The sequence below is a fragment of the Styela clava genome, chromosome 5 (assembly GCF_964204865.1).
Source record: "Styela clava chromosome 5, kaStyClav1.hap1.2, whole genome shotgun sequence".
Lineage (NCBI taxonomy): Eukaryota > Metazoa > Chordata > Ascidiacea > Stolidobranchia > Styelidae > Styela > Styela clava.
In genome coordinates this window covers 24,098,101-24,170,189 of record NC_135254.1, presented here as the reverse complement: position 1 = coordinate 24,170,189, position 72,089 = coordinate 24,098,101, and the positions used below count along the sequence as shown (strand labels likewise).

The following is a 72,089-nucleotide window of genomic DNA, read 5'->3' as shown; positions in this document are numbered from 1 at the left end:
GTAATTTATATTTTAAAGTAAATCGTTATTGTGTCTTAAATGTACTGTACAGTGGCCGTTGCTTTTACTGCAAAGCCTCATTTTCCAGGCTACCGTCATATTGATAATTACAATTTATTAAATGGCTGATAAACATAAAAGAAAAATATCGTATGATCAATCTTTTTGAAAGCTTGACTTTTAGTGCTATGAGTCTGCTAAAATCAAAGCACCAAAATCGATTAAACGTAAAACACGATTTGCGTTCGAGCTTAAGCAACATTAAGCCACGAATGCAAGATCTCGTTGGAAGGAAGCAGTCGCATTCTTCACACTGATTAAATATGGTTGTTGTTGGGTTCTTTTAATAAATTTCCGAATTTTATAAATATTTTTTTCGTATCTGTAGGTGAACATATATATATATATAACTTGGGATCGCGAGTGCTTATCATACGTAATAATATTGTAGATGGGGTCGTGTCTCAAAAAGTTTGAAGACCACTGATCTAGAGGTTAAAGCATCAGCCAGCTTCATTAATGTCTCAGCTTGTTACAATTAATGACTGCTTGTACAGACCTTGTTCAAAGCCAAGCGTTTCGCAAAAATCAACCCAGAGCCTGGCTCTGAACTTGTCAGCCTTTAATAGATAGTGATCTCAACACCATCTCTCAACAACAGAGAAATATAAAGTGGGACCTTGCAGTAGCTTGACGATCATAAAAAACAGTTGAACCAATTCTTATGAAAAGCATAAAAGTAGCGAAGTAGGGTTGCTACTTTATATATCTCACTATTAAAGCCACTTACCTATTGTTATAGCATTGGGATCAAATTTTGGAGGCATCTTTATAATTTTGACGCAAAATATACGCCTGATTACTTTGGATACTGGTGTGGATGGCTAAAGTTTTAACCGACCTTTCGAAGTTGCACCTTCCCAGCTAGTACCGGCATAGAAAAGGATGAATTATCGTTGTAGCGAAAATATGTCAATTTCATAGCAGCAGTTGCCAGATTTTGTGAGCAAATCAAGGTTACCGGTATAGAGGATTTGCACGGGTCACGTGACTTTGTTTACTGGACGGCAAAAAAACAAAAACGTCTATTTGGCTCCTGTCAGTTGCAAGACGGATTATACGTTTTCGTTTTGTTTGGCTGTTGAAATGGTTATTTCGTATTGTTCCGTTGGCTGTACGTCAACGACTAACATACCGCTGTACGTATAGTATAGATATGGACAACGAAATGGATCTTCAGTTATATTCCACTGTTTTCAAAAGATCCGGAACGTCGCGCAATGTGGATATCATCTAGGATTTAGGATAGGATTTACATGTTCATCCCGGGGGGGGGGGGGGGGGGGGGGGGTTGGGGGGGGTGGGAAGCCAATAAGACGGCTTATCCATATGGCGAACCACGGCCTCTCGTCCGGTTACCATTCCAAGTCGGGTATGGGATTAGTTATATTGTTTTCTTTCGGAAGCATGGACTTGGTGGTGGAGGAAGCCGTAACCGACCAGCCGTTACGTGAACCACCTAACGACGTCGAGGAGTCTAGCAATCTTCTCGCACATAACCATCCCTGCATGGGATTCGAACCTGCGAACCCACGCAGAGTAATTAGAGGTGCGGTGGCGAGCGTATTCCTAACGCTTAGCCCGTTGAGCCACACCGCCGCGCCAATCTATTGGCAGGACTGCTTGGTGTCAAGTCCAGAAATCATCTCGCTTGTGTTTCACTGTTTGCGGACAGCACTTCGTTGATGGTGAGTGATAATGTGCCGTTATCAATTATTTTAAATATTCATAAGCTCCCTCATTTCAATGGAAAGCAGATGACAAACTACTGTTATTGGTAGGCCTAGGCGTAGGCCTACTTGCTGGCTTGACTTGTGTAGGGAATTAATCATCAATTGCCATGAGGTATTGTTTCCCTAGTTAGCGGGTAATCTATTACTAAGTGTGAAAGGTTGAATAAATAACTAAAGTTTAACACCGGTGGTCATGCAAAAAATAACCAGAATTCAATTGAATTCGCCATTTAGGAATACTCTCGCCACCGCATCTCTGATTACCCTGGTAGTTTCACAGGTTCCAATCCCATGCGGGGATAGTTATGTGCAAGAGGATTGCAGCTCTACTCCCACTGAGGGTGGTTCACACGACCGCTGATCGGTTACGACCATCCCCCACCATCCAAGTCCATGCTTCTGAAAACAAATAACTGGCTAACTAATCCCAACATAGAATGGTAATCGTATGAGAGACTGTGGTTCGCCATATGATTTAGTTATTGCACCTGCAATCCTCCCCCCAGATAAATCCTATCCTAAAGTTGCTTGTACAACTAATAACTAGTCCGGCAGAATCGGCCTTAACATTGTTTTGGGACATAACGTTTTTTTTATTGTTTAGATATAATGTATATGACATATATAATGATACCCAGGTGGGTGTGGAGTATATAATGTTGAGCAATTCTTTTTAAGAGGATTTATTGAAGTATTCGATCCAAGATGACGCACATCCTGAACCCTAACCTGGTAAACATACAATTTTCAGGTTGTGCGCCATCTTGGTACGAATACTTCAGGAGCGCCTTTTCGTTAAAAACTATTATTTCATGGATTGCATACATAGTAACATTGAAACTCCTTACAATGTCAGAAATTCAATTTTAGTAGAATAAATGGTAGTTTATTTCACTAATACAAGCCAACATCTATCGACATCTAGCCACTTTCTATTGCGCTCTTCAAACTACATTTGCGTTGCCGCGCGCATTTCGTTTTCCTAGTTTAAGCTTAGGTACTTGGGAAATATTTTATTAGTTGAATTGGATTGGAATATTTGACCCCGTCTTTCACTCTGAACAAGGCCATGTAAAACCACCCACTAAAGATGTGTAACGTGTTTTCTTTTGGAAGAACCGCAACCTTTCAGTGCTGCATTGACTTTGGCAAATTTAATATATCCTTGTGGAGATAGAAGGTATGCGTATGCGAAACCGAGATGTGCACCTGTTATGCCAACATAGTTGAGTCAAACGTTTTGAATACTAGTACATCACACACATTTTCCTGCGTGCTTTGTTTGCACGTAGTAACGCGCACATTTTTGCGCACATGCATCAAATTCCACTTGATTATTGAGCTATAGGTTTTTGACGAGCTTTTGTGTATGATTTCATTCTATAGAACAGTGTTTCCCAACCCGAGTCCGCGGTCTCAAATGAGTCCGCGGAGCGTTTGAATGAGTCCGCAACGAGCCATAAATTCACTGCGGGAGCAAACGTTTTTGCGAAACCTAACCATCAGCCACGATTTACCTTAGAATTTACATAAAATATAAGAAGCAAATTCATTTATATAAGATTAATTGAGTCAATAATTTCTGGATACTGAATGAGTAAGGCTTGGCATATATTCGAATATTCAATTATTAGAATAGCAATTTATTATTCGAAAGTTTGGTAACAAGTGACGCGACAGGTCACCATCGCGTCGTTTAATCAAACGATTGGATTTAGTCGTTGTTGTTCGAGGAATAATTTTTCTGGTAGGTGTCAATGGTGGCAACCTAAATTTTCTAAATTGAAAAGCGGCAATACAAAATACTGAAAATAAAACTGAAAAAAACACCATAAGTTTTTTAAAAACGCTTTTTCAGACATGTTGCAAATTCCAATATTTCGGGTGCTACCGTAGTATTCGTATCAGGGCATTTCCCTCAGACTTCTTTGCTTTACTGCAGGGTCCGCGACCTACGGCTCGCGGGCAATATAATCAGGCCCGCGACGCTCTTCTGAATTATAGTAACAAAACAGCTGTTTTTACGATTATATTCTTTACGTGACAGAATTTATTTTGCGGCACGTTTAGACTAAATTATATCATAACCTAACAAGTATATAATTCACAATTACTCGTTGAATGAGTCTATAATTTAATTATAATTAGGCATTCAATGGCAACGAAACGCAGAAAACTTGAACGCTAAGTGCAATTGGTTCAATATCCAAATGGTCAGTCTTCGGGACCTCAAAATTTAACTTCTGATCTGCATGAAAAAATGTGATTCATTGGCCATACGCCCGGCTTTCAACTTTCTAAAAATATGCGCGGCCCGCCAATGACTTGCAGCCTTTAATTTTGGCCTGCGAGCGGCAAAATGTTGCCGACTCCAGCTTCACTGTTGTACGAACAGCTCATATTTGTCGAATTCACAAAAATACGAATCGCAAAGTAAAATGATCACAATTAAATTAATATTAAAGCAAGGCGATGAATATTTTTTATTTTTATTTACTAATATACTAATTATATTTTTAATAAGTACTAAATCAAGTTGTACTTTCTAGAAATTTATAGAAGATAGTAGGATTTTCTAACGGCGATAACAAATTCCCAAGATCGCAAATAATTTATATCAAAACTAAATATAACCGGGCAATTTAATCTCACATTATTATGTTCGCAGATTGCCGTGGCATTTAAAAGAAGTAATGCTTTCATCTTGTCACAAGTCAACGCAACCACCAGTGACCATGAACACAATTAAATTAAAATAGGAACACATTTTAAATTCTTGTCGTTGTCAAGGATTGAATATTGTGCGACAGAAAAGGCCATTTATACACTAAAGAAGTCGGCCCTTTTAACAAAGGCGTAATTGCGTAGCATTTCCGATTTTGAAGTTCGGAAAATTTCTGTTGTGTTTGGTTTTATTATTTCTTCACACAGAGTACGGATGCAATGAACTCACGTTGAGTCCGCAAAGGTTTTCGCAAGTGAGAAAATAGTCCGCGACCAAAAAAGGTTGGGAAACGCTGCTATAGAATTTGTATGCTGTTCTAAAGAATACTAGTTTCAGCTTTTTCATTCATTCAAACCGCGTGTTGAAAGTAAGTTTTGTAATATTGCGTGATGGTTTCCAACATCCTTAAATCGGTGATGCCAGTAAATCTTTGATCCAAAAGACCAGTAACATCTGCAATAAAAACAGCAGTACCCACTCAAATGACAGCTGGGGGATGGATACTCTTAGTATCTGCTCCATCGCGTGCCTCTTACAGTTCTATCAGTTTACATGAGTGCCAATTGGTATCTAAGCTCAGCCAGAGACAAAAAGTTTCGGACTGCAGTTGGCGTGACGAAATGTTGAAATATATATATATATTCTACAATAAGATTATTTGATTACATACTACTGAAAGTTCCGCCTTATATGTTTTTTCCCATTGCACTATTCCTTTCCTGATATTCGATAATATGACGCTCATCTGACATAGTTCTTAAAGTGTGTAGATGGGTATAATCTTTTCCACGCTGTTCAGATGGGAATGCGCGAATAAGAATTGCTAATTTTGGTTTGCAATGCGATGAAATCCCATCTTGGCATTTCTGCCTCTAGCAATTGCTGCGTATACTTATCGGGGAAGTTCTGTGGCGTGGTTTTCAAATGAAAAAAAACATGGGAGTATTTTTTCTACTTCTCTACTACTATCAAACCTTGACATTTTGTGTAAACTTTTTTCCATGCTACCTTTTTTTAAAACATACCCAACAACCACAATTAATTCTGTTATTAAACTTCCGAAACAAACATATAAAATCATCAACATATGCATATCACCAAGTAGATATTGCTGAATTGATCTTTATTTTACCATTTTTCATGTAATTATTTTTGGTAAACCTGTTATCTATCGTAAATACAGCACATTTGACAATGTTGTACTTTTAATGTGACTTTTCTGGCCTCACATTTTTGATATTTGTAGTTAGAGCTCTTGGGCTCTGTCAAACAAAGTTACATACAAAATATTGGTTGTAAATTGCAAAACATGATCATGTTGTTGGAATAACTTGACATTTTACCACCCGTATATCATTGACAATATTAATAAAATCATAAAATTTAAAAATCCATTCTCGTGAAATTTTTGTTGTAGCTGAATTCCAGGGACAGCATGACAACAGGCAAGAGAAGCACGGTCGCCTCTTTTAGTTTATGACAGGGTTTCTTAAAAGGGGACCCCGTCCTCCTTGGAGGCCGCTGATCGTTTATCTGGGAGCACGAACAAACAGATGGAAAAGCGAATATATAATAACAATATATTTTTATAGAAGAGAAGAAGCAAAAGTGTTGAGTGTCTTTGGTAGTTTGAAAAGCATTGGCATGGAACATAAGAATGAACTACATTCTTTCCCAGGGATATACTATAAAATGTAGCAAGTTTCTCATTCTTGTTCTCGTGATATCATTATCTTTCACTGCGTCGTCGTGATCATCCCGCTGCATAACAATTCTCGCTAACAAATAATTGACTGTTCTCCACGGGTGTATATCCACTTGAACCACTGGCGACTGCATTAGCAGGCTTGTATTGTTAATTGCAACAAAAACGGGTATTTTGAAATAGTACTATTTATTTTACGCGTATGTTTCGACAGTATTTTCGTATACTGTATATGGGTCGGGACCCAAAGCTGGGCTCAACAAATACCTAAAAGTTATTGATTTTATTTCCTAGTAAATTTGGTGCTTGCGTAGTTTGTGCACCAAGATTGCGCACGACCTGAACATAGTATTGTAACAGGTTATGGTTCAGGTTGTGCGTCATTATGATGTGCAGGTTTGACGAAAAACACTAATACAAATATCGAGCCGTAAAATAAATTGCTCAAGGCTGCAAACTCCACACCCATGTAGAAATGATGGGCAATGACCCCAAGATGAACAATCACAAATAAAAAAAACTTTATGTCTGAAATCAAAATTGGGCCAAAAAGGTCCCCTTATTTGCCGGACTATAACCCAAAATGTCTTTTTATTGTCATTGGTAAAAAAGATATGCTACCCGGAATCAAATTTATTTACGACTAGTCTTTGTGGTGGGATATGGACATAAATTTCACACCACCTGATCGTTAGATTTTATGAAAACTCTACAATTAATACAAAGCTAGTGCAGAATCATGATATCGAATGAATCTGTATCCATTATCTTACAGACATGGGTGCGACCATGGAATAGATGGATGGCAAGATCTAAGTTGCAACAAGACCATAGTGGCACAAGACCTCAGCTTGCGTGACTTGATAATACATCCTCAGTATCCATTTATTGATGCTTATCGAAATGACAAAGTAACTTGTGATTACTGTGGATTGGTGGAGATAAAGTGTTCATTGTGCTTGAACGAAAGCAACTTCAATACGACCCTATCAAGAATTTTTTTATGTTTTGGTGGGTCTGATAGTGAGGGTTTCAGTCTAAAGTTGGACAACGATACTACAACCAAATACAGTTGCCAATGGAACTTGGCGAGGCGTAATATTGCGACTTTGTGATCTGAAAAAAAATTCTGATGGGTAGCCGGCTAGCCGCAACCTTTTGTTTAAAGAATATTATGAGATATGACTTAAGAGTCCAAACTTTTATTTGAGAGGGGTGTAAGTAACACAAGCTAATTTGCAAATGGTATTCATGGTACCAAGTGCATCACACACTTTACAGTAATTATAAATCATATTTAAAAAATAAAGCACATCAAAAATGTATTTTTAAAAAACAATTGGTTTTATCTGCAGATACCAGGTTTATATTAAGATTGACCATTTCAATGCTAAATTTTCCTTAGTCAAAAGGCACACTTGATTCTCAAAGATTTGTGAATGCGCACAGTAGCCTACACCAATTTATCTAATGTTTTGATTCCGTATGCAGGAGGTTGTGGATCGGTGGTGCTCAAGATGGAATATTTTTGCTTATAAATGCATATTACGTGTTTCACATGAATCCATCGTGCACAGATTCGACTGTTTTCAAGGTCTGAAGGCTCCAACTGCTTAATTTTATCGGTACACAAGAGAATTTTCAGTGTGTCATGCATGGGTCAGTTGGAGTCACTAACATCTAGATATCTATAAGCAAGGATAAGATAACCTGGAAGTAACATTCCATAATTTAGAGTAAAAAATGTATCTGCCTTCACAGCCCTTTCAAATGGAAGATATGATGCCTTAGGGGTCATTTCTATCAAATATTTTACAGTGTTATGGTTCTAGTCTAGTGAAAATGGGTATAGACGGCTTCTTTTAAAGTGTGGTAGGTCTAGTCGAAAGACACATTACATGTTTATGCTAACAACTGCAAAGTGATATTGCAACGCATACAAGTTAACAGAATTTGTTGAAATGGTCCTGCGTTTTGTCTTTCTCTGAAATCCCCCTTTACCTCTCTGGGGATGGCGAAAATTCAAATATTGATGGGACATAAGCAGCTGATAATGGGTTATTTTTCCATTTTCCTACAAAGAAATTAAACACTAATCATCATTTGACAGTGCCAAGTTTGTGAATCAGATCAGTAATAGATTACCTGCTAACTAACAAAACAATCAGACAACACCTTCTGACCATAAAGGAAGATTTCTTTCAATTTAAAACGCAAATATGCCTACCAGTGTCGGTAGTTTTTAGGAGAGGATTTATCTGGGGAGAGGGATTGCAAGATGCAACATCGTACGATTACCATTCTATGTCGGGATTAGTTAGCAAGTTATTTGTTTTCGGAAGCATGGACTTGATGGTGGGGGATGTCGGGATCGACAAGCGGTCGTGTGAACCATCCTCAATGGGAGGAGAGCTGCAATCCTCTCGCACATAACTATCCCCGCATGGGATTGGAACCTGTGAAACTACCAGGATGATCGGAGATGCGGTGGCGAGCGTATTCCTAGATGGCAAATTCAATTGAATTCTGGTTATTTTTTGCATGATCACTGGCGTTAAACGTAGTAATATATATTTACGGTTAAACTTTAGTTATCTATTCAACTTTTCACACTTACTAATAGATTACCTGCTAACTAGGGAAACAATACCTTATGGCAATTGATGATTAATTCCTTACACAAGTCAAGTCAGCAAGTAGGTCTACGCTTAGTCCTACCAATAACAGTAGTTTGTCATCTGCTTTCCATTGAAATTAGGAAGCTCTTGAATATTTAAAAAAAATTGATAACGGCACATTTTCACTCACCATCAACGAAGTGCTGTTCGCAAACAGTGAAAATCAAGCGAGATGACTTCTGGACTTGACACCAAGCAGTCCTGCCAATAGATGATATCCACATTGCGCGACGTTCCGGATCTTTTGAAAACAGTGGAATATAACTGAAGATTCATTTCGTTGTCTATACTTTATACCATACGTACAGCCAACGGAACAATACGAAATAACCATTTTCAACAGCCAAACAAAACGGAAACGTATAATCCGACTTGCAACTGACAGGAGCCAAATGGACGTTTTTGTTTTTTTGCCGTTCAGTAAACAAAGTCACGTGACCCGTGCAAGTCCTCTTATGGATCTTATGAACCTTTCTCCGAGCATCGACTTCCTTGTATACTTAGTGAAACTGGCCAATCAGCAAGATGCAAAAAGTGACGTAACAATGTTCTTTTTCGCATCCGCTCAGACACTTTTCTCACTCAGACAGCTTTTGGGCGCGGTCGTAAACATTACCTCGTTTTCGCGTTTTTAAAATCTATTCGTTAGTTTTGGTTGTGTTTCGGAAATTTAAATATAAATCAGATCATAGCCATTATATAATGGATGTTTGATAAGAGTGGAATTAATAGTCCGACTAATAGGCAATGTTTTAACCGCTGAATGATCACGCTTTTCACTTTTGAAGTTCCGAAAGCGTTTTGTAATATCTCACAAGTGTATAAACCTGAAATTTCTACAAGCGTGTTTTAGTCATAATAGTGAACAATGTTACATGAGTATTATCGTACTCGGACAACAAAATAAACAATTCTTAAACAAAAATATCAAGCGTGTTGTAGTTATTCCCTAACGGTTTTAATTTTTAAGGTTAATTCATATCAAATTACAACCAAAAATGCGTCTATCTGTGACCTTGTTCATGTTCTTTCCTATTTAAATTTCATGCTCGTGTGTCATTTTAATATTTTGTTGCTGGTGCGCGAGGCCATATTATTTGATGTTACCGGTCCGCTGAGGTGAAAGGTTGGGAAACACTGATTTAAACAGTAAAATTCACTTTGTCAATCTCTTATTGCCAGTCAACAGTGTTTACCTATTACTAGGCAACAGTGCAATCACGTCCGTTTACCGGAAATAACTTTTTCATATATATTGGTAACGAAAATGGCTGGGGAAACGTTTTTGAACCAATTGTTGTTGAAGCAAGATACCCATAATACCAGACTCATTTGCATCAATTCGAAACAAATTTATTTTAAATTTTGAAATTCCTAATACAACCGACAAAGTTTATCATTCAGTAAATTGTCCACTCTATTCAAAGCATGAAACAGATGGCATGCATGAAATATTGAGAAAGCTTGATTTCGTAATATTTTCAAATATATTAGAATTAGATAAATGCATTGAATTTTCAAAATGCTAATTATTTGAGAGAAAATGCAGGCAATCTCGGCTAATTGCGAGGTTTCAGGATGTGAGTGAATGACTCATCCACTAGCATTTTGAAAAGTTCTATTTTGCTATCGCATGCCAGTTATGCCCATAGCCAGTTATAATATATAGGCGTGCGTCAAGATACTACCCAAGCATGTTTGAGGAAAACATAATCATCTGTTAAGACCTAAATCATCGACTTTCGGCGCTAACGATAGGTGAATAAAAGACATCAACTAATCGTTACTTGCTACTAGTGAATGTACAACATTGAAGATTGCAAATGATATTCCGGAGAAAAATCTTGGACGTACTTGTCCTGTGCATGTTTGTCCGTGGAACAACTGGCCTGTCAATAAAGGAGTTGGGTATTTTTGAAGAAAATGGGATAAAATTTGCCTTCGATAACGACAACCTCATATTAACCAGCAGTAATGGAACTCCTCCTATATTGAAAGGTACGACTACGACTACTGAACTCAAATTTGTATTACTCGCTAACGGAATATGTTCCACTCGAATAAGCTATTGTTAATTTCTATGACATAATTATTCTTCGATTCGCAAATTTATTGCCTAATTAACTATTGCGTTACCTGGGTTTAAGACTGCATAAGGAACATGACACAACTTTGTTTGCATTCAGGCATTCACTACGAGTCGCTTTCTTTTGCCTGATGGTTTTGTGTTTAGTCACTGAAATTTGTATTCATGCTATGTTTATGTTATTTCGGGGATGCTGGGAGTTCGAGAGAACTTGTTTTCGACTTTTACATATTTGCAGGTGGTGTACATAACTCAAAGTACGTTTAAAATAATATATATACACGCTGTACTTCTGCCTTTATTTTATTTGTTTACTATAAATTAGCGCTTGTGTCGTAAAGCTTTGGTATTCTGGTACAGAATCCATTATGATATGGTCATATTTCGCATATTTGTCTGGAGTGAAAATTGAAAAAAAAATCAGAACTTTTCCCAAACACACCGTGCAATATAAATTTGGGCTTGTAGTTTTAATAATTCAAATAGCACATAGTTAATTGGCAAAGCAATCATATATGTAAAGGGTCGAGGGATAGGACTATTTGTTCTTATGACTATTGTAACTAACTATCAAAGAAGGCTGGAAGGTAGCCATCTCTTATAAATACTCATATCAGTGCCAACAATGGATAGCACAAATTATTAGTGCTTGGTGATAAAGAGAATATCGGGAGCAATGCTATTGTGACACTAGTGATGCCGGCGATATAACGTAGTATTCTTGTGCACTTTGCGCAGTATTTCGGTTCCATCATAGATATTCTTTTCTTCTAAATCTTGGCACAGAATTGAAAGGATCACAGAAATAGAATAAATTGTCATTGAACTTCTATCTATTCTTACAAAACAAAATCGTCGCTTAGAGTGACAATGTCGACCGGTTTGCTCATTTCAAACCTGATTTCGATCCAAACAGTTGATTCTGTGTAATTAGGACTTTTAAATTGAGATCTTTATATTTAAAATCGTTTTTGAGATATGAATAATCTAGATACTTTAAAACACTTTGTTTTGTCAATATCAAAAGTAGCAAACAGCTTTTTCCTTGTTTCAGGGATTGTGTTTAACAACATCAAACCGGTTTCAGTCAAAATAGAAGTTCCATTCCAACCATCGGTTATTCCTGTAAATCCGAAGATATGTCTTCCACCTGGAATTATTGGATTGACAATCACTGGAATCCCCATTTACAACCCTTACACATCTGACTGTTGCAATGCGGGTAGAGATAATGAATTGCTGTTCTATAATAGTATATAAACAATAATACAAAGAAATAAAATTACCTGGTAGAGATTATTGATCGATGTTTGCCATTTTGCCCATAAACTTTATTTCGATGACGTGAACTCCGAATTAGTGAATAATAAGAAAACTGCAATGGAAAGTGATATGATATGCTGAAATTATGATTCACCTTTCATTTGAATTGCGAAGGAAGTGATTCCACTTTCGTACGTCCTAGCATTAGTTATTTATATGATATAATAATTGGTACATCGTGTTGACATACGTAAATTTATATAACATATATGCCACCAAGCTTATCTTACTCAATAAAGTACTTGGAAGTTCTCTGTTTATATATATTATAAATTTTCATATTTCGGCGAGTGTTTGAAACTATTTAACATGATGATGAAGTTTTAAATTTACATGTTAGCCTTGGTTGAAAAAAATAAACTTGACGGTTGCTGGGGAAATATGGATGAGAACAATCAGTATTATTACAACACTCCTCCATTATGTACCTTCAAGAATGTCTGTAATGAAAGTCAACTAATAGGTAAAAATCAAATAACAATTCAGATTAATATTCAGTGTAAAATGCAGAATAAAACTATTTGATCCATTGTGTTTACTTCTATTGTTCTATAGTAGTTGAAGGGTGGAACTGTCTTCTGTTCCCAGAGCATTTTGAATCTTGCTGGAATTTATAATTGTGATAATTTGTGGCACTTTTCCCGGTCTTCCATATTTTTGTTAGTTTGTATATATTTCTAAATCCATAAATTTCAAGATCTCAAGCTTTTCACTTTAATATTATTGTTAAACATAATGTCTTAAGTTATAAAATAGTTTATCTTGAACATTGACTGTATGCTTTTCTATCTCAGGTCCAATTCGATTTTTTTTGAAATGATAATCTCACACCTTAACAAAATGGTTTGTGCCACTCGTTCCACGCGCATGCAGGTTGCCGATTTAAAACACGAAGTTAAGCTATATTAATAGATTTTCTTTCAACTTTGTTTTAGGTGTGGCATTAGACGGTTTCCCTATATATGGGCCTTTTGATGAGCAAGGCGTTTCCGTCGATTCTAGTTCACTGGACGAATGTAATGGGCGAGAAGATGCAAGACGAGGTTACAGGTACATATGAAGTATTCCTAGAAAAATACACTGCGTATTTTTCTTTCACCTTGGAATTTTGTAATCATATTTATTTCTCTGCAATAGGTATCACATAGTTAACAAGTTTCCATACACGATCGGGTGCTTCAGAGGACCTCCAACGACGCCAACCGCTTGTGGATGCGGAACGCTCGCTCCCACTTGTAGTGATAAACCTGATACACAAATAGTCAAAATGTCGTGTTGTGCCAACGAAGCTTCCTGTAATTATATATTAAACGAAGATTACTCATCTGTACATAGTGTCACGTATGGCCGGAAATTGTGCTCGATTATTTATATAACCTTGATACAACTATGTTTCATCAGCGTTTCGCACTTTCAATGACCAGGACCTATTCTATAGCATGAAAAGTATATAGTTTTTCCATTCTCCACTATCGACAATGCCGCCTAGTTTGAATTAATGAGTGTTTTTTAAAATATCTACGCGGAAGATCAAAAAGTGGCATGCACAAACAATTTTCAATCTAGTTCTCATGGGAATGGGGCCACCACCCACTAGGGCACAAATTGGCATTTTATTCTAGTTTTTGTCAAACTGCACTTTGTTTGTCGGACAGCTTGGCAATGTTCAGTTTGTTTGAATATTTCACTTTCTTTCGATATATATTATAAAAAGTTGAAATTTTGCGAATCGTTGTTTAAAAATTTGAGGACTTAATATTTTCGAGTGGAAGCTTGACAATAAAATTTTTGTATTTTGCTAATATACAGAGTGTCGATTCGCTGATTAATCTGTCTTAATCTGTCAAGTATGGCAGTGTCGTAAGGTTGGGATGTCGGTCTTGTAGAATGGCGTAGTACCTGTAGCAAAATGATACAGGAACCACACAGTTGATGATTGATGTTGAGATATAGCGTTTATCCCGACAACGGGAATGTCGGTAATTAATAATCATATGGCAAACCTTGGCTTCTCGCCGACTTATATCTCCGGATTGAGTATTGCCCAACCTCTTTTCACGGCTTACGTTTATACATTTGGAATGGTTGCCTTACTTTTTAGGACAGGAGCATGATGCGGTATATACAATCTAATACTGATGTATTCTATCTAAATCCGATCGCCTTAACAAATCGAAAATACAAATACTTAACGAAAAAATATTTCTTGGACATTGGCACCAAAATTTCAGATTGAGCTACCGCGCGAAAATATAAAGCCCCCAATCTTTATAAATCAATTCACAAATAGTTAACTAAAAGTAAGATCACATATAAACGTACGAACTTTGCCACGCTGTGCAACAAACCAGACGCGATTGGGTCAAAACAACTAAAAATTTAAAGTTATACTCCCCATGGAATGGATTTTTTTGTGACTCAATTCGCAATTTATTATTTCATTGAAGAGATTGTGATGAAACAGAGGCAAAATAAAATTATATATCTGACTTTATATATTTACCTTTTGCCTATTTCGCGTTTCTGGCGGTGCGAAATTCAACTAATTCCAGGTTTGACCTCACGTCTTATATACTGGTGCAGTCATAAGTAACCAAATTTGGATCGGTGTTTATGCAAATAATACGTCTAAGCCCCGAAAAATCCACCATTTCTTCTTCCCACCTTTTAACCTATTCAAAATTAGGTTAACTATTAGGTTATTGGACACGTTAGTGGACATAACGATCGTTTTGGTATTTTTGTTGTTCTTGTTCTTATTTGTCTTCTTCTTGGTATCGTTATGAAAAAATCGCTTTTCTCGTTGATTACTGGACCAATTGCTTTGAAATTTTCAGTGAGTAAAGATTATATTTTTCCCCAGAAGGCTATTACTTTTATTTATTTTTAAATTTTATATGAATCCTATGAGATATGATATTTCATACAAAATTTCGCGGTATTTATTTTTACTCATGGGAACACTGTTTTACACTTATTTCAAGCGGTTTCGCGATCGATTGTCTTGCTCAGTACTACAGCTACTGTAGGGTGGTACTGGTAAGTTGCCATACCGGTGCCGTAACGCAGTGAAATTGACTTATTCCTTCCGCGGTATTACTAATGCTGCAATGCAAGTTTTATAGCCTAACGTATGCGGAACAGAATATCAGACCTACAGGTTCGGTACCGGTACTGGTAGATCAGTACGTAAGTACGATACTGGTACTGGTGCCGGTACCGGTGTCTTACCACAATGAAATTACCGTAACTTATTCTTTCACGGTCCTACCAGTGCAGTAATGCAAGCGTTGTAGCACTTGTAGCCTACTATATTTGTTTATTTTGATGAGAGTCTACTGGAAACAACATAAAATTTGAAAGGGAAGAATTGTTCTGTGATCAATTATCTGTCCTAAAGTGTAAACAACATAAAATTTGCAAGGGAACAACTGTTCTGTGATCAATTACCGTATATGGCCTACAGTGTACAGGTAAGATGCTGGCTGACTGCTAACCGGTACTGGTAGCTCAGTACGTAAGTACGATACTGGTACTGGTGCCGGTACCGGTGTCTTACCACAATGAAATTACCGTAACTTATTCTTTCACGGTCCTACCAGTGCAGTAATGCAAGCGTTGTAGCACTTGTAGCCTACTATATTTGTTTATTTTGATGAGAGTCTACTGGAAACAACATAAAATTTGAAAGGGAAGAATTGTTCTGTGATCAATTATCTGTCCTAAAGTGTAAACAACATAAAATTTGCAAGGGAACAACTGTTCTGTGATCAATTACCGTATATGGCCTACAGTGTACAGGTAAGATGCTGGCTGACTGCTAACTCAGTACCGCACCTACGTTAAGTACCGGTACCGCCGTGAATTCAGCTCTCATCTCTTTGTTGGACACGTAGTGGACATAACGATCGTTTCAATATTATGTTGTTGTTGTTGTTCTTGTTCTTTGACACGTTTTTAAAAAGTCGCTTTTCTCTTCGAATACTGGACCAATTGCTTTGAAATTTTCAGTGGTTAAAGATAAAAATTTTCTCCAGAAGGCTATTACTTTTTTTCCCGCTATGACGTCATCAAAATTATGTGACTCTACGTGTCCATATATTTGAGCATAGCTCTCTTGTTACCTAATATCAATGTTTCTTTCAAACGGAAGCCGGAATTTATCACGAGTTATATCGGAGAGAGATGCAAGGAGCAAAGCTTCATAACATTAATAAATTCCTCATAGCAATAAAAGTAAACATCAGTCAGTTTGTAGCGACGTAAATTGAACGCACTATCACTATGAACAACAAACACTACTATTGTGCTATTTTCTCGTACCATAATTTTGGTGTTAATCAGTATCACGAAAGCCATTTATGTATTATAGGAATGTAATAACATACCAAAAAAAAATAAATTAAGTTTCATTAGGACACAATAAAAACAGAAAAAGTACACAATTAAAAAAAGATGAAAATTACACCAATTATACTAAAAACAAATTCCTAGAAGAGTATGAAAAACTGAAGTTTGCGGAAAGATATATCTTCCTGGTAATGACTGCTATATTGATTTGGCAAACTTAAACATGTACATCTAAAAAAAAAAATCTCGGTACTTTAGATAGCTCTGTTGTAACCGGCCATACCCAAATAGTTTTGTGTACGTTCTACCGCCTGTACCCAAAATTATACTCCAGAACAAAAACCTATTCATGTGAGTAAAATTGTTAATTAATCGAATCAAATTCTGTCAGATGAACGACTGAGTTAGATATATTTTTGCTAATTTCGAACACAGGCAAGACTTGAAAAAGCATTGCGTTGACTTGAAACCTTGTGAAAGTTAGTTATTATTTCCTTTCAAATTTAAGTTTCACTTTTACAAACAAACTTCTTCAGAGCTACCGTGACTACTTCCAGATGGTTCAGGAATGGCGTGAATGCTGACTGGGCTCTGAATGCTCCCATCAGAAGGTGATCCCGAATGTCCTTCGGGGTCACTGGAAGACAGCGTTGTTAACGAGTGTTCTCTCTTGTGCGAGAGTAATTGTCTTCGATCAATTTCTTCGGAAAATGAATTGCGACGCATGTCTTCTAGACTTTGAGATTGTGGACATGAGCTCAGGTGACCTTTCTCATCAATGAAAGGTATATCGTGGGAAGCGCTTCGCGTTGCCACACTGCTGTGACCCGTTCCATAATCATTGTTTCCTGACTCGTTGTATCTTCCTCCTCTGACTACAAGAAGAGGAGTACCAGATCGTTTACGAATTTCATCAGTGTCTTTTATATTTTCGTCAACTTTCTTCTTGTTGTGCGGGGCGTCCTCTACTGTGAGATTTGTAGTAGAATGACCAAGAGCCATTGTGTGTGATAATATACCAGCGCTAACTGTTGGATGGGACCTGTGTTCACCCAGCTGTCCGAGAACAAGGTTGGTGTAGCGACCAGTACGACTTCTGAAAGGAAAGTGACCGTGCTTCAACGCTTTTTTTGTTCATTTTCTATGCTCACTAAATATTGTACATTTATTGTTTTGTTGACAAAAAAAAATGAAAATTAATAAAAATTCAAGTTTAAAATATCAAAATTAGTTTTTTTTACATCTGTACCAGAATTGTAAAAAGTTTCGGATTTTTCTGCTGAGATATCCCTGTTATATCGTCCCTATACCCAACACTGAATTATGGTGCTATTTTACATTAGAATTATTTGATCGCACTATTGGATAAGGCTTCATAAGTTGTAATGGCGGTCAAAATACTTTCATACAGACTAAGCGTTGACATTTTTGAATTTTTTTTGAAGAAAATGTTTCATATGGGCCTAGTTAATTTTGTTCGGGTTTACGGGGCCTTGTCAACTGCGTCAAAATTATGTTATGGCTGGATACCATGCACAACAAAAGTTTAGATGTTTATCACCAGATCAAATATAAAATCATACCCGGGGCTATAAGTCGATATATCGTCTTGTGGTAATGGTGCAGTCCATCCGAAGCTACTGAAAATATTTGGCGGAACGTTGCGTCGTCTGCCTCTTACTTTCGGATTTCTCATCATTTCTTCACGAGCGTGATAAGATAGAACTGCTCCTTTTTTCATTTTTACAAAACAAACATGAAAAGATCTGTACGAAAACGAAAGATATTTGTATATCTCTGCTTTTACTGGAAACCCGTCTATGCGTTAACACAGAATAATAATAATATACAAAGTCAATTGACATAGAAATTTACGAAGGACATTGCGGTTTACTGATAACTTCAAAAGCGAAAATCGTATACCTATTATCATTGGACTCATTGTTTTACAGAGTTTATTGCATAGAATGAAGTTCCATCTCGTGTATTTGTTTAATATTCATGGATATATACCTTTGAAGAAAAGGACACTCACCCACATATCATTGTTAGCAAAACTGATCCTGCAAAAGTCAGTGGTCCAATGAGTACCGCAATAAAAATTGAGTATGGTTCATCTTGACATGTCATTCCCTGTCCTTGCGCATTTGCAATGGTCAGCCCCGCCATATTTGCGGGAGATGCACAGACAGCTAGTTCGACTTCAATCTGTTTTGTCTGAGAATTGATCGTGTAGGAAGGTGGGTCGATGTGTTTTCCTGAAGACTGATTACCGTTGACGGTGACTACTGTTACTGACCATTCTTTCAAAAACCTAATGTAGCAATCGCATTCTAGAGGGTTCCCATGTACCCATATATGCGATAATCTTGGTAAAGTGGTTGAAATCGGCAGTGCTCCATATCGATATCTTGCGGATGCAATGTTGAGGCGTCGAATCCCACAGTTCTAAAATTGCATAAAAATAGGGTTTTATAAGGATTAACACATATCAAGCTACAAGATTAAATATTAAAAAAGGGTGAGCGGTTTTGTATAATGTATCATTAACAACACTTTGATTTTTTTTTCCATTTCCAGTGAATACTGCTGATATTTTTGTAAGACATTTACCCCTCGGTTCAATATAAACAGTTGCATTATAAACAATTCGTTAAATAGCAGATTTTTCAAATTTGTCAGAAATCAACATAAACATTTGGTTTGAAATGTTTTACTGCTTTTCTCTGACACAAAAATCAAACCAATTGATATGATATCGCATTAGCAAAATATAAGTGGAATGAGATGCCAGGATTTGAACAATAACTTTGTTCTACCTGGTAACAGTAAGACTAAATTTGATCCGTGTTTATCACATAAATTTTGATGCATTCATACCAAGCTTCTAGCCTCAAGAGAGAACGAGCACTTCAGGTTTGGCATATATCATTGTGTTGATACACGCTTCGCTTTAAATAATTCATCGACTAATCAAACGTTGTTTTAATGCCGAACAAACATGTTATATAACACATTATAGTATAAACTTATACGGAGCAGTTACAAAGTTTTGCCCCTAAGTGAATTCTAGCGCCACTTGCACAAATTTTTGACTGGAAGAGAAATTCATTCGGACATAAAAATAATAAAATACAGTTTGGATTGCATTCTCCAAAATTAAATAGAACCGTCTTGTTACTTTTCACGAGGTGTTTCACCCCTTCTCTCATTCAAAAAATAAATAAATACAAATTGCTATATAAATATATGCAGAATTCCTGCTTTAATAGATCCTGCTTTAATGGTTATTTGCCAAAAAGTCCCAAATTAGCATAACTAAACAATTAGTTGAACTATATGGGGACTCACATTGAATGTCTGCGTATGTGGCTTTAAAATATATCAGTGTCATGTGTATGAATACCACATTTATGAGTAGAAAGGTAGTGATATAGTATATATATATAGATAATAAAGCTATGCTTGATTCTGTCTGTGTTCACAGACCAACTTTTTAATTAATTACTGAGAATTATTTTTCATGAAAACGAATGTACTTATTCATGAACAATCTGAGTCGATTGGACAAGAATGCATTTAAAATAATAACAAGCGATTAGTATGGTTGCATTTTTCAGAAACCTCCTAGTCGTTGTTTCGATGTTTCGTTCACCTTATGCTCCGTTAATATGTGAAAATTATATTTACCTGAAGAAATAAGTATTGTAGGTTTGGTAAATAGTCAAACGTATCATCTTCTATATAGTTTAAATGAGGATTTCCATTCAAGTAAAGTGTATTCAACAATGGTAAAGGTCGTAACCAGTGTGGCTCCACATTTTCTCTCGGAATTTCCATGAAATCCAACATTGCCTCATCGATAGTTTCACTTTGCTTTGCAGCCGCGTTCCCTTCATAAGATGGCGTCACATTGAGGTCAAGCGTGAATACGGCAGACAAAGCATGTGCGGATATTTTGGATAATACGTTATGTGAAAGATCTAAAACTTTGATATTTTTCTCAGGCCCACCATTTATCCAGCCTTGTTCCAATTTTTTAATATCACAAGAGCTTAAGTTCAATTCCCTTAGATCTTCCAATCCAGCGAATGTTTTACTAGAAAGTACACCTCGTGATATCTTGTTTTTGCTGATGTCCAGATATCTCAGTTGGCCAAATTTATTGAAAAATTCCGTATCTTTAACAGAATCCAAACTTATGTCATTATTTGAAAGCAATAAGCTCTTTAAGGAATAAACAAATGAATCACTTGGTGAGAGACCTCCGGATGTTATTTGATTTGAAGACAGATCTAAATGCTCAAGTTTGGGAAAGTTTGCAAGAACATTTCCTTCAATTGATAGGATCTCATTTCTGCTCAAATCCAGCCTGGAAAAGTTAAAAAAATATATGTAAGCATTGCTATTAATTTAATCGCAATTTTAATTTTGAGCATGTGTTGATAAAGTATTTGATTCAAATCTCAACTATTAAAAGAGAATACATATTATATTCAATGCGTTATGTAACAATATAAACAAAAGTTCGGTAATTAAAGTATTGTAATATATGAACAAAAACTTCAGAAAATAAATGCTCATGCATACCTCTTGAGAACAGGAAAAAAACCTGCTTCGTTCAATCGAAAATATTTGATAATATTTGAAGACAAATCCATCTCCAGAAGCTCATGGTACATTGTTAAACCTAAGGTCCATTGTAGGTTCTGCAAGTAGTTTTCTTTTAGAATTAGAAGCCTCAAGTGTTTAAGTGAACGAAAAGCATCATTGCTTATTGAGTGTATGGTATTGTTAGCGAGACTCAAAACAGTGATCGGTGATGAAGTTTCAACGTCATCCCTGTCTGCCACAAAATCTAAAGAATTTAATTGGGATATTTTATTACCGTCCAAAAATAGCGCTTCGATCTCGGCGGATAGTCCTTTGGGTACAGTGGAAAATCCAGAACGTGTGCAGAAATATGTATTTACGTGATTCGGTTTTGTCTTGATTCGTTCCCAAGCACCGATTTGATTTTCATTTTCGAGTAAAATGTTCATTAGCTGATGATTATCTTCGCCGAACACGCAAAGGCATCTGTTGGGACATCCATTTGTCACAGTGGTTTGACTTGAGACAGATCTTAAAAGGAAAAAACATAGCAACACGCAGATTGGCATGCTGCTTGAAACGTATTTTCTTGTAGATTTTGCATAGGTACAGACATTATCTTTCGGCGTGTCTCTGGCACAATTGGGATTTGGTCCTAAAAAAACGTGCCCGGCAGCTCGCCTGCATAGGCTTAATGAGCCTTGCTCTGACATTGAAAGGAAATTTGTGACATGGAATTTTGATAAGCATTTGACATAAGTTCCACGACATAATTTTGTTTTTCTCGCATAAATCCCATAATTATAATTGACCGCATGACCGTTACGCAACTTATGTTCCTTCCATACTGTCTCTCCTGAGTTACACCGGCGAAAATGATTATCACATCGCACTACGGTGTTGTGTTCGGAACTTGAAAACGACTCTTGTGGCTGCTGATTGCAGCAGCTACTCATATTCAGCTCTTCCATGTATTCCACTTTGCAGACAATCCATTATTTCAGAATTAGAACATATAATTAATTTCTATCTGCAAGGGAGAAAATAAATTCACAAAAATCTTCGAAGTAATTATTGCTTGATTTTTCTAACAAACTTGAGCAAAGGTAAAAATCAACAATGAAGGCCGATCAGTAAAGAAGGTACAAATTTATTTGTCGATTGTGTTTAGGGAAATAGCATCGAGAAATAACGTCCATGGACGAGCGGTTATGAACATCTAAATTTATCAAAAATTGGCAACTCCAATTTCTCAGCTTTATGTTTTCGTAATAAAGAGTTTTAGATTGTCAGTTTGTTTCAGTATTTTGCGACTACGGGAATCCAAATCCATGTAAACAAATCTTTAAAGCTTAGTCTGTAGAGATTAACGTGTTCCCATGGGAAGTTCGATGAATGACCAAGCATTTGTGTTTGAGAGAAATAGGCATTAAATTTTTGATGAATTCAGTAATTGAATTACATTCGTAATACCGTGAAAAAACATATTCAATTATATCAGCTCTATAAGTCCGCGCTATGAAACATGAAATCATTTGCACATTTTTAACTGAGGAATTATACGATTTCCATATTTTTTTCGTATATTTTTCGTTTTTAAAAGACTTTTTCTTCATGCAACGTATTATATATTCGTCATAAATTACAATATATTACCAAGTAACCTGGACTATAGAATTGCATTTGGAATGTGACTTAAAGTTTACTATTGAAGAATTGCTGAGCACAGTCTTTGATGCGGTACATGAATTTTTTTCACGCGCTATGAAATGCTACGAAAATACGTGTGGATTCGGCTTATAGATTTGCTAAGTTGTCAAGATTGAATGTTGTGTGGGATTATTGAACGTTGTTGAATACTTAGTAAAACAATTAATTCTTTTATAATCCGATTAGCACATGTATTATGTATTGTTTTTTTGCGAAATATAACACTATTTCATAGGAAATTATACTGAAATTTTACTAATATTTATACAAATTTAACTATTAAAACGGTTAAATGTATACGAGTAAATAAAGATATCACTGCGGTGCAAATATAAGGTTTCCATATTCTAATCTGATAAAACTAAATGCATTAACTAAACAAAATTTAAATTCAACTCTCATAATTATCGACTTTGAAATTATTCAAATTGTAACCACATCTTCAAAAATGACTACCCTGATCCAACTGTGTGTAAACCAGAATGCACAACAGTGGTAATGCTCTACTAACCTGTGTTTTCCTTTTTTTACACAACGATACTCTGTAAGTCACTTAAAATGGAAGCTTCACTTATTACTACTTTCAGTTATTCATTAACGAACAAATTGAGTGCAGACTTCTTGAACCAGGTAATTATTTACAAATATCAATACACGTATTCCATACGTTTTTTAGTAAATTATTATCTAACACCGAATCAATCGCTTACATCCATTAGAAACAGAAATTACTCAAGATATAATTTCTGGCCCTCATGTAACCATACATTTGCAATATTGCATCATGGACAGATATAGTATATCTACATATGCAAATAATAAACTCAATGAACTACAAAAACAAGCGAAATCACTTGAATTTAATTTTCTGTACAAATTTCACACATTGCGTTTTGAAGCTTCACATTATATTTTCACTCAGTGTGGACTGTGAAAACAATTTATCAGTCATTTTCGGTTTTGGGATATATTCCTATGGGCATCCTATAGAATATGGATATAGCGCAATTAGCAGAGAACTCTTACTTACAGCACTATACTTCTTAAAACCACAAATCGAAATATAGAATGTCTTGCTAAACTTTAACTCCAAACCGAGATCGATCAAACAGTGTTCGTGTTCCTAAAAATTTTGAGATGTGAGGTAGGCAATTATTTTTGCAGACGAAAAACTTGTACAGTTACCACCACAAAAACTTGTTGCTTTGCGACGACTGAATTGCAATGCGTTGCGGTAATAAATATGAAAATTACATGTTGCGGTCACCCGACGGGCGTATTGGGCTTTTGAGTAATAGATAAGAATATTTAATTGTCATAGACATTATTTCCTATACGATGCGGCGCCAAGAAAGTCATAATTCAAGTATGCTAAGGCTAGATTCATATCTAGCTCATACCCAATCGAAGATTGCCATCTGAAAATGTCGAATTGAAAATACAATTCAATTTGATGCGTTTTTGATCGTTTTTACATATTACCGTCGCAAAATTAAATTTGCGCTTCAACATTCCAAAGACATGTTTGGACTACAATCCAGTTTTATGATTAATTTATGAACGACTATCAACCATTTATCGCCTGCGCGATACCGAAATCATTTTTTTATGGATATTTAGGAATTAGCTTGTAGTGTAGACTGTAGAGCTTGCTTCCATTTTAACTCAACTCATTGCTGTCCATAAAAACAACTGCACTGGGCATATTCGAATTGCGTAAGATACGAAACAATACCGACCCATTATATTTAAGAGACGACCTGAATACTCTTACATGTGTCCTAACAAACACAACATTGTCCTAGATCTTGTTTTAATTTGTATAAGTCAAATCATCCTAGTTTGCAAATAGGAGTTTCACCTGTATAACGTTAACTGAATTTTATATTTTGTAGAAAAACTTATGAGCACTTAAACGGTTTATGGTAAACACACCAACATGCTTTCATAATACTAATATTTACAAAGACTCAAGTTAACCAATGACAGGCCATGAAAGCTAACAGTCGCCAATATAGAATGCTTTATATTTAAGAGACGTTAGGAAAGTTAAATATTAACCAATAGCAGTTACACCTTAATGTAGCTTTTACACACTAAGAGATGTCCAAAATTGCCAAATTCCAGTAATTTGATCATGTACATTTGACGATTTTTTCCATCTTATTTTCTTTTTTGGATGTGGTTAGTATATTCCAGTGCTTTGGAGAAATCTCGGCATCTCAAATACGAATGGAAAAAGATGAACTGTATGAAGTTATCAGAATATTTTACTGCGTAATTGCGCTATAGGTTGAAACCGTTGCGAGACGAAAATTTGAAACGGTAATCTTAAACAAGACTTCTACTTCCTTTTTGACTTCGAGGACCATTTCACTGACACCTATTGCAGATTTATAAAATATTGTTAGATGCAATGAAAGTAACTCGCCCGATATTTAAAGTTACTACTAACTTGAGGGTAAAAGATTTTTCTGAGAAATGATTGTCTGTGAGATGCAACCTTTTCTATATACTATTATTATTGGAAATACCTTTCACTACTTATGAATCGTTCACATCAACGTTCAAACAAGTACCTCTTACCAAAATCAAAAGTACTAAGTTTGTGAAACAAAGGTTACCCTTAGAGCTTATGTTGGGTTATATACTTCGGTCTCGGTTACACTGGTTGAAATTTGGGAACACAATACTGCATTGCCAAAACCTCATAGCATCAGAACGTCTTTGTGGCAGCAATGTCCACATTGGGATGACGTGGTTGGTTATAAGGCACCTTTCGGAGTTTCAAACCAGCAATTCAACTTCAGCTTACATCGTTTAGGACAATCTAACAATTTAAGGTAATTTCGTGACAAAAAGGAAAAAGTGGATGAAATACTATACTTCTTGCTGAGCCATAAGACGAAAACACTCCCACAGTCTTTTTATGGCTTACAATATGCCTGCAATAGGTCGGATATTTTTTCTTTCACTATACGCCGTGTATATTGATATAATATTAAAAAGATAACTCTATTACATTCGTCTGATCCTTTTCTATCCTTCCCTTACTTTTATATCGATTTTGACCTGAAGAATTTTTCAGCAATAAAGTACCTCCTACTAACTTCGACGCGAATATAAGACCGCACATTTTAGATTTAATAATGTGGTTGAATAAATCATCGCACCTGACCTGAATGCGTCAGTCTTGCGTAAACACTCATCATCACAATTTTTACACCTAGCCATCGAGCTGATAATTAGTTTCTCGTTATCAAGACGTCACAGAGGACATTCGTGAAAAATTTGTACAATTAACCTAATTTCTTTTATAAACCTAGTTGCATCAATCAATACATGGGACGAATTGGCGTACATCACAGGTGATTTGAAGGTGTATTTTGAGTATGATTGATTCCATACGAAGATACTGCTTTAATTGGGAAGAAAGGCTATGTAATTGTAGTGAATTTGCACATTTCTGAACAGTATAAGGGTAGTTATTTCATAGGCTTTATGTAATAAACACCTCGGAGTAACTTAACTATTAGCGATGACAATTGAAATCTATTCTTTGTTATGCATTCCAATGACAATAATCTATTGGTATCTTTGCAGAGCAAATCCGATGTGTTCCCCTGAGAATGATCCATCCATACACATTAACAAATCTGATTGCAACTCCCTTAGTATTTTACCGTCTATCAGTTGAACAGAACAGAGTAGTAATTGAACATAACGCAGATTTTCTGCAGCAGGTGAATGCAAGCAAACCCGAAGATTTGAACACACAAACAAAATCTTATTTGTTCAAAGCCCCTCTAACAATTTAGTAATTACAGACTGACATTTCATTCGCGGAAACAAACACAATTTCTTGTAACTATCTCGTTGAACCAATTTTTCGTTTAAATTGCTTATTCGATTTTTAATTTCAACAGCAAACTAATGACATAAAACTGTATTGAAATAATAATAACAGGTTGACATCTTACTACTTAGCAAACGGATAAGTCCGGTCAGTAAATAGATGTTTGTAAACAAGTGAATACATATTATGAGTAAGGTTAGCTTATGTTAGTATAATTTTATAGTATTCTGGGTGTATTTAAAAAAGTGTGGAATAATAAAATTCCAGGAATCTGACAGAGTCAGACAATTTTAAGTAGAAATCAATATTTTTTTTTTCATTTCCGAGGTAATGCCAACACCGGTACCCCAAGCATATGTTGAAAATTTCTATTAAATTTTACACTAAAAGCTGAAGCTAATCTACACTGAGCTCTAAATTGTCTATAAAGATGCCACAATAGCAAATAAACATTCTATTTTATTTTTCAGATCGAACTACTCGGAAGTGTATTTTGATACATTATTTCAAATTATTATTTTGGTCGCATAATCTGAGATACGCGACCGTAGAATACGGAATGTCAAATAATTACGCAAGGAGATCTATTTTAAGGTACAGATATATCTTTGAGATGAAGGCAACATATGTTTTCTCGGAATGGATATTTTTTTACGTTAAAGCTGTGCCATGAGATTGAATCTGACAAGAAAACATTTTAGGAAAGGCGAATGACATGAACTTCTGCAACATGCGTCAGTGTGTATATATTCATGTTTTACTTGAACAGACCGTTCAGTGATTGTTTGTAACTTTTAATTCAGCCTGATTTTCCAGCTTTTTCTTGTAATTGTCGCTCCAGTACTAATTCTATACAAGCTTCGCCCTATAGCTTCGAATTCCAAATTGGAACCGAATGCGTTATTTTAAGAAGATTCATATGCGGTTTTTACTATTTAGAGAAGGTAACTCACACCGACCACAAAACAGTCAAACAACTACGGTTAAATAAGCGTGACGTCAGCAATTCTCTGATTGACGGAGAAGGAGGCGAGAAATCTTTATGAAACGTAGACGTGGAAATGACAGAAATATCGCCATATCTATTTCAAGTCGAGCTGTCATGATGTCGAGTACAAGGAGTCGTTATACAAGATATAGGAATATATTAGGCAAAGAAGGAGTACACTTGCTTTGTTTGGATTGAAAAAGCGTCAAAATGAAATACCGCATCTTCCAGTGTTTCACGTAGCAGAATCGGACGCAGAACTTCCAAAACTCAATGCTTTCATTGCAAGCAAGAAATTGTCGCAAGCTTCCAGCCTAAAGTTTGAACAATATTAATTAAGTATACAGACAACTCACAAAACACCACCACTTGCTGCAATCAGCAAAATATGGAATTTTCGCCTACATATAGAATAAGATGGGATTTGAGAACAACCCTCGTCTACAATATTAGAAAGATAAATCATCATCCGATTTTCTCTTGTTTGACTATTGTAATTGTTTGTTCTGTCATGCTTTCAACGTTCAATACAAAATACACAAGAAAATTTATTCGAGTTACACTGATGGTCGATTTCGTTACGCGAATCATAAAATTTTATACATTTTTAAAACATTACTGTACTAATTAGTGCCCTTACTAGGAGTTCTGATTAAAATGGAATTGAACCAATTCCGTAATTCTCATCGGGAATTTTTGGAATCCTGTGTGGCGTGAATTCGCTATATCTGCGGCGATCTCGGAGTTCTGCGACATCCTTTTCTATATCCCTTATCGGTTCGGTTGTATATAAATAGTATTATATGAATAAAATGATTGAACTATCTGATGTAATGACTTTTACATTTGCTGAAGGTATCATCAAAAGTAGAAGAACCCACGAGAACATAAAAGACATCCAGACATCACAAATGAATAAAATACCAACTATAACGAAAAGTATTTTTAAATATTATTCATACTGAAGAACGTGAACTAAGTCAAAGATTATAATGCAAAGAAGTTGGTAAACAACTAGTCTATTTCCCACGATGTCTATTTTTGAAGTAGCGTTTGAATAATTCTCATATATGTTACTGGTCAACGAAAAAAAAAATTCCACAAATGAAATGGAATGGTGGAATAATTAAAGAAAATATATGTGTCTGTGTATGCTTCAGCAATAATACTGAACATTCGAACATTCAGGTATGTACCGTAACAGAACAGCCAACCCAAGTGATGATGAAAATAGATGAGTTTTCGAAACATCCCATAATAAACCTGTTAAAACCCTAAAACAACACAACAATTAATTTCTCTTGTTTAAAATCAATTGTGAAATCCACCAAGAAACGGTGATGGTTTCTTTGTAAACAATCATATTCTAATATTTTAAATATCACAAATAAAAGCATCTAAATTTGTCTTGTGCATATAATTGGACGTTTAAAGTTTTATTAATAAACTAAAGAAGAAAAATATGATGCAATGTGGGACAAATGTTTTCCATGATATATATATAGCTCAGCTCTATTGATTCGGTTGTATCTCCCATGTGGTGAAATACCAGCAATAATATTTTGATAAGTGTATTATATAAGTTTCATTTTAAGTCAGAGACCACCAGCGAGCTGCCGGTTTCGTGTGAAAGGTTGAACCAACGCAAAAATAAAAGCATTGTATAAAAGATCGAAACAACTGCACGTGCCCACAATTTCTGTTTCTTTTTTGTTTGTTGTTAGCACTTTAATTAATGTATTCCATATCATCGGCCAAACATGGAAGTTCTTTTTCAGTTGGATATTATGCCCGGTCGCTTATTGTCTTTTTATAAAGATTGCAATAAAATGCAATGTAGTACAAATCCTTCCCTGAGGAATATTGTGAAGCGAGACAATGGGTCAAATAAGGTCTAATATCTCAGTTCACGAATGTTCTAATCACTCATTTGACATGCTGCTCTGTACGTTTATGCATAAAATTATCAAAACAATATTTCATTAATTAATCAAAAGCATAAAAAAGTTGCCGAAACGCTACAATTAGCGATGATATAAATTTACTCTTCGGACTAACCACCTGAGTGGAAATATTTCATTCCTACCGAAAGTCAGGGAAACAAACATGAGACAATTAAATCAACGATGTGGTATTCAAGTTATTAACATGATGATCTCGTAAAACTAGTTCTATTGAGGCTTGACTTTTATCAAAACAAGATGTTTTCCAATATATATTATTGTTTACCCAGACCTAAAATGATAAAACATCATTTTAATATTAACTTGCAATTCATTCATTATATCCACTGATACTACTGTTATATCCGTGTTAAGACAAACTCGTAAACTTTAGGAGCGAATGTCACTCTTTGTAGTTATTGTTAGGTTCCGTATATAACTCAAATTCACTTGTTCTAAATTAAAGTATTAAGAACAAGGGTTCAAAATCTTAGTATGGTTAGCTTTAAAGCCGTTGGTCTTATCGCATGACAACATGCACGTTCACATTTGGTGCGCATATTATGTAGCAACACTTTAAATTTGAAAATTTTTCAACCTACTTTAACCTACTTACAATGTCATTAAACAAGAGGATTATGTATTACATATTTAACTCAAATATGTTGACGGATATACAATACGTTGTAATCTGACAATGGAATCGCAGACAACGACAGGGTAACTTAATTAAAAGCTTTTAGTTCGCTTCACCTCAACGTGGTGTTTCAATAAGCAACAATCAATTTTATCAAGATATGTTATCTAAAAACTTCGCAAAAGTGAAAACGCGGCCGATGCCATTAAAACTGATGGAAAACTTCAATTTTTCTTTGATTGAAATTTGTTTACACGGTTTTTTCATTCGATGTTCAGTATAATATTCAATTAGAAATGTATTCCCGACACAACTCATGGCCTTGGCTTGAAAATATATTTGTTAAGTGCTTGGTGTCTCTTTATTTTTCTCTTTATTTTTCTTTCACCAGTTATAGTATATATTTACGCTATAGGATGCTTTCTCATTTACCCATTCGATCTGAACGCTATTTTCTAGTTCCATAAGTTCAATTTTGATATGATTTTCCATTACTATTAAGCGACAATTTTATAAAATAGGTTAATACTAAACCCATCTCGATATTTCCATGATTTCGCATATCGGGCAATCGGGTGAGACGCTTCGGTCATACTGTGTTATCAGACAATACATCTCGCTAATATGCACGGTAAAAATGCTGTAATCTGTCCGGTAATGAGGGATTACGACGCCACATGCGGTGAGTTAATAACCAGTGATTATATTTACAAGCATTTAGGTCTTTTCTGATGAAAAGATTCAGTGTCGCACACAAACAGGCCAAGAAATCAATAAACCCTCATTGTTATTCACAAGTATTTCGAATGATTTTCCGGCAGCTCTTAGCCGAAACTGCATAATATAGTCAATTAAACTGCTACTTGAACAAAAACAGTTTCAGTCTAATGTGAGATACCAGTGGTGTTTCAAAAAACTACAGGCGGTATATGTTTATATATTCAAAAACCATTGAATTAACTTTAAAATTGAAATAGAGGGCGCACCTAAAAATTGACTACGGGAGCAGTCGCACAGAATACCATCTGTGTTTCCAACACAGGTGAGTACTAGACTGAACATTTGTTTATATTTGTTGGGTGATGTTTTCGCGAATTTAAAGAATGATTATCATATTTGGACCCAAAGTTTGCTATCAACGATCACAATTTCGTTAAAATGTTGGTTGGCGTGAGAACTTGTGACATTCAGAACATATTATATGATTTCCTAATGTCAGATGCTTGACGAAGCAGAGTTTACTAAATGAACCCCTTTTTGTCATGATCGCTATCGGAAATAAATCCAACTTTGAAGGATAATTGATATAAATATGTTATTGGGTCAAATTATACTGTTCTACATGAACGACTGGGCCAACCACAACCAGAGTTTTATACCTATAATAAAAACAAAACGATTCATTCTCCCACTATTGTTCTCAACCAAGTGTGGGTCGTAGAATAATCGTAAATTCACGGTCGTTTTATTCACGTTCGGCTGCATTCCAATTAACATTCAGTTTATAAAGAAATTTTGGGAAATTTTGGCGCAGTAGAATGTTAAACCAAGTGCAGATAAGCCTCTCAAATGATTATAAAGCAAATAGCTTTATAAGTTTACTTATTAAATGCCTGTTTTTAGTCAAGCAGTAAACCTAGACCTTGATTAATATCGGCGCGTTGAGTCTCAACCGCTTTTCCGGGCGATTTTAAAAAGTAAACAGAGAAGATAGTGCGCAATGATATTTAGTTATTTAGACAACAACAGCTCTTTGTTCCCCATTCTAAGCACGACAATAAATCATGATTAAAGCTTCCAGACGAAAGAAAGCTTAACCAAATCCACAGGTGGCATGGGTATGTGTGAGGTACGCAGGATAATCAGATCAGAACAAAAAATGAATAGTCAGGTAGAAAAAAGTGTAAAGGCTATATATCAGATAGCACGAATATATAGTAAATATTCGTGCGAACTAAATTATTACAGATTTTTCAGTGGATTTAGTATTTTGTAGGTAAAGCGCAGATACGTTTCCAACAAGTTCAATGAAAATTTCTAACGAACTGTTTTTTGTAGAATAATACAACTTAATTAGTTGGGCTAGATTTATAATAATATCAACCACATGTGTGTTGTGAGAAACGTTAAAATTTGAATTATTTCTATCAGAATGTTGTGCCGAGATTTTGGTAGATTCCGCTATCCTTATCATAATACAATAAAAATAGTATATTAATTTTCAATAGTATACCTTTTATTTGTTCTTAACATTTCCTAGTTACCTGAGGCTTGTACTTAATTAACGTACTTACTTTAACATAAAGTTAGTCGCATATTTTCTGATCAGTAGGTCACCGCATACTTGCGTGTTTGCGAGGCGCCCTGAAGCTAGTTCAATTTATTACACAATAGAAATATAGGTATATGCTACACAAAGGGTATTGTAATAACACTTTTCCTTTAGAATCAAAGCCAAAAATAAAGCCTCGATCGACGGTGGGTTTAATATATGACTATGTTGTTATATAAAACGGAATAGGAATTCACATCACATGATCCAACAAACACTACAACAACAGTTTCAGTAACTTGAAGGCGTGGTATAAACAAAGCAAAAAAAATGAATTCGAAAACTGATACGAATAATGAAAATATTTTAAATGAAAACGTTGCTTGATTCGGACAGTCGATTAATACATGAAATTCTGTCTAATAGAAAATGAACGTACGAAGATTGTGGTTTCGAAAGATGCAGATGATAGATCAGTACTAATTAGTTAAGGATTACTCGTGAATCAATAAATAAATGGAAAATATTTGAAGGTTTTACAGGGATTTGTAGAAATACATTCATTATACCCCGTCGTTAGAGTATGAAAGATGATAGATCAAAATGCTAAGATGATGAACATTGTATCGGTTCTCTATATCAATAATATTTGAATTCAAATATTTTTATTGCAGAATGCCTAAAATCAATATGCGAAGTTTTAGCGAGATGGTAACCACGTAGTGGTCAAGCTTATGTTGGAATTCAGGTAGTTTATCTGTGCAAATGTAAGATAAGCTAATGTACCATAGCGTAATGTGGCTATCAAATTCTGATAATGTTTTGATAAAGAGTGTCATACATACAATTTCTAACAAACGAAATACATTTGCCGACAAAGCAAGAAAGTATTCCAATTCACCAAATATCTAACAACTGAATCTATTTAATATATTATACTTCTTATCAAATTTTTACACGACTGATTCTGGGACGCCATTCGAGTCGATTTCAAAAATTCTACGAATTTAATCAACGTTAACCCCAATTTGTATTGGCCATCAATGTACTTTGTATAATATGGATTCTTGTTTAATAGTAACTGTGCTGGCCGGTTTTATTTAGCGTTTGTTATATATGCAAAGTTAATATAGTAGTTTCCTAATAATTAAATAGCAAAATCAAATTAATTATTTTTTAAGTTAATAACAGCACAACACAATTTTGTATTCTGTACTAAATCTCCGTGCATGTTAAATAATCTACGATCTCTGTCAAAACGAAATAAAGCTGCGTTCCACTGGTACACTTCTCAATTTCTACCACTCTGTTCGATACTCTATCAAATTCCTAGACAACAAAGCCTTGTTGATGTTGCGTATGGTTACAAATCGCCAATGAAAATATAATTTTGTTACGTAAGCCGAATGCGTTGAACGATACATTCAAAGGCATTTTAAACCTAACTATATTGCGAAACCGAATCTAATTTGCAAAAATCATATAGACAGTGATTTCAATGAACCTAGCTTTTCAAAACAAAGGTAAAGATAGGATGAGGAAACTTCTGTCATTTTTAATATTTAAAAAGTAGTTAGCGCGTGACTTCAGATTTTCAGAATTTGGAATATATTGGTTTCCATGTTTCACGTTGCGTACACGCGTTCATAACATATGACAATACATAATGACTTTGTTCGTTTTGTTCACGTGATTTGTTCTTAAAAACTTCTGTGGCTTCTCATTTTCTCTTTAATTTGAGAAAGACATGTCTTGCCTCAGGATCGGTTCACCTGAAAGTCAGAATCCCAGTTCATGAACGTAAATATACATATACCAGATCATGCGAAGAAGTTTTATAATTTTTTGTGGGTTTGTGGCGACACCTCCTCGTAATTTCTAAACAATATACCGATTCATTCCGCGCAGCATTGTCCAGCATTTACTTGGTAACCCTGACCTCAATTCACAATCACATACTTGTAGATCCAGATGGCCATGTTCATAAATATTCCTAGTTCATTTCATCGGTGCTAGGCGACACCAAGATAGTGTGACCCAGGTCACTCCTCAAAAATGATTCGAATATTTTCGGTTTTTTTGTCATCTTCAAAAATATTTATGTCCAAGATTTTCTACAAGGTTAGTAAACTGTATACAATATTGAAAAATTATATTTTTATAATTCAAAACATCAAATAAATCCACGCCTCGAAGACATTGTTATAGGCAGGAATCGTCGGATTAATTTTCGATTACTAGCATTCCATCGACGAGTGTTGGTAAACATTTATTTAAACGTCGATCATACGTAAGAACGTAAAACCTCAGAACGTTATCAACAACTTCGAGGTTATCATTCGTTCGTTCGCAAGTCTGTGAAGTGATTTACGTATATACGCGACACGAGTATATACATCACACAGATCAAAAGATATTAATTGCGAAGTATATTTGACAGACAGATTGATTGTAATTTATATATTCTGTTGCATTAAAATTTGAGTCGAAATTTAAGATACATGCGACTGTTTTTTCGAACGGCAAGCCCGTTTCAAGTACGAAGAAACGAAAGATTTCTTAGCATTCGTATTATTCGTGGAACACAAATTGAACGCACCAACCAAAATACCAGGGTGTGTCGCTTTTTGAAAACTTGATGGCGATACAGCTGTAACAATCTAGGAATCACCTTTTAGGTTTACATGACTAGCGAACTTGCAAAACACCAAAATATATGAAAGCGCGATTTATAACAATTTACGGAAAACTTGCACCTGTGTGGTACTCTGTCATCGAGTGTCTGATAATCCTTGTGGCATAAATGTGATTTGGGGGTTGTATAATATAGTAGAAGTAAAATATATTTACAACTAGCAAATATTCAACATCAATATATATCAGTTGTCGACCGTGCGTGTCATTGTGGTTTTTCGCACTGCAGTAGCAATTAGTTCAGCGTTACCAGGTTTCCATGCCGTTTAAATATTTAATAAATCCCTCATTAAAATTCTAGATTAATTCAAATTCTGTAAAGAATGATTATATTGCCTCTTGAAGTTGTCAGTTACAGTTCTTGTCAAATTTAAATTCTTATAAAGTATATTTAGTTGCAGCAACGAGATATAAATTACATTGACACTTCCGAAGTAACTTGCAAAATTAATTTCAGCGTATGACATGCAAACACGTCTACAAGTCGTCTAACGTCGCATTTTGATCTTATATTGCTGAATATTTTGTTCACTTTTGCGTAATGTAAAATATTTGACAAGTATTATATACAAATATTGTAAAATATTTGACAAGTATTTTCTACGACATAGTGCTACCGAATAAGCCGTGGCTGGTGGCCATTCGCAAAGCATATAAGGTGTATGTATAGCACGTGATTGTAAAAAATAATCTCAAAAAAATTTAATCATTTGCCAATCCGAATCAGCACAAAACAGTAAGATTCACGCCATATTGTTAGATAAGTATTGGATAATCAAAACTACCGAATTTGCCACTGATCGAATGCGTCCATGACGTACTGGTAACCTATCCTACTTTTTCAGATAAATTAAATACTCTATAAAGTTGAAAATCTATCACAAGACAAATTTATTAATTTTGCTAGACTACTCGTATAAATAAGTTGCAACTTCTGACCTTTTTTCTACTCAGTGTTCTAAGTATTCAGTAAACGAGAACCCAAATTTATGAATATGAAGGAACTTCAAAATATTGTCTAATTGTTAATTTATTACATTCTATATAGCGCAATTACCATGTCTGTAAAACCGTAATAAAGATAAAAGATTCTACTACAACTAACCTATCCAACCGGAGTCACGTATTAAGCGATTCATCTTGTTCCCTGGTCCAAACCAAAAGCATATTATGCGAATTCTTTGCAAACGCTCCATTCAAATGAGTAACTCAAAATACCATAGAATAACAATTTATCACTGGTATCATAAAATATTAAACAATCTTAGCAAAATCGATCTGTGAAACAAGTGTCTTACATTAAAAATGGCAGGAAAAATGGTGCTTCGTAGCAATACGAGCTCTATGGATTGTATGAGACGTTTGGAAATATCATTTTTTCCGCATTTTATAAAAACAATTTTCCCGGAAAAGACATACCTTTATTGCCTTCAACTACAAGAATAATTGTGAACTTTAGGACAAACCCGATGATGTGTCCATACCACAAATGCCGTTTTTTGCCGATCCAATTGGTGATTGGCTATTTGAACTCGTTCTCTTCCTCACAGATATCCTTCACTGGCGTCAATTTTTGACTATCACTAAATCGCTTTGTTCCTTTAACCTTAAACTTGACTGATCATTGATAACGATTTACGATCTATTCCATATTCATTGCCAAATTATCGTTTTATTTCGACACGAGTTATCATTGAACACTTTCAAGCGTAAAGCGTGAAGACGTAAAGTCACGCAACTGTAAACTTGATAGAGCGTCGTCAATCTGACGCTCGTGCCACCCGAGGATTGAGAGTACATGCCATGGCGACCAGAGTATTTCCCATGGTAATTTAATAAATTCAGCAATGGTAACAAATGAAGGATATTGTCCCTCAATAGATCGGCAAGTTCATCGCCGCAGTAACACGCTGAAACATTCTCCAATCAACATATTATTGCTTTGCTTTCGTGTTGTTGTTTCATAAGGTATATTGTGTTGTCAATACACAACTGAAAAAAGAAAACTGTTACTATGGTTTGCGTGATAAAGAGGATTATCAATGGCATAATTACTTCTGGCCGGAGATGATTCGCTTCCAAACATTCCAAACATAAATCATTGTTATAATGTTCATTACAGTGCAGTATCACTATGTGCACAGGCATTAAACTCGAAGTTTCGTATCCCTTGAACTCGTGAACACCAAACAGCCTATATAGATTTTTTAATTAAACGTTGGTTTGTTAAGTCTAGGATACCGTAGCTTATTTTGTCGCTTCCGACGTCAAAACACGATTGCCATGTTCTTGTCAAATTGCACAGCTAATTGATCGATCATAAGAAATTATGTTTCACGCTTACGTAAATGGCGTTAAGCCAATTTATTCGTAATTTGCTTAAATTATGAATGGAGGAAGAACTAGGGTAGCAAAGGGGAATATGTAATGTTTAGTAACACGCCGATCAATTCTCTATGGTAAACAACAGGTACAAGTTTCCAAAATGAAAAAAAAAATACAAATTTTAACTAACTTTATACGTAATTGTGATCTCCGTCCTCGAAAGTATTAATAACTGGCTTCGCTGTGAACAAACGCCAATGGGTGTTTTCGAACAGCATACGTGTCTGTGCTTGGTAAGTATTTAGTGTCATACACAAAAAAATATCAGCTGTTTCCCCGCATATATCTAACCAGAAATCTGTCAAAAATATCTATCTGATGTCTTTAGTTCTCAATTGCATTTGGACAAATGTTTCGACCATCGTTTTATTGACAGCCGCTTTATTCTTAGAAAAGACCTAAACTGTCAGCTGTCGAAGTCAGGAATATAAGTCAAGAACATTAAAGAGATTGATAATTGGTATTAATTTCCTCAAATTATGCTTATAATTTTCAAATGTTCTTGTAAAGTAGCGATTAAAACTTGTATACTTTTCTGAAAAGTTAATGCGAATTTCAAAGCGAATAATAAAATGAATGAAGATGAAATGAAGATTTATCAACTTTCTAGTGTGATTCGTTTGATACACCTTAGCAATAGAGTAGACAAAGAACCACGAACAAAATCAAAACGTTTCAAATTGAGAATAACCAAAGCTTTGACTCCAGTTTTGAATTATCCAACATGTTAGAGCTTTTGTATATGCTTGCAAAAACGCCAAACCCCTTTGTCATTTGTGTAACTTGATTAGAAAAATTCTGGAATAATCTGGTTGAAGATATAATTTGTGAAATCTACCTTTTAAGGTTGAGACCAACACATTTTTTACCCAAGCACAGTGTTTTCTACACAATGTTTTATTGGAATTTGAATGAGGTAGTGTCTGCTACTATAAACGTCGCGGCTTATTGCTTTCATGTTATTTCACACCACTTTCTCCAGTTCAATGGCGGTGATGGATGATGGTAGAACGTACCGCAATTGACGCACGAACACATTAAAAATGAATAGTAATTTACACTGGATGATTGTGGGTTATCAGAGAACAGGGGATATGTTACCACTGTAGAAATACGATAGGATTTTGATTCTGCGTCAGCCAGGAATATTATTGAAAATACGTATCATTTCATACCGTTCGGAAATTAATTCTCAGTCGATGACAGAAATATTGACTGGTTTTTATTTACGCACAATGTAATCTATTAAATCATCCTACGTTCTACAAAATTAATCAAACGTATAAGATATGGCTTCTCCGTAGTTTACTTTTGGCAAAAGTCTCGAAATTCAGCCTTCGAAAATAGAAAAGGACTGATTCCCTTATTTCCATTATATCCCGTTATGGCACTGAGTCAGTAAACATTGTATTACATTCGAGAATTTCAGTATTTAGCTCAATAAAAGAGATGCAGTTTTATGTAAAGAAATGTTCATATCCGACGGCATGAATATGTGTTTGATAACATGACATCGGATATTGCAATTAATGTCGTTAGCTCTGGGTTTTGGGAACCTCACAATCACTACTTGTAACAATTTTGACATGGCCTCGTAAATTTCACCCACCCATCTCGTAACGCTTTTCCATGGCCCGCAATTAAGTGTTAAACTGTTAATTTTTCAAATCTAGACCTTCAATTAATATTGAGTAAATAGTTATCAGCTTCTGGTAATTAGAATCGCCACTTTAGTTTTGAGCACTAGTCAAGTTTCAATGATCGAGCATCATTTATGTGCATATATATAGGATATCAAAGTCAATTCGGACGGGTAAGGAAGTTAATTTCAAATCGATTCATATATGAAGCCAAGTCACAAAAACTCAACAGTTTATATTCGCAATATATGCATAAACTTGCTTTTTCAAATAAAAAAAAATAATATCGATAGTAGGTTCATTATTTTTATTGTAGATGGATGCGTATTCCATGAGCCTACGAAAATACAACGTCAATTTGCGTCCTCACTCCACAACATAATATAATGGGCCAGAAAACAGCATTCAGTCTCTGAGCATTTCATCCTTTGGCAAAATATAGTTAAAATAATACAGCTTCAGATTTTAGATGGGGTCCATCATTTATTCATCGCTGTCGTTGAATAGAGCTGCGTTGAACCATAAGCGTTCTTTTCAGATGATCGTGATCAAAATACCCTTTTTCTGAAGCGATGTGCGTTTAGAAATACTGTCCTGTATTTGTTTCACGTATTTTTTAAATCTTGCTTCACAGTAAGTGTACTATCTAGCTCAGTTACTATTCGACAAAAAACGACGCTGGGGAATTGCAGCAAATGTTCTTTCTGATCAATGACGTATTATGAGCTTGTGTTCTTCATATCACAACAAAAAATATAAATAAAAAACAGATCATTTTATGCACATAATTTGGTACTCCCGAAGTATGTGAACCAAGATGGCGGACACCGGAACGTAGTATGTGTGCCAGATTAGAGTTAGGCCATGATTTCTGGTACAAATGCTACTGCGGTCACTTGGCTAGTCCCCGAACTTGCAATAGAACTAAAATAAGGAAAATTGGAATAAAATTATGGCCTAACCCTAACCTGGTACACATACTACGTTCCGGTGTCCGCCATCTTGGTTCACATACTTCGGGGGTACCCATAATTTATCGACATTCCGGATCCAATTTGTCTCTTTCTTTGTATTCGTTTTGATAATGAACCGCGATTGGAAGAGACATTGAATATTGATATAACCAGAAAAAACTGAGATACACAGTTAAACCTATTCTTATGTTGTGTTTCGCTATCAGAGAACAAGAAATCAAAAATATAAATACTCACGTCACTTCTATGGGAGGCATTCCACTCGTGCTGCATAACAACATACCCTATCTCGAGGCTTATAGTGTTGTTGTCATTCACGATACGGCTGCGGCAGCTCAACGTCGGTCGCGTTTTCATTATTTCGTTTACTCAAGTTCAGATCTTATCAACGTAAAATAAGTAACGTTGCACGTAGACGTACAAACCGCGCCGTGAATTTTTATTTGGGGAAAACGCCTCGCTTGTATGATTCTGAAAAAATATTCTGTTTATCAGTTTCGAATCGAAACGTTATAGACAACGTTTGACATGCAATGTTACGTTTTGATTGCGATCAAGCGATTTATCGAGATCGTGAGATTAACTTCGTCTTAAACAACTAATGATCATTCGCTATAATTTGTCTGCATCGGAAATCGCTATGTGCAATATTGTGGGATTTTCATAGTAATGATAATTTTGGCGGTATGTTTTAAGAGCATTTGTGTACAGTGTACACTAACACAAATAAATATATTTCTGTAACGTTTCGTCTGACCGGAATTCTCTACGAAAAGAATTATATTATGGACACTTAAAGAACAATAGGGTAGTCAAGTTAAAATGCTGATCAATGAATATCCCGCAGTTTAGTGAGGAACAATTCAAAAGATATTGTTCTTTGAGTGTCCGAAAATTTAATTCTCTCCATTGAGAATAAACTCAGCAACTTGGTAACCAATATTTATGTGGATGCTATTGCTTTGCTTGCAACAGTTGAAATATGCTTAAGGGTCTGACCTCGGTCAGACAAATTGTTTACAGAAATAGATTTGTGTTAGTGTGTAGCAGCCAGCAAGACTCACATACTTACGGTATATACGGATCCACTAGCTCGAAAGCATGGAGAAAAGATAGGGAGTAACCCCAACTAATAGTTCTAACTTCCCATAAGGTGAATTCAAAATACCTCCGATTCCTGAAATACTTTATTGAGATAAAGTGCATATCCATACCAGATATGCTTCGTTTTTTTTTTGTATAATAAAGACGTATGATTAATTTTATGCGTAAATTCGAAAAATCAACCAATTTCGAGTGCAAACTGGTGCATGCTCTCTCAGTACAAGTTGGTCCTGGTTAAATTGTTAAAGAATTTTCGATATTCACAAAAGGACAAATTTCAGTTTAGGAAGCCAGTCCACGAACCGATTCTTAATTAAATAGTTTTCTTGTAATTTGAATAAACATTTTTTTTATAGGATGTACAGAAGCTTGATGTTCGATTCTTTATGAATTATTTTTGCTGTCAGTATTTCTTATGGATATATATATCTGTGGTCCATGCTCGTAACGTGTTTCGATAACATGAGACATTGACTGTATTTTTTCGTATCTGATTGGTTGAAATTGTTTGCTCAACGTGATACAAATAATGGTGGATAGATATTCTGTACAACTCTGCCAGCATTCTATTAAGTTTGGTTTTATACAATTGCAAGATTCAAAATTCAATTACGCATCATCCAAACCACTCAGTAAGAGCATTTCGTGAAATGGCGACAAGAGGGAGAAAACGAACTGAAAACCCCAAGTTCATAAACGTAACTTATATCAAATCTTGACGCACGCATGGCGACGCAATGACCGGGTCGTGTCAGATAATGGGAAATTGGCAAGTTTTCGAGTTAAATTAGAATATGCGTATTTTAGTGCCAAATATTATTTGGCATTTTGGCGTCTGAAAAAAAGCAATTGGCCCCTTTATGACGTCATTTATTACGTACAGCGTGCCAATTGGCGTGAATTACCGGAATAGGATGGTTGAATTGTTTGCGATTTCTTCTGAACTACATTTCCGTAATTTGTTTCAATATTTTTTTTCTTTTTGTTTTTTATTTCGAAACAGAAAACGTAAAATGCAAAAATCGATATTTTACATCATTAATAGCTAAGATTTTGTAGATAAAAAATGCCATTTTATTTGAGACGTCGCTGGGATGATTTCCAGAAAACAGACAGAAGTAACTTGCTGAAAAATATGTGGTGAAACATGTTGGGCTTCACTGGATATTACATGACTTTGTGGATAATCCTGACAACCGTATTATTATTATTAGTCGACTCGATTTCCTCTCGTCCTCTAAGTTTGGAGAAAACTGCAGAATGGAATGAAATATCCTATAACCCGGAAGTCAACGACACGTTTCTTATTAACGATGAAACGGACTCTGACAAGCAAACCTACAGTTATGATTGGACAATTGATGGTTCAGGATTCCCTTTCTATTCTGATGTCGATTCTCCTGAAGTAGAAGAATCCTGTCCTTTTCCTTGTACATGCGTCGTGGAAACTGTTGTTTATTGTAGCAGGCAAGGTATAACTGCGATAAGTGCAGAACGCTCTAAATTAACAAAAAATGAAAAATTGTTGAGTGGATATTTACCAATTCGAACAGAGTCGGTACATTTGGGATATAATAATTTAACTTTTTTGCCGCCGAGGATATTGAAGGACGTTATGCGCCACGAAATAAACCACGTTTCCCATTTATATCTACAAAACAATCAAATTTACAAAATAAACCCAGATGCTTTCCTAGATCTTGTCAATCTTCAAACATTGGATCTCAGTTACAATAAGATGAATCGGCTGACTCAACCCTGCGAATACAAAACAAGTGATGATTTTTTGATGAACGAAACTGTCGCCTGTACTTTTAACACGTCGGACACAATATTTCTTCAGTCAGTCCCCGACACTTTGACATCTCTCAACCTGAACAACAATTTTATAAGGGGAATACCAAATTATTCATTCTCATCTCTACGTAATTTGGAAGTATTGAGAATGAGCTGGAATAAAATCTCTTGGATAAGCAAAAAGGCTTTTCATGGCTTGCATAAACTTAAAGTTTTGCAACTACGATCAAATCCATTAGGACCAAGGACGGTGACAAAAATGGACGATATTTTAAAGCATTTTGTGACGGCCGAAATAGATATTCACCAAAAAGTCGTTAAAAATGCAATGCCAGATAATAACGAATTCTACCTGGACGAAAATGATATTAACAGTGCATCTCTGAAATCCAATCGCAGGAAACGAGATGTCGAGAATATGAACTCTGTTAAAAATGGGATATCTTCTCATCAAATATTGCGTACGATCCAGTTGCGTTCTTTAAAAAATCTAGATTTAGGCGAAACAAATCTGAATACGTTTCCAGCATCGCTTCCCTCGTCAATAGAAAGACTATACCTTGACAATAACCATATAAGAGAAATTCCAGAAGAAAGTGTATCTGGTTTAAAACAGTTGGAAATATTACATTTAGCGGGAAATCAGATTAATCAAATCGAAGACCGCGTATTTTCATCGGTTTACAGACTTCAAATTTTGGACTTATCGAGGAATGATATAGCGAGTTTGAATTCTAATTCATTCTATGGAATGGAACATCTATGGTCACTGCGCCTCAATGGAAATCGTAATCTTTCCCTTCTGCCAAAGAAAGTGTTTTGGTCTCTACCATCTCTTCGCTTGGTCTATCTTCATGATTGTAATTTAAGTACTCTTCCGTCTGGGCCTTGGTTATTTCGAATATATGCATTGTGGTTGTATGGAAACCCATTGACCTGCAGTTGTGGAAACTTGCTTTCCCTACTTGTACGATTACACAGCCCGTTTTCTCCTAAACACAGTCTGAGAATGGACCCTTACAGGTAATTTCAGGTATTTTCTACGATATTATTAAGTCTTGCAGGCAAAATGTCACGAAGCGAAACGTTTCATCTCGAAATGGCATATATAGAGTAATGTAATGCAAGATTGACACAGGAAATAACTTAGTTATACTATAACGAAGATCTGAGTTTTCGCATAGGATTCACCAAAATATATTTTTGTTTTGAAGATCCATAATTTGGGATGATGCAGATACTTGGAACTATCAGCGGCCAGTGAAGAGTAGATGTATTTTACCAGACAACTTTAAAGGCCATAAAGTGGAAGACGTTCGTATTCGCGACATGAGATGTACTTACCAGGTACACATATAGATTTAAGGTTTTGACAATTCAATCGAATTGTTTCATGTACAATTTACTAGGCGCGATGAGCGCATTGATCTTAGCTATATTAGTATGATTCCTTGCAATCTCTCTTTCAAACCGTATATCCGCGATAAATTGGTTAGGATATATAAAACAGAAATTATCCGAAATTCAATTCAGGCTTGATCTCCAATCGATTATTCAAAATTGCTTTGGTGTAACTTTGATCACTTGTCATTGTAATGGGTAAGAATTACCTATGTGCCAAAAATTACTTCAAAACGAGACATAGTGTACCGATGAATAACACAATGCAACGTGGAAGAAATGCACTTCTATTACTTACCTCCTCAATTTCAATTGCCAACGATGTAAAACGGAATACATTCATTCTTCTTCGCATAATAAACAAACGATACTTATGTCACTGCCTATACTACACAACGTTAAAATTCAGGTCCATTTTTGTACGATTCGCATTTTAGGGCGCGCTTCGTATGGTCGCTGTGTTTGAAGAATTTTAATTACGTTTAGAGACAAACGGAGACATAGATACATTAACAAAAAGTAACAGCTTTTGTGTAGTCTTTTGTGTCCAATTAATACACAAAATGATAATAAAGCATTTATGTGATAACAGAAACAGTACTAAGGGTAACAAAAAAGAAAAATAACCACAAATTATATTGGTTGCAGGAAGCGTACGACGTGGAAATTTCCAGACGAATGGCCAGTTCAAAGTTTGTAAGTGCTGATTATCAACAAGATGAATCAACAACACAAAACAATGAACACCACGTAGTTACGCGAGAAGAAGATGAATTTGATTATGGAGACAAGAAAGCAGCTGTTTTCGATCCCCCTCAAATTTCAACCAAAACTTTCTCCTCACAAAATATAACTAACACCGAAGAAATAGTGAGAAACGAATCCTCTTTCAAAAATCTAACAGAACAATCAGGTTCTGCCTTGCAATTGAAGGAAAATGTAAACAGAAGCACAAATGGAATTGCACTGTTAAATAAAGAAAAAACAGTCACACAAGACATACCGAACAATGGGGTACCGGACTATGTCTCATTAGAAGAAAATGGAAACAAAATTGCTGAACCTGTAAGTTTTAACAACCTGGCCGATACAAACCGTTCCTCTGAAGAATCCCGTTCGGTCAAAATCGGCACGCAATGGCAAATCTCACTTCCTGTTGCTGCTACGAATGAGAACATGGATCTTATTACAGCCTATGATCCAGTATTGGATAACGGAGATTCACATTCACAATATGATGAATACTCTAATCAAGCAAGCGAGAGCAAAAAAGATTCATCCGACATATTGTCTATCGGTAAGAAAATTGCGTCTGTTGGCGTGCGTCCAGCTAAATATGAGCGAACGCTGCATGACAGCAGAATGGAATCGGAAAAAGAGGTTGACTTGAAAAAATATTATGACTGGGACGAACTAGAAAGTAACTGGACAGAATATCCGCAAGGATTTGCTGAAACAGCCTACGACACCGGAGTCATTGAATTTGAAGGAAATCAATCGTCAAATTATAGAGAAGAAGTGGAATTGACGTTGATCGAAAGCGACATCTTGCAGCTGCGTGAAAATCTGAAGGAGCTCGATGGTTGGAAATCATACAATGAATATTATAGCGACGTAGAATTTAGCGGGCAAGATTACGAAGACAAACTATTTGAATATAATTTTGAAGATGAAGTTAGAAAGCTGACGGAAACTGGAGCGTCATTTGACGATGTTATAGGAAACTTGTCAGAAATATACAATGTTTCTGACATTTTCTCAGATTATGATTATCCACCGACGACGGATACGGCGTTGTTATCGATAGATGACTCAGTTTTTGACTATGATAATCTGTAATTAGCGTAACGAATGCACTGTTTTCAATAAAATTTTGAAATTTGTAAAGGATTTAAACTATAATCAGGTAAAGTCGACTAGAAACCCATTGGAAGTTGTCCAGTTATACCGTTACTGTATTAGAATATATAACATAAGAATGAGTTTTTATTGATTCCCTCGGTAAAACATAATACGAACGAACACACAGTAGATTGGAAAATCTTTAAACCCTCCTATATATATATAAGGTTTAACACATATAAATATATGCGTCACTTTACCCATATACAGTATGTTCCCCAGCTTTTCATTTTAGGGGAGGGGGGTGTTTCGAAATTAAGGGGGGGGGGTAAATATTTTTTCTATTAGCGATTAAACTATTTGTGACTTGGAAATTTGTTATGTATTTGACAAACGATCTACATCAGTGGTTCCCAAAGTTTATTGGCCGCGGGGCACAATAGGTAGCAGAAGAATATTGGAGGGCCAGAGAGGGGGAGCGACAAAAAGGGCGCGACGGCACGGATGGGGTTCAGGGCGCGCTGAAGCGGTCTGAGAAAATTTCGAAAAATAGGTACTGAAATAGGCTGCAAGCCTGATTTCAGATACACCTAGCATCGCATTTTGTTATGTAATAAAATTAACAAATATAATAGTTAGATGATAGAATACCCGAGGAATAAATAACGAGCACGGCTTTCAACAAGGAATTTGCAACTAATGAAGTTACTAGCTCATGTAGCATACGGCATCATACGAATGGCTACTTATGGCTTGTTTTATTACACAAAAAACATCCCAATGTATATATATATATATATATATATATATATAAAAGGAAATGCCAACATAATTTAGTTAACGTAGTGTATGTGTACATTGTATATAGGTGTAATTAGGGTTGGCTCGAAATCATATGTTTAAACGTGGCTCCAATTCAGTACATTGTACTCGCAATAACGCATTCAAGTGAATATCTGTCAGCCTGGACCGAAGTTTTGATTTGTTGAGGTTCATATTTGTTGGTTAGAACTGATGCTGGAAAATTACCTTTTAATATCAGGAGAAATGACCTCGAAACTTGCAGCATACATTCATGGAAAAATTCCCCTTTCAATAAATGGACGATTCTTTTTAGCGATGTTGTGGGCTACACTATAACTGGCAAATATCGTAGATTCACTTTCATTTTTTGAACATCTTTATTTGACTTTTGTATGAATTTAGCAATGAATTAAATTTTGAATTACGCGCTTCAACTGATCATAAACTGAAGAATGCTTCGTCTCATAATGGCGCCTAATGTTGTATCCCTTCAGAACTGAAGCCTGCTAGCCTGATTTTAGATACACCTAGCATCGCAGTTTGTTATGTAATAAAATTAACAAATATAATAGTTAGAATGTTAGAATACCCGAGGAATAAATACCAAGCACGGCTTTCAACAAGGAATTTGCAACTGATAGTGACTAATGAAGTTACTTGCTCATCTAGCATACGGCCTCATACGAATGGCTACTTATAGCTTGTTTTATTACACAAAAAACATCCCAATCTGTATATATATATAAAAACGAAATGCCAACATAATTTAGTTAACGTAGTGTATGAGTACATTGTATATATGTGTAATTCGGGTTGGCTCGAAATCATAATATGTTCAAAACGTGGCTCCAATTCAGTACATTGTACTCGCAATAACACATTCAAGTGAATATCTGTCAGCCTGGACCGAAGTTTTGATTTGTTGAGGTTCATAATTGTTTGTTAGAACTGATGCTGGAAAATTAACTTTTAATATCAGGAGAAATGACTTCCAAACTTGCAGCATACATTCACGGAAAAATTTCCCTCCAACAAACGGGCGATTCTTTTTAGCGATGTTGCAGGCTACACTATAACTGGCCAATATCGTAGATTCACTTTCAATTTTTGAACATCTTTGTTTGACTTTTGTATGAATTTAGCAATGATTTAAATTTTGATATACGCGCGTCAACTGATCATAATTTGAAGAATGCTTCGTCTCATAATGGCGCCTAATGTTGTATTCCTTCAGAACTGAAATATTTTGTTGGCAAGGAAGACAAATCGCTGAAGTTTAATTCTTTTCAACAAAGCAATAAGAACGCTGACATTCATCTAAAAAACGTCTGTTTTCAGTGTTTAGTTTTCGTTTTGTGGCATCTTCAAGCTTTCTTAATATATGGCTGATATCTAAAATATTGCCTAATGTAATTCTAATACGCATACATGAGATACCGGAATAATTGAATTGTTACGAAATACACGTGCTAAACTGTGATAATGTTTAAACAATTGGCGGTATCTCAAACGCAAATTTAGGTCAAAGTTTAACCGTTAAACTAGTTCACTAAAGTTCGCAGGCCATTTTAAATTGTTGCGCGGGTGTAGGGAAATTACTGCCCATATAGCATACACATAAACTTGGTATATATCTATATATAAACAAAAAACTAATGAAACACGAACGTGTAGCTGTAACAAAAACACACAACAAACATGGTGGGTTTCAGTAAAAGTGCTACCGCAGTGGTTTGGCACATTTTTTAAGCTTAGAATGGCTGATATTCGAGTCAGGCTTGACTTGGGATCGATGGAAACAATCGACTCCCCAGTGCGTTTTAGTAGGTTTTGTTAAGTGGTATATTTTATCAAACTTTGCTTGGGTTATGGGCAGGGCTGGTAATATCAGGGAAAACACTTTAACCGTTAACCGGGTAAAATTAACCGGTTCTACTTTGAGATAACCCGTTAACCGCAGCGTGACGTTTCACGTAATAAGTTATAATTTTAGCTTGTTGCGTCACAATGGTTACAAAGCAATTTCGCGTGATCTTATCCCGGTATCGCTTAAAATTATTCACGAATCGAGATAGTTTCATGATCGCTCTGCTGCAAGAGATATGCAGCGTGGTTAGGACATATGGAAGTATTTTAGTAAAACCCGATTCCGTTGTTAAATGTTATTTATGTGACAAATTTTCAGTGTTCGATGTGCAAATTCTACTTTGAGAAATATAAAGAAAAACAGCATCAACTACGCACTGGCTGGTTGACATTGAATATACGATTTTGAAATAAAATCGCGAACAATATATTTCGACCGAAAACTGGGTTATAATTAATTATTGTCAAATTTTCATAATCAGCAATCTTTGTACTTCACGTTTATTGGGACTTACCCATGCCTCTGTTCGATCATGGCAAGACTTTTAGCAAAGTTTATACCGTTGCTTCACAGTAGTAGTTAATTTCATTAACTCATTGTTTCGTGTGATAAGTTAATGAATTTATAAAAGTATGAAATCAATCCGAATGTGTGAATCACGCCGCGCGCATTCATGTTTTATCAATTTATCGCGCAATCCTACAATTATAAAATATAACTTCCAAAGTGAGTTGCCGAAAAACCAAGAATAAAAATATGTCCACCATATAAAAAAAATTATAAATTTGCGAGTTATTTCTTAGAGCGCTACGGATTTCGATATCATTGAGAATATATTATGAGTGATTGCTATTTGATTAGATAGATAGTGAACCAATAAATCGTTTTGCTGAATTGTTATGTATATATGTCCTTTTTGTCTTTGAAAAGTGTAACCCACACGTACAATGTTCCATGCGATTGTCTCAGAAATTGCTATCGTCCCTTTAACGATTCTATGTTGGAGTTCATCCACATATCCTCTTTGATACAGGCTCTGTATAATACAATACGGTTATCGGTAATTACACAAAACACGGCACGTTCCGGTATTTACGTATTCATGGGGCGAAGGAACACACATCAAGCTCATTCGGTGATTATGAAATCCTATCTTTTCTCACTGTGAGATTTCGCGTTGAAAATATAGCTTGACCATCAAATCTGTTGTTCTTCTGTATCAATGACTAACCAGCCAGGAAATAACGGTGGCGTAATTGTCAAAATTTAACCAACTCCTCAGACAGATTTTCAATCGTGGTTTACAGTTGCAGGGGTTAATTATGCGCGAGACGATTGCTGGATCGCCGTTCACGTAACCGTTGATCGGTTACGCTTTCTCCATCGTCAAGACTCAAGAGCATCTGAATCAAATAACTGACAAACTAATCCCATGGTTGACATGGACTGGTACACGGGTGAGGGACTCCGGTCCGCCATATGATTAAGCCGTCTTTTCGGCTTTTAGGAATCGGAATATTTCCGATTTAGGATAACATCATATTATCGACAACTTTCCTTGGATTTGGAATAACTACAGGATAAATTGCGCCTAATATTAATGAACTAGAGAATGAATAAGTAATTCAAATCACATCAAATATCCAATGTATTGGGGATGAAGAAAAGTTTTTCTGTCATATAGAGCTCAGATACATATTTATTTATATATGTCACAATTTTAGTTTGTAAACAATACCGGGTGTACATATCGTTGAAACCTTCAAAATTTATCCAAATGATGAACCTATTTAAACCTGCTTTTGTACCAGTTAAGCCATGATTTTAAAAAATCAATGATTACGAGCGCAACATATTCGATAGACACACATATATACATGATATGAAAAACGGCCATACAGTACAACACGTACTGCTTGCTAGACTGGTTATTCAATAAAATACACATACTGCAAGAAAAGGCGGTAGGGTTCAGCAATATACTTATAAATAAGCTGAATATAATATAATAATTTGAACATTTGTTCAGGTGTTATTACAAATTACACTAGGAAATACAGCGATGCAACTTACAAATGTATTGTTTACCTGGTTGACCCAAAGCTATTTAGGCCAGGTCTCCATATAAAGATAATCTATCTCAGGGTGGTCCAAGATTGTCAGCTCCGCGGGACACAAAATTACTTTTGCATTGTTCGCGGGCCACAATAGTGCTAAGAATTCGCTCATTCAACTTCGCTAGTTGTCTCAGCAAGCCATAACACTAGTCAAGTCAGTGGCATTCATGATGGGACAATATATCAACAGATATTTTGGTCAATTTTATGACGATAAAACACGAAATGTGATTTTTTGATTCCTCTTTGAATGCGACGCGGGCCACAGATAATGAAGCGGCGGGCCACATGTGGCCCGCGGGCATAGGTTTGGACCACCCTGATCTATCCATTCTAGCCTTCGAACGCTTGTGGAAAAAAGGGGCAGCAATGATATAGTATAGATTATTAATATGTATGACGATGACGAACAAGTCTTAGAATCGGCTTGCCAGTTGGGCAATTCAAATCATCGATTATAAACTTTCGATAAGTATGCGAAACGGAATTTCAAAATACGTCGATAAACGATGGAAATATCTATGTTAGATTTTGTCACATCCATGATTTTGAACCTTGATGCGACCTTTCAAATTCCTAATAGCTGAGCAGTCAAATCGTTCCGAAGGTCTCTTTATCACCCATAAAATTTATCGGGGTCTTAGGCCATAATTGAAGTAAAAACAAGGCAATATACGCTGTCAGGACTTATATAGTGTCCAATTTGACTCTGATAACTTTTTGTCCAGAATACAAAGAAAAAACAACAGCGATTTAACATAAATGGGTGAACGATAATCTTCAGACACAATGAATCTCCAAAAAAAGTTTGCTTGTTTATCCACATCATGCATGCCTATGACCTCATTATACAGTTTAGTTTTTGATGTCCGGAGTTCACCCTTGTGCTCTGCTACTGCTAGCATCCAACGATATGACAAATGTAACATACAAATAACGTTCGGACAAATCTGTATTACAAACTGTAAAAGGATCACCACCTTTCTTTTCAAGCTCCTGTCGCAGTTGGTATAATGCAGCAATTTCCAAAACAACTTGGAACTATTCACAACGTCATATTTAGAAAGCATGTGAAGTGCTGAATTGAAAATTCGAATGATGCGACTATCCCCTTCATTAGGTTTGATCCATCTTTGCCAAACTGGAAAGAATTTCATCATATCAGATCCATTTAGAACTAATAAGAAATCATTTATTTCAAGAATACATGCAGGGTGGGAAAATAAGTGTGCAAAAGTACCAGACACCTTCATAAATTCACCATATATACTTGGAAGTTTACCACTCTTCACTTCAAGTGTACAGTGATGTAGAAAATTTCTGATGAAAGCAGTTGTTGATCGTTTCACACTTGAGTTGCCACGTACATAATGTGGGACTTCAAGATAACACGAGCAAAGTCTGGTTATGTGCTCAAAATCACAACATGCAAAAAGCTGGGAAATTGCACGAGGATATTGTTTTTTACCCTGCTCAATCAAATTTTCGGTCTTATGTTCCGTCCTTTCGAGTTCTTGGCATATAGCAATAGCCTTAAAAACGTACCGTATTTTACGCTTTTGTTTCTTTTCAGTTTCCGATGCAAAAAGAAAAAGAATGAGGCGCTGCACAGGGTTGGTGAATAACTTGAAGGTATCAGTGTTATCCACAGCACTTCTTTGACTGGTTCGCATCCCAGAAACAAGTTCCATTGTCAAAAAAGAGTCAACCAACCACATTTGTTTACCTTGAATTTCAATTACTCTTCCCAAAAAACGATCCAGTAAATCCTGGTCGAAAGTTCCTATATTTTCTTCACATTTTTCAAATATTTCCAGTATATTTCTACGAGCTACTTCCGCACTACCGTCAGATAGGTCAGCACACGCCAAAGCTAGTTGTAGAATTAATTTTGATAGCAAATCCTCATCTTCAGTAAGAACTTTTACAAAATACTCTCGGATTTCCCAAGGTTCAAACTCATTAATTGCATCAAGTGCTCTCATGAGCAGGAGCTGTTTATTAATGAGAGAAATGTCATCATTTGAAAATGCCGAAAACCATCGCCTGAGAACAGATGCCATCTTAGGGATGGAATTTTGGTTAAAATAAATACTTGCTAACTTTGCACAAATCGTTGCTCTGCCATATGCATTACCACAAAATTCTTTCCAGCACATAAGATCTGACATAATGTTTTCTGCTTTCGTGAATAACTCCATTCGATTTTCATTCATTTCTGCCAACTCGTCTCCCAAAAACACATATGTCAGAGCTAAGGACAGTCTTATATCAAAAGCCAAGTGTCCCAAGTCCCTTCTCTCCGCCAGACTCTCAAGTAGTATTCGAGCACCATTGTGATGTCCCATGATATTTAGATGTTGAGCCTGTGCTCTACAATCATTGATTTCCTTTATAAGAGTTGGAGGCAAGTCCTGAAGGCAACCGTTGTCAGAGGGACTAGTATTTTTTAATTCACTGCTCTCAACAGTTGCGTATAATTCGCGAATAACATCGCAGCAGAATAGAATAGTACTATTTCCAACGAATTTATCAACATCCTGTTGTAAAACCTTTAGCCTCTGGTTTTTACCAGTGGCATATGCTTTTAACCTCATTTCACAAACAGCAGCAACAGTATATTCTAATCGATCACACCATTTCAGCGGTAAACCCTCGGCTCTTGGGTGATTCTTTATGTGTAAAACACAGTCAAATGTTGATCCACTCGTAAAGCGCCATTTTCGTGCCCAGTATGCTAATATTGCTGTCACAGGTCTGTAAAACATGGTTTTTATATCGCAAAATGTCTTTATTGCACCAGACATCGAATTATTCAGAATCGTTCCACTTTTTGGTACTAACATCTCTTCCCATTCTTCAACACTCTTAGTAGAATCCTCGGTACCAAGAGTTTCAAATGTCTTTGTTCTAAAGTACTCATATAATTCCGTGTCGCCGATTACAAAACATGTCCGTGACAGGAGATCACTCAAATAGTATCCATTTTTAAGATGTTCGTTAGAAGTTAAAAATTTTGCCATTTTACTTGCAGGTTGAATAAGCTCAACTTTGCTATTCCGAGTTTTTGTTGTTTCTTGTCTACCAAGAGGTATGTTGCAAGAGTGTGGAACTCTTCCATCGAAAGATATTCCAGAAGGAGTAAACATATCATAATACCAATTTTTTGACGCATCTCCAGAGTAAAGATCATTCAGACTCTTAACACCAACGCTTCGGATAAATGTCTCACCAATTCCAATGATGAGGATTTGAAATATAACAGTAAACCAACGAAAATATTCTTGAATTTCTTCTTGTTGGCCAACGGTTAACTCTTTCACCGCATCATCTATTATGATCACATGCTCAAAATCAGAATATAAGGTTACTTCCTCCCGAGCAAGAGAACCAAGTCCAACGATTGCATACTTGCATGGGGGTTTTCCAAGTATCATATAGCATTCAATAGTTATTCCACACATAATAGCTTTGTAGTGAGATGTGTTTCTTTCCAAAGTTTTTCTGATAACTTTTATCCTTCTTGCACGTTTTTCCCACAGCTCAGATTCTGAAACATCATTCGTTATGATCTCCAACTTTTCCAAATTCTCCTTTTCAGTCTCTCTAAGCTCATTCAAAAAAAATTCGAGTTTCCAGGAGGCTTCCAAGAAACCAATGTCATAATCCTGACCTCCACATGCATGTATCAATGAATCCCCATAATATTCAGGACTTTCCTCACTTCACTTCCCATTTCATTGTCATTCAACAGTTTTTCGAAACGAATTCTTGCACCATGAAGCAAAGTTGCACATTTTATAAAATTTAGTTTTTGCAACATTCCTTTGGTATTAAATGCTTTATTCAGATACAGTTTCCCCATATCAAACAAAGCAACAGAAGATTGCTTCAAACTTGTTTCTTTTTCATCACCCATGGGTGTGCAACAATGTCGAAGTTTATCAGCCAACTCCCATTCCTCATCTGATATTATATCTTCATCCATTTACTCTTCAAATTTAGAAAGCTACAGGAATTAGACGAAATTTTACTGAAAGATCATAATACATACCAGAAATTATAAAAACAGCAAAATCTAATTTTTTTCTTCAAAATATAACAACAAAAAATGGGATAAATCTTCCAAAAAACATTTGACCATATTTACAGATTAAATTTTAATTATCAGTCAGTGTTCAATCCATTTCTGAAATTATCAACTTCCAATGCTGCTAAAACTTATCTAACCACAGTGCAAAGACGATGTTGTCCACTCTCAGAAAATACTCCTTTCAAATAAATGCCACAGACACAAGTCAATATTACTTATGGGGATTGAATACATGCAAATGTGTGTTGAAAAATAATATCATATTCAATAATCATGTTTGTGCCAAGGTGGCAATTCATATAAAATATGTTATCTCGGATATCTAGCTGATGGGTTTCCTTTTTCAACAATTTATTTAAAAATTATAGTGAATATCCCATTATTCTTCAAACTAAAATCTACAATTTCCCAACGTTGGTCTCAAATATACTCAGTGATTGAATGAATCATACCCTTCATCTGTGAAACATTTAATAAATATTGCACAATATTTTCAAAACAATAAGAGTTCAAACAACAAATGTCATAATATATTGAGACATAAAATACATTTATATTCAACAAAAGCACTGTGTATTGTACATACTAGTCAAGAAGTATTATATTGCTATTGAATAGAACTGCCTCAACCCTCAAGTATTTCATCAACCAGTATCCACATATGGATTCCCAATAACCTAAGGATTCTAGTAGCTCTCAACATGCCAAAAGTTGACTTTGACATTGCTTTTGAGCAAGTTTGTTCACTTTTTACTTTTAAAAGGTACCTAATTCAAGTGCCTCAACATCATCAGGAGTAACACAACTAATACAATTCTAAGGCAAGACTGTTTTCTTGTGTTTGGCCACACATGCTAAATTAGGCCAAAAACAAATCTTATCTTGCTCATTCCACACAAAATGGAAATCCACAAAATTTTCATTTCTGAGTTATTTTACTCTTTCGTCTTCCACTAGTCATTGAAGCTTACAATGTACATTCCATAAATCAGAATATGTTTTGTGGTTGAATTCACCCGATTTACAATAAATGTATTCCAGAACATTCCAAGTTAATATGACGAAAATTTAGGAAAGAGCACAAGCTTTTCAAAGATTATTTACTGTTTTTTTAATACAACATACAAATATAAAGCAGAATATAGGTGGCTTGCATTACCATGCAAAGAGTTTCAGTTTGAATTAAGACGAAGTATTTGATGAAAATTCAGAAGACACCCAGGCAAGTCCCCATTTTAAATTGGTCAGCATAAATTTCAATGCTTTTGTCCATTGTTCTTCTGAATTGAATTGTAGCTTTATCCAATATGATGTTCCAGTGCCTCCTGTGTCTTCAATTTTTCCTTTTTCCATTCTAATAAAAAAGCATCCATATAAAATTACAGACAATACGAAATTCCACATTTCTACAATAACCCCATCCCAGTCAGTGCTTACTGTTTCATGTAATATAACAATTATGCCACAGAATATTAAGATAATAAAGAGACTGAGTATGATTTTTAAAATCAAACGGTTGTGTGAATCGACAGAAGCATTTGTCATCTCAGTGCCAAATGTTGTGACTAATCAATCTAGTCTTTTATCAAATATTAAAATACTTATAACTCAGGATATCTAGTAACAAATATCCAAGTTTCAACAGTCTCAATAAACAGTAAATGAAGACATCAACTGTGCTACTGGTATTTGTTATTTAAATATTCAAACAATTTGGTTCACAAATGATATTAATATCATTAAGGTCTTGATTGTGTTCACAAAATAGTCTCCAGTTATAGAAAGAGCATGAAATAAAAAATTACACAAAGAAAAAGTTAAATTGCTTTGGATTAGCTAATATGCTAGTGGTAAGCTGTGGTTTGGTATATAATCCGCTTGTACAACATTTAACCCATCCCTCCCACATGGTGATTTACAATAACTAGTCCAGTCTTAAAGTTTAAAATAACTGTATAAAACTTCTAGCAACCTGCAACTGTGCTTTCACTTAATACAAAAAACAGAGCAAACCGAATTCAATGCTATTCACAGCCTGTTATCCATGATCAATCTCCTGTGACTGGTGATATCACACTTCACTGATCATGCTCAACCATGGGTTTCGAAACCAGCATGTGGTTGAAACGTACACACCAGTTCAATAATTTCACCAGTTTAATATTATGTTTCAACTTGAGAATTTTGATATGTAGAAATGAAAAAAATTCCATGTTTAATGTGTTCATTGTTCTGGAATTTATTATCATCCCTGCGGATTATTTAAACAGGTGATCTTCAGTCAAATTTTTTTTTAATGTAACAACTGCACACAAATGAACAAACTTAGCACAGTAGTTCATAGTTGAAAATGACCCAAACCCAGAAAACAAGATGTTTTTTCTGTGAACTATAAAAATGATGAAACATACTTGTATGGTAATTTGAAACCTTTCTTGCTTTGCTCAACTTCTTCCTTGAATTGTTGGAGACAATCAAGAAATGCTACCATGCCTTGATCAAACTTTGTATCCCACAGTAAACGAAAACCACCACTGCCATACAAAGGGAGTTCCTATCATGTCAAAGAAAAGAGAAAGTTTATGTTAAAATGTGGGTACTCCCCTAGTAGGTTAGGGTTAGGCCATAATTTTATTCAGATTTTCCTCATTTCAGTTCTATTAAGAGCTCAGGGACTGTCTGTGTTAGCCAAGTGAATATACTCCCTGCCCATAGGTTTCAGTCCCTTTCCGCAACATGATGTAAAGTAGGTGAACAAAAGGAGTTACCTCCATATTGGTACACACGCTTCTAGAGCACCAAAATGTGTGCTATTAATAATACCAATATTTTTTACTATTCACTAGTGAAATACATATCTTCATAATTCAAATAACTGGGTGACAGGACAGCGAAGGTATAAATTAGTTTTGGTTCTTTTGACTTACTTTAGGTTTGTTTTCCAATGCTGTTGTTCTTCTGTATCAATGACCAACCAGCCAGGAAATAACGGTGGCGTAATTGTCAAAATTTAACCAACTCCTCAGACAGATTTTCAATCGTGGTTTACAGTTGCAGGGGTTAATGATGCGCGAGACGATTGCTGGATCGCCGTTCACGTAACCGTTGATCGGTTACGCTTTCTCCATCGTCAAGACTCAAGAGCATCTGAATCAAATAACTGACAAACTAATCCCATGGTTGACATGGACTGGTACACGGGTGAGGGACTCCGGTCCGCCATATGATTAAGCCGTCTTTTAGGAATCGGAATATTTCCGATTTAGGATAACATCATATTATCGACAACTTTCCTTGGATTTGGAATAACTACAGGATAAATTGCGCCTAATATTAATGAACTAGAGAATGAATAAGTAATTCAAATCACATCAAATATCCAATGTATTGGGGATGAAGAAAAGTTTTTCTGTCATATAGAGCTCAGATACATATTTATTTATATATGTCACAATTTTAGTTTGTAAACAATACCGGGTGTACATATCGTTTTCTTCTGAAACCTTCAAAATTTATCCAAATGATGAACCTATTTAAACCTGCTTTTGTACCAGTTAAGCCATGATTTTAAAAAATCAATGATTACGAGCGCAACATATTCGATAGACACACATATATACATGATATGAAAAACGGCCATACAGTACAACACGTACTGCTTGCTAGACTGGTTATTCAATTAAATACACATACTGCAAGAAAAGGCGGTAGGGTTCAGCAATATACTTATAAATAAGCTGAATATAATATAATAATTTGAACATTTGTTCAGGTGTTATTACAAATTACACTAGGAAATACAGCGATGCAACTTACAAATGTATTGTTTACCTGGTTGACCCAAAGCTATTTAGGCCAGGTCTCCATATAAAGATAATCTATCTCAGGGTGGTCCAAGATTGTCAGCTCCGCGGGACACAAAATTACTTTTGCATTGTTCGCGGGCCACAATAGTGCTAAGAATTCGCTCATTCAACTTCGCTAGTTGTCTCAGCAAGCCATAACACTAGTCAAGTCAGTGGCATTCATGATGGGACAATATATCAACAGATATTTTGGTCAATTTTATGACGATAAAACACAAAATGTGATTTTTTGATTCCTCTTTGAATGCGACGCGGGCCACAGATAATGAAGCGGCGGGCCACATGTGGCCCGCGGGCATAGGTTTGGACCACCCTGATCTATCCATTCTAGCCTTCGAACGCTTGTGGAAAAAAGGGGCAGCAATGATATAGTATAGATTATTAATATGTATGACGATGACGAACAAGTCTTAGAATCGGCTTGCCAGTTGGGCAATTCAAATCATCGATTATAAACTTTCGATAAATATGCGAATTGGAATTTCAAAATACGTCGATAAACGATGAAAATATCTATGTTAGATTTTGTCACATCCATGATTTTGAACCTTGATGCGACCTTTCAAATTCCTAATAGCTGAGCAGTCAAATCGTTCCGAAGGTCTCTTTATCACCCATAAAATTTATCGGGGTCTTAGGCCATAATTGAAGTAAAAACAAGACAATATACGCTGTCAGGACTTATATAGTGTCCAATTTGACTCTGATAACTTTTTGTCCAGAATACAAAGAAAAAACAACAGCGATTTAACATAAATGGGTGAACGATAATCTTCAGACACAATGAATCTCCAAAAAAAGTTTGCTTGTTTATCCACATCATGCATGCCTATGACCTCATTATACAGTTTAGTTTTCGATGTCCGGAGTTCACCCTTGTGCTCTGCTACTGCTAGCATCCAACGATATGACAAATGTAACATACAAATAACGTTCGGACAAATCTGTATTACAAACTGTAAAAGGATCACCACCTTTCTTTTCAAGCTCCTGTCGCAGTTGGTATAATGCAGCAATTTCCAAAACAACTTGGAACTATTCACAACGTCATATTTAGAAAGCATGTGAAGTGCTGAATTGAAAATTCGAATGATGCGACTATCCCCTTCATTAGGTTTGATCCATCTTTGCCAAACTGGGAAGAATTTCATCATATCAGATCCATTTAGAACTAATAAGAAATCATTTATTTCAAGAATACATGCAGGGTGGGAAAGTAAGTGTGCAAAAGTACCAGACACCTTCATAAATTCACCATATATACTTGGAAGTTTACCACTCTTCACTTCAAGTGTACAGTGATGTAGAAAATTTCTGATGAAAGCAGTTGTTGATCGTTTCACACTTGAGTTGCCACGTACATAATGTGGGACTTCAAGATAACACGAGCAAAGTCTGGTTATGTGCTCAAAATCACAACATGCAAAAAGCTGGGAAATTGCACGAGGATATTGTTTTTTACCCTGCTCAATCAAATTTTCGGTCTTATGTTCCGTCCTTTCGAGTTCTTGGCATATAGCAATAGCCTTAAAAACGTACCGTATTTTACGCTTTTGTTTCTTTTCAGTTTCCGATGCAAAAAGAAAAAGAAGGAGGCGCTGCACAGGGTTGGTGAATAACTTGAAGGTATCAGTGTTATCCACAGCACTTCTTTGACTGGTTCGCATCCCAGAAACAAGTTCCATTGTCAAAAAAGAGTCAACCAACCACATTTGTTTACCTTGAATTTCAATTACTCTTCCCAAAAAACGATCCAGTTAATCCTGGTCGAAAGTTCCTATATTTTCTTCACATTTTTCAAATATTTCCAGTATATTTCTACGAGCTACTTCCGCACTACCGTCAGATAGGTCAGCACACGCCAAAGCTAGTTGTAGAATTAATTTTGATAGCAAATCCTCATCTTCAGTAAGAACTTTTACAAAATACTCTCGGATTTCCCAAGGTTCAAACTCATTAATTGCATCAAGTGCTCTCATGAGCAGGAGCTGTTTATTAATGAGAGAAATGTCATCATTTGAAAATGCCGAAAACCATCGCCTGAGAACAGATGCCATCTTAGGGATGGAATTTTGGTTAAAATAAATACTTGCTAACTTTGCACAAATCGTTGCTCTGCCATATGCATTACCACAAAATTCTTTCCAGCACATAAGATCTGACATAATGTTTTCTGCTTTCGTGAATAACTCCATTCGATTTTCATTCATTTCTGCCAACTCGTCTCCCAAAAACACATATGTCAGAGCTAAGGACAGTCTTATATCAAAAGCCAAGTGTCCCAAGTCCCTTCTCTCCGCCAGACTCTCAAGTAGTATTCGAGCACCATTGTGATGTCCCATGATATTTAGATGTTGAGCCTGTGCTCTACAATCATTGATTTCCTTTATAAGAGTTGGAGGCAAGTCCTGAAGGCAACCGTTGTCAGGGGGACTAGTATTTTTTAATTCACTGCTCTCAACAGTTGCGTATAATTCGCGAATAACATCGCAGCAGAATAGAATAGTACTATTTCCAACGAATTTATCAACATCCTGTTGTAAAACCTTTAGCCTCTGGTTTTTACCAGTGGCATATGCTTTTAACCTCATTTCACAAACAGCAGCAACAGTATATTCTAATCGATCACACCATTTCAGCGGTAAACCCTCGGCTCTTGGGTGATTCTTTATGTGTAAAACACAGTCAAATGTTGATCCACTCGTAAAGCGCCATTTTCGTGCCCAGTATGCTAATATTGCTGTCACAGGTCTGTAAAACATGGTTTTTATATCGCAAAATGTCTTTATTGCACCAGACATCGAATTATTCAGAATCGTTCCACTTTTTGGTACTAACATCTCTTCCCATTCTTCAACACTCTTAGTAGAATCCTCGGTACCAAGAGTTTCAAATGTCTTTGTTCTAAAGTACTCATATAATTCCGTGTCGCCGATTACAAAACATGTCCGTGACAGGAGATCACTCAAATAGTATCCATTTTTAAGATGTTCGTTAGAAGTTAAAAATTTTGCCATTTTACTTGCAGGTTGAATAAGCTCAACTTTGCTATTCCGAGTTTTTGTTGTTTCTTGTCTACCAAGAGGTATGTTGCAAGAGTGTGGAACTCTCCCATCGAAAGATATTCCAGAAGGAGTAAACATATCATAATACCAATTTTTTGACGCATCTCCAGAGTAAAGATCATTCAGACTCTTAACACCAACGCTTCGGATGAATGTCTCACCAATTCCAATGATGAGGATTTGAAATATAACAGTAAACCAACGAAAATATTCTTGAATTTCTTCTTGTTGGCCAACGGTTAACTCTTTCACCGCATCATCTATTATGATCACATGCTCAAAATCAGAATATAAGGTTACTTCCTCCCGAGCAAGAGAACCAAGTCCAACGATTGCATACTTGCATGGGGGTTTTCCAAGTATCATATAGCATTCAATAGTTATTCCACACATAATAGCTTTGTAGTGAGATGTGTTTCTTTCCAAAGTTTTTCTGATAACTTTTATCCTTCTTGCACGTTTTCCCCACAGCTCAGATTCTGAAACATCATTCGTTATGATCTCCAACTTTTCCAAATTCTCCTTTTCAGTCTCTCTAAGCTCATTCAAAAAAAATTCGAGTTTCCAGGAGGCTTCCAAGAAACCAATGTCATAATCCTGACCTCCACATGCATGTATCAATGAATCCCCCATAATATTCAGGACTTTCCTCACTTCACTTCCCATTTCATTGTCATTCAACAGTTTTTCGAAACGAATTCTTGCACCATGAAGCAAAGTTGCACATTTTATAAAATTTAGTTTTTGCAACATTCCTTTGGTATTAAATGCTTTATTCAGATACAGTTTCCCCATATCAAACAAAGCAACAGAAGATTGCTTCAAACTTGTTTCTTTTTCATCACCCATGGGTGTGCAACAATGTCGAAGTTTATCAGCCAACTCCCATTCCTCATCTGATATTATATCTTCATCCATTTACTCTTCAAATTTAGAAAGCTACAGGAATTAGACGAAATTTTACTGAAAGATCATAATACATACCAGGAATTATAAAAACAGCAAAATCTAATTTTTTTCTTCAAAATATAACAACAAAAAATGGGATAAATCTTCCAAAAAACATTTGACCATATTTACAGATTAAATTTTAATTATCAGTCAGTATTCAATCCATTTCTAAAATTATCAACTTCCAATGCTGCTAAAACTTATCTAACCACAGTGCAAAGACGATGTTGTCCACTCTCAGAAAATACTCCTTTCAAATAAATGCCACAGACACAAGTCAATATTACTTATGGGGATTGAATACATGCAAATGTGTGTTGAAAAATAATATCATATTCAATAATCATGTTTGTGCCAAGGTGGCAATTCATATAAAATATGTTATCTCGGATATCTAGCTGATGGGTTTCCTTTTTCAACAATTTATTTAAAAATTATAGTGAATATCCCATTATTCTTCAAACTAAAATCTACAATTTCCCAACGTTGGTCTCAAATATACTCAGTGATTGAATGAATCATACCCTTCATCTGTGAAACATTTAATAAATATTGCACAATATTTTCAAAACAATAAGAGTTCAAACAACAAATGTCATAATATATTGAGACATAAAATACATTTATATTCAACAAAAGCACTGTGTATTGTACATACTAGTCAAGAAGTATCATATTGCTATTGAATAGAACTGCCTCAACCCTCAAGTATTTCATCAACCAGTATCCACATATGGATTCCCAATAACCTAAGGATTCTAGTAGCTCTCAACATGCCAAAAGTTGACTTTGACATTGCTTTTGAGCAAGTTTGTTCACTTTTTACTTTTAAAAGGTACCTAATTCAAGTGCCTCAACATCATCAGGAGTAACACAACTAATACAATTCTAAGGCAAGACTGTTTTCTTGTGTTTGGCCACACATGCTAAATTAGGCCAAAAACAAATCTTATCTTGCTCATTCCACACAAAATGGAAATCCACAAAATTTTCATTTCTGAGTTATTTTACTCTTTCGTCTTCCACTAGTCATTGAAGCTTACAATGTACATTCCATAAATCAGAATATGTTTTGTGGTTGAATTCACCCGATTTACAATAAATGTATTCCAGAACATTCCAAATTAATATGACGAAAATTTAGGAAAGAGCACAAGCTTTTCAAAGATTATTTACTGTTTTTTTAATACAACATACAAATATAAAGCAGAATATAGGTGGCTTGCATAACCATGCAAAGAGTTTCAGTTTGAATTAAGACGAAGTATTTGATGAAAATTCAGAAGACACCCAGGCAAGTCCCCATTTTAAATTGGTCAGCATAAATTTCAATGCTTTTGTCCATTGTTCTTCTGAATTGAATTGTAGCTTTATCCAATATGATGTTCCAGTGCCTCCTGTGTCTTCAATTTTTCCTTTTTCCATTCTATTAAAAAAGCATCCATATAAAATTACAGACAATACGAAATTCCACATTTCTACAATAACCCCATCCCAGTCAGTGCTTACTGTTTCATGTAATATAACAATTATGCCACAGAATATTAAGATAATAAAGAGACTGAGTATGATTTTTAAAATCAAACGGTTGTGTGAATCGACAGAAGCATTTGTCATCTCAGTGCCAAATGTTGTGACTAATCAATCTAGTCTTTTATCAAATATTAAAATACTTATAACTCAGGATATCTAGTAACAAATATCCAAGTTTCAACAGTCTCAATAAACAGTAAATGAAGACATCAACTGTGTTACTGGTATTTGTTATTTAAATATTCAAACAATTTGGTTCACAAATGATATTAATATCATTAAGGTCTTGATTGTGTTCACAAAATAGTCTCCAGTTATAGAAAGAGCATGAAATAAAAAATTACACAAAGAAAAAGTTAAATTGCTTTGGATTAGCTAATATGCTAGTGGTAAGCTGTGGTTTGGTATATAATCCGCTTGTACAACATTTAACCCATCCCTCCCACATGGTGATTTACAATAACTAGTCCAGTCTTAAAGTTTAAAATAACTGTATAAACTTCTAGCAACCTGCAACTGTGCTTTCACTTAATACAAAAAACAGAGCAAACCGAATTCAATGCTATTCACAGCCTGTTATCCATGATCAATCTCCTGTGACTGGTGATATCACACTTCACTGATCATGCTCAACCATGGGTTTCGAAACCAGCATGTGGTTGAAACGTACACACCAGTTCAATAATTTCACCAGTTTAATATTATGTTTCAACTTGAGAATTTTGATATGTAGAAATGAAAAAAATTCCATGTTTATCATCCCTGCGGATTATTTAAACAGGTGATCTTCAGTCAAATTTTTTTTTAATGTAACAACTGCACACAAATGAACAAACTTAGCACAGTAGTTCATAGTTGAAAATGACCCAAACCCAGAAAACAAGATGTTTTTTCTGTGAATTATAAAAATGATGAAACATACTTGTATGGTAATTTGAAACCTTTCTTGCTTTGCTCAACTTCTTCCTTGAATTGTTGGAGACAATCAAGAAATGCTACCATGCCTTGATCAAACTTTGTATCCCACAGTAAACGAAAACCACCACTGCCATACAAAGGGAGTTCCTATCATGTCAAAGAAAAGAGAAAGTTTATGTTAAAATGTGGGTACTCCCGTAGTAGGTTAGGGTTAGGCCATAATTTTATTCAGATTTTCCTCATTTCAGTTCTATTAAGAGCTCAGGGACTGTCTGTGTTAGCCAAGTGAATATACTCCCTGCCCATAGGTTTCAGTCCCTTTCCGCAACATGATGTAAAGTAGGTGAACAAAAGGAGTTACCTCCATATTGGTACACACGCTTCTAGAGCACCAAAATGTGTGCTATTAATAATACCAATATTTTTTACTATTCACTAGTGAAATACATATCTTCATAATTCAAATAACTGGGTGACAGGACAGCGAAGGTATAAATTAGTTTTGGTTCTTTTGACTTACTTTAGGTTTGTTTTCCAATGTTTCTATGTAGGAATGGTTTCCAAACGGTACAAGACGAAATCTTTTTAATTTTAATCCCATTTTCTTAATAAGTGAAGCAAGAAGCAATGTAGTTTGACCCCATGCTGCGTTTATTTCACTCCATTCTACTGGAGTACCAGGAACTCGACCAAGACGAAATCCATTGATAGTGCCAAATGGACCCTGATGCCTAAAAATCAATGGTAGATGATATATCCAAAAAGTATTAAGTATTATATATCTTAATCAAATCTCAACTGCGCAAGAAAATAAAGCAAATAAAATGTAAAATAAACTTTATAAATGATTGAATATCCCAGGTGATAAATATCAAAGGAATATAATTATATGATTGAATTTTGTTGTTCAGTGCACTTATTCCAGTTATGTAATTGCATTTGTTTTCAAATCTTTGAATAAGATTAAAAAAAATTGCACATTTTGACATTCAGAAAATTATATTTGAAATAGCACCGCAATAGCACAAAAGTGGGAATTTTCTTTTATTTTCAATATTTATCATTCATTTTTATTTGGATGCATGGTCTTGGCAGGAATCTGTATGTAGAATTCTACAAATCAAAAATGATGAAAAAATCTTTAACTGGTTTAGCAGTACAAATTGATAAATACCAGATATGAAAAGTAGCATTGAAAACATTTGTTTTTTGCAGGCGTTTTAACTGATTTTCTGCATGTCGAAGTTGATTCTCAACACTTTTTTGTTCTTCATCTAATTCCAGTTGCCGGGCACGAAATTCAGCATAATCTTGAAGAAATCTGAAATGATTCCATGCAAATTCAATAGAATTCATTTACAATTATAAAACTTGTAAGCATTATTCTATTCTATATTCAGTTTATTTTAAAGACTAGACGAATGAAAATACTAATGAAATAAAGAATTTTGACAGGAGCAAATCTTTACTCAAGTTTGGTTCATTTATTAAGTCTGTGAAGTACAGTGAAATACATAAACAAACCTAAAAGCTGAGATTTGTAGCCGGAAAGTTTCAATATTCAAACACAATATAATAATAGGTCACACACAATTGAGATGTTGACTTATGGAAAACGTTTCATAGCATCATATGCAATTTAGATTACCTCTTTTCTTCAGATTCTAATTTTTGTTTCTCCATTTTGATTTTTTCAATGTTTTCACGAGTAGACTCTCGCTCTCTTTCCGTTTCTTCAAGTCTGAAATATATTTTCGTGATATGTGTGGCAGTGGCAGAGAATTTTCAATACCAATAAATTTTGATTAGTTTATTGTAGAGGAGAGGCTGAATTGTTCAAATATAACCTCTATCAACTCACTCTGAAAGCAACGATTTTTCTTCTTCTTTTAAACTCTCTAATTCTGAGGTCAGCAATGCAATCTCATCTTGAGTGACAGGATCCTTTTCTAACTTCTTCAAAAATGAACTTTGATGAAAAAGCAAACAGAATTAAATTTCATCAAGAAATCAATACTAAACAGGATAATTGATTAATATATATATATATTATACATAAATACTTTTTTAGCCAACATACTAAATATAAAAAATCGCATTCACCAATTAGCACTTACTTATAGTAAAGAGTAATAAAAGACCTAGTTTACATCATTACATAGGCTAGTTATAATTTGTTTGGTGAATGTCAATTGCCAAGCATAATTAGGAATAGGGATTGATAACTAGATATATCATGCTAGAAATAAAAAGAAAACTCACTGATAAATTTCACAGTTTGATTGAGTTTCTTTGAGTTCTTTATCAAATTGATCAAGTACTTGGTCGTTACATTCTTCACACAGTGGATGATCAAGATCGGTGTTAGCAGACAGAATGTCGAATAATTTGACAATAGTCTTAAATTAATCAAAAAACAGAATTAACAATTTATGCTTGAACTGAAGCATTTGGCTAAAATTATTGGATTACCAAGTGTACAAAACATGCCAATATGTTGAAGATAAATAAAGCACAACCGGTGTATAGCAAAACGATATAATTTGCCGACGTTTCGAATTTCTATTCAGAAAAACTTCATCAGGGCATGATATGAAGAGTACACTATCGTATATATATAGAGTAGACAAATAAAAAAGATAGTAAAAATTAAACGGCGTGAAAAACTGAAAAAAAGGGACAATATGATAATAGATTCGAGTGGATAAGCGCAAGTTCAAACAATTACGCGACTATCTAAACAATGATTTATATACATGCGGGAACAATGTAGTTTCTTTATCGTTCATTGAATTTTTCTCTTTGTTGATATGATAAGATTCGAGAAATAATCTTTTTCTGTAGTGAATTTCATGTTCCAATATCCTGCTGTTATCCCAATCAATGCTGTGATCAGTAGAGATCAGATCAGATAAAAGCAGGATATTGGAACATGAAATTCACTACAGAAAAAGATTATTTCTCGAATCTTATCATATCAACAAAGAGAAAAATTCAATGAACGATAAAGAAACTACATTGTTCCCGCATGTATATAAATCATTGTTTAGATAGTCGCGTAATTGTTTGAACTTGCGCTTATTCACTCGGATCTATTATCATATTGTCCCTTTTTTTCAGTTTTTCACGCCGTTTAATTTTTACTATCTTTTTTCTTTTTCTACTCTATATATATACAATAGTGTACTCTTCATATCATGCCCTGATGAAGTTTTTCTGAATAGAAATTCGAAACGTCGGCAAATTGTATCGTTTTGCTATACACCGGTTGTGCTTTATTTATCTTTGATATGAATATACCTGGTGGCAATCACGTGCCATGCCAACATGTTGCCCAGTTTATCACAGATCTTCGAATAAAATACTTACTTAGCAACAAACTTAGACTGGTATATCAAAGAAGTCAAACTCCATAGAAATCAGTAGACCAGAAAATTGTTAAACTGAAAATTAAACTTTTAAACATCACATTAATAAGAACATATTTTTTTATTCAAAACCATAAACCAAATGTCATTGCTAAAAATCAGAAATGATCCAAAGTGTTACCTAACACATAAAAAGAACTCACATTTAATTTGTGGCTGAATGTCTCCATGCTTGTACCACGCACATCACCTATCATTGTAAAACTTGTAACGCTACCATGCACTTTATTGTTACCAATGGATGATGATTCAAGAGAAGATGTTGGCTCTGCACCAGTTGTATGAGGTTTTAATTTATCACTACCAGAAGAATATACATCCTGTTCTTGTGGGGGCGCATCCTCGGATGAGCTTGAATTTTCCTGCAATTTATATACATTGACAATTATTTATCTGAATGAGTTCAATACCAGTAAGGTAATTATGCCAAATGTATCAAAGTAATATTTATAAATATTTTACGTTTATTAAGATTGATACCAATACTATCAATACAAACTATTTAAATAAAAAAAATTCATGTCCTGAAACTTTCATATATTTGTATTTTACAAATTTTATTGTCTGGTAAACATATCCATATATTTTATGTTGATTTTTCATAGAAAAGTCTGGTAAAGTAGAATAAAATTACATTAAAAGAAAGCCTTGTTAATTGTAATGCCTATTGATCAAGCTCAATTTTACATTAATAAGGAATGAGACGAAGAAATAATCACTAAATATGGAGACGTTTTCTTGAATAATAAGTATTGAAGTGGGAATTATTATTCGATGATGGATGTATTCTCGACCATTGATCCCCAAGAAATTTTATATAATGGCATCATTGACAACATTTTTTGGTGCTATTCTAAGTATTTTCTCAGGTTGGCAGTTCAGTGCGGCACAGTTCTCAGATTCCAAGAATAGCTCCAACTATAAAAGACATCAATTATAATATTGAGTGCAAACCCCTGCTTTACGACACAGTCTGGGCATCCGTACCGACACAAATCGGCAAACAGGCACTAAGTAATAAACTATGAGAAGGTGCAAACTAAGAACGTCACCATTGGATTTCTCTGAAAATATAATCCAATTTACCTGAGAAAAAAAATTTACCTTAGCATTCAATATTTTTTAGCAAAAAAAACGCCATTTTGGTCATATGAGGTCATCATCCGAAGCGCTCTTGTTTTAGAGACAAATAGAGTGTTTGTTTTATTGAACGAATCAGGGAATTGTGGCCTACTGCAGTCACAAGCTGGTTTTACACGTTCATAACCATCAATCTGATTCAAAACATTTAACCACCAATGCCTGAAAACTCATCCGTGTGAACAACTGGAATATCAATTTTTATGTTACGATTGACATCTTGCTGATTGGCTAATGGGGTATCGTGAAGCAAACGCCGTAACTGCTTAAATACCTCTAAACACAAATGTTGTGTGAAAACAAATGCTGTAAGTACTTAAATAACGCCAAACAAAACGTAAATTTTTTTTTCTAAAAATAAAAGTTCGTCTTGCGCGAACACAATACGCTAAACACATACAGACATAGGACAAACGGGTGGCGGGAGGCAAACACCTTTTCGACAGCGAAGTTTTAAAACAACACGCGAGTAATTTCGATCTTTTCGCATTAAAATTTCCCATCACAGTTTTGTTGGGTGTTATTTGAGCAGTTAGGGCGTTCATTTCACATCACAATATTGTTAGGCGTTATTTGAGCAGTTAAGGCGTTTACTGCACTATACCCGGCTAATGTTACAAAAGTAAACAAGCCAATGCTAGGAAATTGAATGTCAAATTTTGCACAAATACCGGTACATGTCAAATAAATATTTCACCAACCAACTGACCAATGGACTCTCATTTGATTCCGGTGTTCGTGGACTCAAGTTTGATTCGCTTGCAGTTGAGTTAGAACGTCTTGCTGTGGTGACAAGCTCAAGGAAGGTCTGTTGATCGATGTTGGCAAACGATGGATCAAGATGAAGGATTTGTTTGCATCTGAAGTCATTTTTATATTGTAATAAAATGACAAAATAAAATGACGAAATAAAATGATTGGTTGATTGAATAAATTTATGTACAAAATATGATTTACATAGGCTATTTTTGTATTTATAATCTAGATTTTTTTGTTTAGCTTTATGAGAATCTATCTTGAACATATAAATAAATTTACCTTGAACATATAAATCGAACATCTTCAACTCCAGTGAAATCGGTAGCTTCGGATGATCTAACGTTAACATCAAATGATGCCATGACCAGATGACAGACTGGAGTAAGACCGCAAGATCTGAAGATGGGCAGATTATACAGTTACGGTACTTTATATTCATATATTAGACTGTATTCCGGTGTTACGACACCGGTACCGGTGCAGTAGTATGATTACCGAATTACTTCTGTACCGATCATCCATTCATCGGGGAGTTCTGCAGATCGACCGTTGTATTGTATTGTTTACACTTTACAGATTTCCCGGACACGAGGTGGCACACTACGGTTTGAGCAATCAAAGCCCATATATACAGCAATGAGTTTGGGTTTGATCTTTGATCGTTTACGGCCGTGGTTCTCAAAGTGGGCGTCGCGACGCCCAAGTGCGCCGTTTCAATTTTGCTAGGGCATCACAAAACTTTGCTTCTTTTGCGGAATTGCATTTCACAAATCAATGTTCAATGACATTTGTAAAAAAAAAGCAAGTACACCCATCCCATTAAATGCGATTTCACTGACTTTCGTTATGTTTTGTTTGCTCGTTTAACTAAATCAAATTGCAAAAAAAGTCTTACGTTGAAGACGTTTTTCAAGGGGAGTCGCAATTTGGGTATCTTTTTTAGAGGGCGTCACAATACAAAAAAGTTTGAGAACCACTGGTTTACGGCAGTAATCGGCAAACTTTATGTACTTGCGGGCCAAATAGACATATTTACGGTAGTGTGCGGGCCA

At 35.3% G+C, this 72,089-nt stretch overlaps 7 protein-coding genes across 8 annotated transcripts in view; 2 read left to right on the top strand and 5 right to left on the bottom strand.

Moving 5' to 3' along the window:
- The window catches only part of LOC120343923 (large ribosomal subunit protein uL11-like), a 3,592-nt gene extending 2,641 nt beyond the window's left edge, over window positions 1-951 (bottom strand). Inside the window, exon 1 of the mRNA XM_039412972.2 lies at window positions 791-951. Within this exon, the coding sequence (XP_039268906.1) occupies window positions 791-827 (37 nt within the window). The 5' untranslated portion in view covers window positions 828-951. The remainder of the gene's footprint in view (window positions 1-790) is intronic.
- Window positions 952-10,561: 9,610 nt separating this feature from the next.
- On the top strand, window positions 10,562-15,174 carry LOC120345010 (uncharacterized). Its single transcript, XM_039414374.2, has 5 exons — window positions 10,562-10,899; window positions 12,042-12,209; window positions 12,651-12,773; window positions 13,246-13,360; window positions 13,448-15,174. Exons 1-5 carry the CDS (start codon window positions 10,725-10,727, stop codon window positions 13,728-13,730), a joined length of 864 nt encoding a protein of 287 aa, XP_039270308.2. The 5' UTR covers window positions 10,562-10,724; the 3' UTR covers window positions 13,731-15,174.
- A 1,406-nt stretch (window positions 15,175-16,580) lies between these two features.
- LOC120344933 (uncharacterized) lies at window positions 16,581-22,283 on the bottom strand. Its single transcript, XM_039414273.2, has 5 exons — window positions 21,251-22,283; window positions 20,351-21,032; window positions 18,696-19,108; window positions 18,244-18,426; window positions 16,581-17,756 (listed from the first exon to the last, which is right to left on the bottom strand). Exons 1-5 carry the CDS (start codon window positions 22,222-22,224, stop codon window positions 17,177-17,179), a joined length of 2,832 nt encoding a protein of 943 aa, XP_039270207.2. The 5' UTR covers window positions 22,225-22,283; the 3' UTR covers window positions 16,581-17,176.
- Window positions 22,284-42,440: 20,157 nt separating this feature from the next.
- LOC120344741 (uncharacterized) lies at window positions 42,441-46,556 on the top strand. Its single transcript, XM_039414053.2, has 3 exons — window positions 42,441-44,276; window positions 44,468-44,600; window positions 45,303-46,556. Exons 1-3 carry the CDS (start codon window positions 42,604-42,606, stop codon window positions 46,491-46,493), a joined length of 2,997 nt encoding a protein of 998 aa, XP_039269987.2. The 5' UTR covers window positions 42,441-42,603; the 3' UTR covers window positions 46,494-46,556.
- Window positions 46,557-50,420: 3,864 nt separating this feature from the next.
- Window positions 50,421-63,635, bottom strand: LOC120344992 (uncharacterized). Of its 2 annotated transcripts, none has more exons than XM_078112416.1 (4): window positions 59,209-61,004; window positions 58,305-58,524; window positions 57,789-57,931; window positions 50,421-56,731 (listed from the first exon to the last, which is right to left on the bottom strand). In XM_078112416.1, exon 4 carries the CDS (start codon window positions 54,746-54,748, stop codon window positions 51,965-51,967), a length of 2,784 nt encoding a protein of 927 aa, XP_077968542.1. In that variant the 5' UTR covers window positions 54,749-56,731; window positions 57,789-57,931; window positions 58,305-58,524; window positions 59,209-61,004; the 3' UTR covers window positions 50,421-51,964. The 2 variants fall into 2 exon arrangements, with proteins under 2 accessions (XP_077968542.1, XP_077968543.1); XM_078112417.1 differs by having other exon boundaries at window positions 55,294-56,731; window positions 59,209-63,635.
- On the bottom strand, window positions 56,560-58,151 carry LOC144423022 (beclin-1-like). Its single transcript, XM_078113184.1, has 3 exons — window positions 58,146-58,151; window positions 57,789-57,931; window positions 56,560-56,731 (listed from the first exon to the last, which is right to left on the bottom strand). Exons 1-3 carry the CDS (start codon window positions 58,149-58,151, stop codon window positions 56,560-56,562), a joined length of 321 nt encoding a protein of 106 aa, XP_077969310.1.
- Window positions 63,636-63,785: 150 nt separating the features above from the next.
- Window positions 63,786-71,613, bottom strand: LOC120344993 (beclin-1-like). The gene is made up of 10 exons (XM_039414345.2): window positions 71,317-71,613; window positions 70,988-71,138; window positions 69,282-69,500; window positions 67,973-68,109; window positions 67,572-67,679; window positions 67,359-67,451; window positions 66,885-67,031; window positions 66,231-66,441; window positions 65,715-65,857; window positions 63,786-64,685 (listed from the first exon to the last, which is right to left on the bottom strand). The coding sequence occupies exons 1-10, from the start codon at window positions 71,397-71,399 to the stop codon at window positions 64,514-64,516; spliced, it is 1,464 nt and encodes a 487-aa protein (XP_039270279.2). The 5' UTR covers window positions 71,400-71,613; the 3' UTR covers window positions 63,786-64,513.
- Window positions 71,614-72,089: the final 476 nt, after the last annotated feature.

What these genes read in the sequence shown, in the direction of transcription:
- LOC120344741 (XM_039414053.2), top strand. Translation starts at nt 42,604, where the DNA reads ATGTTGGGCTTCACTGGATATTACATGACTTTGTGGATAATCCTGACA. An exon ending in CTGAGAATGGACCCTTACAG is followed by an intron (nt 44,277 to 44,467) that starts GTAATTTCAGGT and finishes TTTGTTTTGAAG; the next exon opens with ATCCATAATTTGGGATGATG. An exon ending in ACATGAGATGTACTTACCAG is followed by an intron (nt 44,601 to 45,302) that starts GTACACATATAG and finishes TATTGGTTGCAG; the next exon opens with GAAGCGTACGACGTGGAAAT.
- LOC120344933 (XM_039414273.2), bottom strand. Translation starts at nt 22,224, where the DNA reads ATGGAAGAGCTGAATATGAGTAGCTGCTGCAATCAGCAGCCACAAGAG. An exon ending in TACAATACTTATTTCTTCAG is followed by an intron (nt 19,109 to 20,350) that starts GTAAATATAATT and finishes ATGCAATTTTAG; the next exon opens with AACTGTGGGATTCGACGCCT. An exon ending in ATATCGACTTATAGCCCCGG is followed by an intron (nt 17,757 to 18,243) that starts GTATGATTTTAT and finishes CTTTCCTTTCAG; the next exon opens with AAGTCGTACTGGTCGCTACA.
- LOC144423022 (XM_078113184.1), bottom strand. An exon ending in GGTTTCAAATTACCATACAA is followed by an intron (nt 56,732 to 57,788) that starts GTATGTTTCATC and finishes CTTTTTTATTAG; the next exon opens with AATGGAAAAAGGAAAAATTG.
- LOC120344992 (XM_078112416.1), bottom strand. Translation starts at nt 54,748, where the DNA reads ATGTGTGGAATAACTATTGAATGCTATATGATACTTGGAAAACCCCCA.
- LOC120344993 (XM_039414345.2), bottom strand. Translation starts at nt 71,399, where the DNA reads ATGGCATCATTTGATGTTAACGTTAGATCATCCGAAGCTACCGATTTC. An exon ending in CATTCAGCCACAAATTAAAT is followed by an intron (nt 68,110 to 69,281) that starts GTGAGTTCTTTT and finishes GATTAATTTAAG; the next exon opens with ACTATTGTCAAATTATTCGA. An exon ending in TTAGAATCTGAAGAAAAGAG is followed by an intron (nt 67,032 to 67,358) that starts GTAATCTAAATT and finishes GAATCATTTCAG; the next exon opens with ATTTCTTCAAGATTATGCTG.
- LOC120345010 (XM_039414374.2), top strand. Translation starts at nt 10,725, where the DNA reads ATGATATTCCGGAGAAAAATCTTGGACGTACTTGTCCTGTGCATGTTT. An exon ending in AACTCCTCCTATATTGAAAG is followed by an intron (nt 10,900 to 12,041) that starts GTACGACTACGA and finishes TCCTTGTTTCAG; the next exon opens with GGATTGTGTTTAACAACATC. An exon ending in TAATGAAAGTCAACTAATAG is followed by an intron (nt 12,774 to 13,245) that starts GTAAAAATCAAA and finishes ACTTTGTTTTAG; the next exon opens with GTGTGGCATTAGACGGTTTC.